Here is a 72,089-nt window from a genome sequence, read left to right as displayed (position 1 = left end):
TTCAAGATACCATAGAATGAGGATTCTAACTTTTAATTATAAACTATGAGAATCTATTCATGTAACTTTAAGAAAATTTTACAATTGGCCATGGACTATGTTAGGGTCGCAATCTTATAGGCTTCCCAAGATTCCATTTGTTTTAAGAAAGGAAAATCTAGCATATTATTTTGGAATGCACATTGACTCCATGTAATTTATTGGTTTTTTAAAATTCAAAGTTACATATGCAAGTTTTTATTAAAATTATACATATTTGACAGGAAAAAAATTCCTGAAGACCATAGTTTTGCTTGATTAAGACAGTATGTCTGTGTGGTGGATGAGGTCCACCATAAGTATCCTATCTGATTAATCTGTTGAATTAAAGACGGGTTGGCTTTGAACACATGAAGCTGCCTTATCCTGAATCAGACTCTTGGTTCATCAAGCTTAGTATTGTCTACTCAAACTGGCAGCAGCTCTCCAAGGTCTCAGAGGTCTTTCACATCACTTACTGCTTGATCCTTTTAATTGAAGATGCTGGGGATTGAAAGTTGCCTTTTCTGAATGCCCTTTCTGTATGCTCGACTATGGTTTCTTAAATTCGGTTAACAATTTCCGTCTCAAGGTTTCATATGCATTGATTTTCTGAGAATACTCAGCTTTGAGTCAATATCAGCTTGGGGATGTTGACATCATAATTAATTGATGTAACCCTCTGGCTTCTGACTAATCTGAAATGTTACTTATAGCCTTTCAAATATTTAAATTGATGCAGTAGAATGAGCATATCACTTGATTCCTTTTTCTGAGATATTCTTTATAAACCCGGCTGGGGAAAACAGATGTGTAGTTTCTGTATAACCCAGGGGGAAATCTGGGGATATATGGCCAATGGAGAAATTTTGGTAGCTCAGAGTGAAGATCCAGCTGAAGAGACATAAAGAGAAGTGTTGTCTGTTGTGTAAGAAAGTAATTGTGGTATAGCAGAGTTCAGCATGTTGCGGGAGCAAGTTCAGAAACAAGTTGATAAGCAGGACATGAGCTCACATGAATTACAACAGTCATGTGCAATTGTAGTAAGATGCCACAATGCAGAAGGATATCAGTCAGCTCCAGTGGCTGTCACTTCCCATGTGCCTTTCATGGCATGCTGGATTGTCTGCTCAGACTGGCAGCAGTTCTCAAAGGTCTTTCACATCACTTACTATGGTCAAGTAGTCACTAAAAGGTCTCTTGGGATGAGAATTGCCAAATAAGCTACCCCTACTCTCCATACCCCTTTCCAGGTAGTGGACAAAAATCTTTGATGTGGGCTAGTTCATATGCAGACAGGTTGTGACAAGTGAGGATATTTTACCACAGCACTAAAAAAAATAGTTCATTTACTCAGTAGATTTAAACTGAATAGCATGATTTCTCCCTTCTGTTGATGGGTTAACCTGCCTAATTCAGTCTTCATATTCTCTGACAATTGTGCTTGATTTGAGTTTTGCCCCTTTCTCTCCTGCCCCTCCCTATTTCCTTATATTGGCAATATTTTAGTACGACACTGTCAGGCAATTAAAACACCTGACTATCCTCAGGACAGTATCGCCGAGCTGATACCAGGAGCTGGAACCCAGAGAGCTACATCAGACAACCTCTTGCTTGTATTCATCAAATGAGAGTTTAATATGGTCCGTTCAAACTGCTTTCAAAACTTTCTTCACTTGGGTTCTACTAATCAATTGCCATTTCAGCTCTTTTCAGCTTCCTTTTTTGGCCTTTAAAGGAGTTCAAATCCCAGTGTGTCCTCTCCCGCCCTCCCCTCAGGAACTGAGAATACTTTATCTACATTGGACAATTATTGTAAAAGAAAATTTCTTTCAACTAATTGTGAGAAACCTGTAAGTTTTTGAAAATCTGAGGCCTAGACAGCACTGATGCCAAATTACATATGAACCCATCACACAGATTGACAACCTAAAAGTTTTGTTTTGCCATTTAGAAATGTAGAGGAAATACCTGGACCATGTTAAATTGAGTGGTCCAGTGTACAGCTGCAGAAATCATGGAAAACTAATAGGGGGAAAACTCTCTTAACTATATTTTAAAAGAAAACATTGATATGCTGCCTTTCTACCCAAATGGAACAAGGTGGCATACATCAAAACATACTTAGATAGATAGATAGATAGATGAATTTATTGTCATTGTTCTCAACAAAAAGAGAGCAACGAAATGAGGTGCTCTTCCACAAACATACCAACACATCAAACACACATATTCATAAACCATTTAAATACATCTGAAACCATTAAACCATTTAAACCATTAAAACCATTTAAATACATCTAAAACGGATAAACATTCATAAAACCATTAAAACCATTTAAACCATTAAATAAACATTCATAAAACCATTAAACATTCATAAAACCATTAAAACCATTTAAACCATTAAATACATCTAAAACAGATAATCCTTCATAACCCTGCATTTAACCTAACCACAGCACTTGGATAGAAACTGTCCTTAAATCTGTTTGTCCTAGCCTTCAACACTCTATATCGTCTACCTGACGGTAAGATCTCAAAAAGCAAATGGCCCAGATGTGTATGGTCCCTTAGGATCATTTGTATCTTCCTTTTACATGCCATATTATACAGATCCACCAATGAGGGGAGAGAACATCCACAAATCTTTTGTGCTCTTCTCGTCACTCTTTGGAGCACCCTTCTCTCTGCTTCCGTGCAGCTCCCAAACCACGCGCAGAGGCAATAAGATAAAATGCTCTCAATGGAACTACGATAAAAGGCAACCAGCAGACTCCCTGACAGTTGTAGTGATCTTAAGAGTCTTAAGTAGTATAGTCGTTGCTGGGCCTTTTTCTCTAGAGCTAAAGTATTTGCCCCCCATGTTAGATCCTGTTTCATGGTAATTCCCAGAAACTTCCATTCTGTCACCTGTTCTACCATAACACCATCAATAAACAACGGCTGGGTGTCCAAACTACTCTTCCTGTAATCCACTATAATTTCCTTCGTCTTATTTATATTTAAAATAAGATTATTTACTTTACACCAAAGGGACAGCTGTTGAACTTCCCTCCTGTACTTCACCATTAAAACATACTTCACCATTAAAACAGCATTTAAAATATAGTATATACAAAAAATTCAAACTATGCCCTGACTTTGATAGCCCAGACTAGCTTGATCTCAGAAGCTAACCAGGGTCAACCCTGGTTAGTATTTGAATGGGGAAATGCCAAGGAAGTCCAGGGTCACTACGCAGAGGCAGGCAATGGCAAAGGACCTCTGTTCGTCTCTTGCCTTGAAAACCCCTTAAGGTTGCTGTAAGTCAGCTGAGGCAAAAAATGCAGAATACCTCAACGAATAGAACACATAAGAATGTAATCAAGGAGAGAGGCCAATAATGGTCAGTGGAGGGATGCCAAACATGCTGGTGGGAGACGACAATGTGACCCAAACTGGACCCAGAGGGGGAGGGAATTAGCTCAGGGTTTCCAGAAGGATGAAGCAAGGGGTCTTAGAAAGTCCAGTCTCCACTCCACTCAAGGGGGAATGAAGTGCTTGTATCCAATTTCTGCCCCACTTAAAGGGAAATAAAGTGCTTACACTGGTTCTCACATTAAAGTCTTGTCAATAATTTTCAATATCCAACAGACAGTTTTATACAATGCTCAATAGAGTATAGATGCTCTTGTTCTTCCTCCTAATGGCAACTGTAGACCTGGAAAACTATTTCTTCAGGGCTTTTTCAAATAGGCATCAGAACAACATCCAGTTGTTGAGAGCTTTCTTCCCACTGGATGTGTGCTTCTGAAGGACTGCAGCTGGACCAGCTTCAACAAGGAAACAGCACTTCTGGGGACACTGACTACTGGACCTTTGGTTTGGGAAGGGAAAGGAGTTTGAGGGTGGGGAGAACCATACCCTGTGTGCAAAATTGTTATATTCCCTGTTGTAATATATAATTACTTTGCTAAAGCCAAGGAGTGGGAGGGGGCTGGAAGAAAGGAGGCCCTTATTTCCAATGTCCAGGTTACACATGTCTACCCATTGCCACAGGGGCTTGCAAAGCCAGGCACCCACCATGGTCTATCAAGGTAATTTCATCAGCAAATACAAGTCTTCCTGGGTGCAAAATTTAATTACTACCAAACAGACAAGTAAGCTAATTACCTGTTGCTGATCTTTCATGACTGTCTCTTCTGGGAATGGTGGAAGCCTTCACCCTGCCCGCCTGTTTCTTGAAGCTGTCTATGTTGTAGCTGCCACCACTTCCTGTAGCAGTGAATTCCACATGTAAATTACTCTTTGGGTGAACAAGTACTTCCTTATCTGTTCTAAACCTACTGCTCATCAATTTCATTGAGTGGCCAAGAGTTCTTGTATTGTGAGAAAGGGAGAAAAAGACTTTTTTCTCTACCTTCTCTACCCTGTGCATAAGTTTGTAAACCCCTATCATGTAATTCTATTATCATTTCTCCAAGCTAAAGAGCCCAGCAGCCCCATGGCACAGAGTGGTAAAGCTGCAGTACTGCAGTCTGAGCTCTCTGCTCACAACCTGAGTTCGATCCCGGTGGAAGCTGGGTTCAGGTAGCCAGCTCAAGTTTGACTCAGCCTTCCATCCTTCCAAAGTCAGTAAAATGAGTACCCAGCTTGCTGGGGGGAGAGTGTAGATGACTGGGAAAGGTGATAGCAAACCACCCCGTAAAAAATCTACTGTGAAAACATCATGATGCGATGTCACCCCAGAGTCGGAAAGGATTGGTGCTTGCACAGGGGACTTGCACAGGTAGTCACCTTTACCTTTTTTACTTTTTTAAAGAGCCCTAGCCTCTTTAACCTTTCTTCATAGGGAAAGTGTTCTATCCCCTTAATCATTTTAGTTGGCCTTTTTTTTTTTTTTGCAGTTTTTCTAATTCTATAAATATCTTTTTTGAGGTGTGGTGACCAAAACTACATAGTATTCCAAATTATGCTCACCACACATACATGGCCATTATGATACTAGCTGATTCGTTTTCAGTTCCCCTCTTAATAATCTCCAACATAGCATTTGCCCTTTTTATTGTAGTTACACACACAATAACATGTTCAGTGAGTTATCCTATGACTGAGGGACAAAGTAAAAACTGACAAATCATTTTCAGTGAGTTATCTACCCTGACTCCAAGATCTCTCTTCTGATCAGTTGCTACCAGTTCAGACCCCATCAACATGTATTTATAGTTGGGATTTTTGGCGCCAATGTGCATTACTTTGCAGTTGCCCACGTTGAACCTCATTTGCTACGTTGATGCCCACTCACCCAGCCTTGACAGATCCCTCTGGAGTGCCTGATAGTTCTCCCTGGCTTTCACTGGCCTGAACAATTCTGTGTCATCTGGAAACTTCACTGCTTATGCCCAACTCCAAATAATTAGTGAACAAGTTAAAAGGCATTGGACTCAGTACTGTACCCCACGGCTTACCACCTTCCATTGTGAAAATGGCCCATTTATACTCTCTGTATTTCCTGTTAATTAATCAGTTTTTTATCCACAAGAGGACTTGTGTTCTTATCTTGTGACTGCTGAGTTTACTTAGGAGCCTTTGATGAGTATCTTTATCAAAAGCTTTCTGGAAGTCTAGGTAAACAACTTCAATTGAATCACCCTTGTTCACATGTTTGTTCACCCCCTCTAAAAGGTTAGCAAGACAAGATCTTCCCTTGGACCTGGTGATTTGTCAGTTTTTACTTTGTCCCTCAGTCATAGGACTTCCTCTCTCATCATCTCATCCAGCTTAGGTCTTTTAATTATTGGTGTTTATGTTTTTTGCAAGACATTCCTCAAGATCTCTTTTTGCCTATCTGATCATCAACTTGCATTTTTTTTTGCCAAAGCCTGTGCTCCCTTTTATTTACCACACTCAGACTTAGGCTTCCCAACCCTCCCGCCCTGGCGGGGGACCCCAAGATTTCCACCCTCTTCCCCCGCTCCCCAAAAAAACAGAAGTGGGGGGAGGGGGGAAACGGTGCCGGGGAGCATGGCGAGCCGCCCGATCCTGGAGCGGGTGAGGCTGCCACGCCGCCCCCTCCCTGCCCACCGCAGCTGCTCCTCCGAGATGGGCCCAGGCTGAGCCCATCTCAGAGGAGCAGCCAAGAGCAGCGCAGGCAAAACCAGAGAAGGGGAGGGCGAGGCAGGCCAGGAGCATGGCGAGCCGCGAATCCGGGCCCTTCTAGGACCTGGACTCGCGGCTCACCACGCCCCCGGCCCGCCTCTACCCCCCGTCCAATTCCACCCCAGAGGCGGAGCGGGTGATGCCGCCGTGCCGCTGCCGCCTCTTCTCCGCTCGCCGTGGCTGCTCCTCCGAGATGGGCTCAGGCTGAGTCCATCTCGGAGGAGCAGCCACAGCGAGCGGAGAAGAGGCGGCAGCGGCGCCGCCCACTCCGAGACGGGGCGGCTCGCTACGCTCCCTGACGCCATTTACCCCCTCCCCCTAGCTCCACCCCAGTGTCTCCTGGCTCCACCCCCAAAGTCCCCAGATATTTCTGGGGTTGGACTTGGCAACCCTACTCGGACTAGCCTTCCACCACTTAAAGGAATTCTTACCTTTTACTGCTTCCATGACTTTGTTAACCATGCAGATCTTTTAAAATGCCTATTTATTCCTTTTCTTACCTACAGTATACATTTTATCTGAGCTTCTAAGATTGTAGTTTGAAACAGTCTCAAAGCTTCCTAAAGGGCTTTAATCCTTCTTATCTTTCCTTTCAGTTTATTTGAGAGAAGTTACTCCTTCTAAAGTTAAATGTGGTTGTGTTGGTCTTTTGGGGAGCAATTCTCTATTTACTTAAATGTTACACTTAATAGCGTTATGGTCATTGTTCCCAACCAGTGCTATTACATTTACATCCCTTACCAGTTTTTGAGCTATTACATTTACATCCCTTACAAGTCCAGGATCGCCTCCCCCAGAAGCATTCTGTGACCATCTGCTCCATGGCACAGCCATTGAGGTTATCTAGAAACCCAGTCTTTCTCCTGACTTGAACACATATTGACCCAGTCAATGTGTGAGTAGTTAAAAGCATCTATGACACAATTATTTCATCTAGCTGCTTTCCTTAATTCCTTTTGAGCACACTACTTCTACCCATACAATTTTTGTAATGAATCTATTTCTCTTGCATTATCAGTCTTACTGGACTGTATACCTTCTCTTACAGAGCCACTCTACCTCTGATCTTTCCCTCTCTATCCTTACAACATAATTTACATCCAGTAATTATGGAATCTTTGGAAACTGCCTAAAACCTCTGCTCTCAACCTGTGGACTGTTGAAACAGACAACATACTGGAAGTTAAGATGATTTTTGTTATCTTGGGACTTGCGTATAAGGGAAAAATAAATAAATGAGAATATTTCTGCCTTTAGCCATGTATGTTGGGAGGGAGAGAGAAGAGACCTATGGTTTAAATGTTGGAAGTTAAGGTAATTTTGGTATCCTGAGACTTGTAGCTTTAGAAAAAATAAATGGCAGATATGGGAATAAGCATTTTTGTGTGTATCTGTGTCTGTACATGGGAGGGAAGGAGGTAAAGCTGGTTCACCCACTATAAATGCATGCTATGTGACCTTGGGCCAGTCACATACACTTTCAGCCCAAGCTATGAGGAAAAGAGAGGGGGGAGGGAAGTATTTATTTTCTTGGAAATATTTCAAAACCTTTCTCTTACATGTAGCATTTCTGTTTAGTTGGAATTTTCACTTTGTTAGTCCTTGTCCGTCCTAAAACTGCTTCTGGGCACCAGGCAGGCTACAGAAACTTATCTGCTGGAAAGAAGAGAGAGAGAGCTGTTGCCTGCATATTGGAGCCAGCAACAAGGCTGTGACAAGCATAATTGAACTCCAAGTTCTAATAATTGAACTCCAAGTTCTGGCCATCACATTTAAAGGGACAGCACACCTTTTTAAATGCCTTTCTTCCATAGGAAATAATTAAGGATAGGGGCACCATCTTTTGGGGCTCATAGAATTGGACCCTCTGGTCCAATTGTTTTGAAACTTGGGGGGTATTTTGAGGAGAGGCACTAGATGCTATACTAAAAGTTTGGTGCCTCTACCTCAAAAAATAGCCCCCCCCAGAGCCCCCAATACCCCCGGATCAATTCCCTATTATTCCCTATGGGAATCATTCTCCATAGGGAATAATAGAATGCCCAGTAGACATTTCCTTCCCCCCCACGCTTTCTAAAGGGGGGGAGGGCCTCCATACCAGGGAATCCCCTGCCCCCTCACTCTCTCACACCTGCAAATACTTACTTGGTCTCCTTCCAGCAGAACTTTGCTCGCTGTGAAAACGAAAGCAGAAAGGAGGGGCCGTTCTCCATGGAAACTGTTACTGACCCTTTCCCATGAAGCCCTTCCTGTTTCCTATGCAGCCTTAAAGGGGCACACATTTTAAAAACTTTGCAGGTTTCTAAACCTGCAGAAGCGCTACAACGATATGCCTACACGCATGTTCTCTCTCCCCCCTCCACTTCTGGATTTTTGGAGAGTGGGGGAGGAGGCTACAAATTTGGGGGTCCCCCACCAGGGCGGGGGGGGGGGGTTGGGAAGCCTATGAAGGATCCTAAAACTCTTACAATCTAAACTTCAGCCAGAAATTATAGTATTTCTGTTTCAGTATTGCAAAAACGTTTAAGTGCTTCTCAGCCACTTACTATTCTTTTGCATCTTGTAACAGTGATATTATCCTTAACGATGATGATTTATTTATACCTGTTAAATTATTGAAGTGTGAGCATGAACACAGACTGCCTAAAATTTGCCTCCAGGAAGAGTTACCTGTTTTATTCCACCTACCTGGATTCAGAGATTTTTATACAAATGATTCAGTTCCATAGATTTTTTTGAATATTTTACTAGGCTTGAGACACTGGCAGGAAGGCCGGCATTTAAAAGGAGGAAAAAATAGATTTGTTCAGCAAGATCCACCTCTATTGCCAAAGCCAGTGAATTCACTTTTGTTTCTATAATAGGATGTAGCGTAATTGATTCCTTTCTAGTGTCTCCTCTTTTGGAATCTTGCGTTTTGAACTTTGAGATTGGGGATTTTGTTATTAGTGACAACTTGCCTCTGATCCTAGCACTCAGAACCAGCCTTTTTGCTGCCCCTTTCCATCCACCAGTTTCTCTGACCTCTGAACCAGAAATCTTATCTAGAATTGTATGGAATGACCATTCTATGCAGGTGGCATCTCAACTGCTTCAACTCAGATCTTTTTCTGATCTATAATAGTCTCTCTAATTGATAGCATGGATCCCACACCAAAGATCTCAGCTTACAATACTCTGATTTCCCATTTTTCTCAGTCGCTCAGTATAAAACTTAATCATTCCACAAAGAAGAGCAATAGGGGCATCAACTCTTGGTTCACTGAACACTGCAGAGTATTAAAAACTCAATTACCTAATATCTATAGCCAATTCCGAATCTCTAACAATCCCTCTTTTCTTTTAGAGTACTTCCAGGTAAACAAAAACAGCTAAGGGAGACCATAACAAGGAAAAAATTAGAGTATTTGCACCATCAGTGAGATCAACTATACCAAACCACTATTCTAAACAATTCTAAGAAGTTCTGGGCTATAAACTCAGGGTATGAATGTGTGGGTCCTCTCCCCATGTCTGTGATTCCATCATGTGCTTGGTTTCAATATTTCTCTGACTTGTTGCAGCAAAACCAAGATCGTACCATTAAGCCATGTGATTTTTATGATAAGGACTTACCAGCTTGGCCACCTGTAACACCAGACGAAGTAATAGTTAATCAACCAACTGAAAACTGGGAAAGCTCCTGGCCCTGATTTGATTCCCCCAGAGCTCTTAAAGTTAGATCCAGAATGGTGGTCTGTCCCTCTTGCTTCCCTTTTTACCGTGATTAATCAAACAGGCCTTATTCCTGATGCTTGGCGAAATGCAATTGTAGTTCCAATCAACAAGAAAGGTGACTGTACAATTCCTTCTAATTACGGGCCAATCAGCCTTCTTTCCATTATAGGCAAACTATACGCCAAGCATCTATTAACTAAATTAACTTCTTGGATGTCCCAGCAAAGAGTCTTAGGCCCTGAACAAATTGGGCTTAGTAAGGGTAAATCTACTGTAGATCATTGTATCACTCTAGCACATCTGGCTGACAAATATACTACCCCTAGGAATTCCAAACTTTATGCAGCTTTTTTGGACCTTAAAGGGGCATTCAACTCTGTAGATAGAGAGCGACTATGAATTAAACTCCATCAACTGGGCATTGATAAGAGACTTCTCAAACTAATCATAACTCTACATTCCTCCACCACGTGCCAAATCAAAACTTTAACTACTGGGGAACTGACACCTAAAATTCCCTTCAATAAAGGAGTTAAACAAGGATGCATACTTGCTCCTTTTTTGTTCAATCTATTTCTCAATGATTTGGCTCCTGTACTAACAGAAGTAGACTGCCACCCCCCAAAATTGGGCTCTACCCGCGTACCCATCTCGCTGTACGCGGATGACACAGTACTCCTTTCTCGTACAAGGGTTGGGCATAGACGACTGTTGAATAGATGTCTGTTTTGTTCAAGAAAACAAACTGCATCTGAATTACAAAAAATCTAAGATTCTGTTTTTTTCTGGTTTTTGCTAAGTCTTGTAAAATCCAAAAATGGCTATTTGATGGGAAAGAAATAGAATAGGTCAGGAATTTTAAATACCTAGGTCTCCATTTTAGTTACAATATGTCCTGGTCATGTCACCGTAAATCTGCAGTTAACTTAGCAGCCATTACGGCATCAGCCATTTCCCAGTTTTTCTTTAATAGAGGCAACCAGTTTGTTCCAGCGGCTTTAAAAATCTATAAGGCCAAAGTAATCCCGTAGTTATTGTATGGTATTCCAACTTGGATTAGTGCCTTTGGGTCTGATATCGAAAGAGTTCAGTCCAAATTTGCTAGGAAAATTATGGGCCTACCATGCTGTGTCTCATATGCCACTCTTTGTCTAGAAACAGGCCTCAATATGTTAGAAACTAGAGCATGGCTTATATCAATCATATATTGGCTATATGTTCGCTATTCTGCCAACTGTGGGAGTTGTTTATATCAAATGCTGATTGATTGCCAAAGTGAAAATAACACCATGTCCATGATACAGCGCTAAGTTCAAGCATGCATGACCTGGAAAGTCAAGTGACTTTATTTTTCTAACCTCTTAAGGAGATCTTTCACTTTCTTAACAAGCCTGCAGCACCTTCTGCCAGGCTGGAAGGTGGAGGCCTGGAGGATCAAACCTGGTTTTCTAGGTTAGAGTTGGCTGCTCTTAACCACTACACCAAACTGAAATGCATATAAGAACTGAAGTGGGTATAAGAGCTTGCACAGGTAGGGGGGATTTCTACAATTCTGCTTTCTCACTGCAGTCCTCCTGCTTTCTCTGCTATTTCTGAGGGCCCCCAAAACCTCAAGAGTGTCTATTTGAGTGTGGAGGGAAGCTGCACTGGAACTGATGGCAGCAGAGATCTCTTCTGTGAGCTCTATTCTGCACAAGATTCCTTGGCTCTAGGGGTGTGCAAAAAAAATAATAATTCGGAATTAATCGAATTCGGAAATATATGGGGCCAAAATATTTGAAATACCATATATTTCGAATACTGGTATTCGGAATAGCCGTAGATACTGGAGATATATGGCTATTTCCGAATATACCTTATGAGCCATTGAAATCAATGGCAAAATAGGGTATATTGGAAGCTGCCTGGAGGGGAAGGGGTTTGATGGAGAGCCTCCAAATTTGCAGGGGACTCTCCCCTATGAACCCTCCAAGTCCCAAAAAGATTGGGCCAGGGGTTCCCATTCCCACCATTATATCCTATGGGCCATTGAACTCAATGGCAACATAGGGCATAATAAGAGGCTACTGGGGGGCAGGGGGTTTGAGGGAGAACCCCCAAAACTGCATGGAACCCTCAGACTTCAAAATAGCTCTATAAAAACATGAAAGTGACCCAGCCCACACATCAGCCCCCTCACACCAACCAGAGGTAATTAAAAAAACCCAAAATGTGACAGAAAGAAACTTAACTTTTACCGCCCCCCCTCAAAAAAAAACAGAACCAGGAAAAGGGACAACAGGACAGGATGCAAAATTAACAGCAACAGATCCAAACAAATCCGAGAAAAGGACAACAAACTCAACTGTTAAAAAACTGAACTTTTTAACAATAAAAAACCTCACGCCAAATCAGTCAACTCCCCCCTCCCCCCAAAAAACCCAACCAGAACCAGGAAAAGGGACAACAGGACAGGATGCAAAACCAACAACAACACAGATCCAAACAAATCCAACTGAAAAAAGGCCAACAAACTCAACTGTTAAAAACTGAACTTTTAAACAATAAAATTAGCCCAAACAGTCCCCCCCAAAGAACCAGAACAGAAAAGGAACAACAACAGCACAACACAGCAGCAACAAATCAAACACACAATCCTTTTAAAACAATAAAAAAACTTGACTTTTAACAATACAGGAACTTAACCAATTCTTCCCCCTCAAAAAAACTTCACTCTAACCCCAAGAAATCCAAGCCACCCAAATCAGGAAGAGTAAAAGGACACTGCACTTTTAAAAGTCCTCTCACTAAAGTTAGATATAGGCAAATTGGCAACCCCCCCCACCCCCAGCAGAACCCCCTAACCCTAGCCCCAAATAAGTTACCCATCCACCCAAATCTGGATAAGTAAAGGGACTCTGAGTCTTAAAAAGTCCTTTTACTTTTATCCTAACGAAAATAAAAACAAGAACCCCAAGACTGTCTTACCTTAGATGTCTTCTCCAGGCAGGTCAGGCAAGGCTGAGAGAGAGCAGCAGCAGCTGAGGCTAAGGGCCAGCGCAGCACAATCTCTCTCTCACCCCAACACCAACACAGCAGCAATGGAATGGAGTCCAGCCAGGCAGACTCCTTAAAAAGGTTTTCTGGCCCTACACAGAGCAGTTTCAAAAAATACCACTGCTCTATGATTGACCAGAGAACAGTGTTTACTTGGGGGATTAGCCCAGCCATCAGCTACACAACAGCCCTGTAAAGAATGCATTTACAATGCATTTTGCAAATGCATGCTTTGGATTGGCTGCTGGGGCTCCTTTCCCCCTCCCTCTCCTTCCCCGATCTCAGGGAGGCTATGGGAGAGGTGGGGAAAGGCTTCCAAAGGCAGGAAAGGAGGCAAGCAGCTTCCCTGAGGCTGCAGAAGCTCCTTTCCCGCCTTTTACACTGAGTTCTGTATACTTCCAAATATTGATTCGGAAGTATACAGGGAGCCGTATACGTCTTCTGTGTAATGCTTTCTAATTGGATTCGGAAGTATACGACCGTCGTATACTTCTGAATCGGGGTATTCAGCGATCTATTTGGTTCGGCCGAACCAAATGCACACCCCTAAACAACTTCCTTGCTGAAACTACAGAGAGAGAGAGCTTTTTTTTTTTTTTAAGCAGGAACTCACAGGAATGCAGTTTTGGCTGGCTTGGTATCAGGGGGTGTGGCCTAATATGCAAATGAGTTCCTGTCGGACTTTTTGTACAAAAAAAGCTGTGTGTGTGGAAATGAAATGCAGAGGAAAAATTATGTTGGGGCTTGAAGGCTAGATTGATGACCTCACTGCTTGTTTGAAATAACTCAAACTCTCTATGATTTCGGCTTTATTTGTCTCATACTTTTACTTATAGTTTTGTATTACTTCTGGAAGGCAAATGCCTTTATTCCTGTGTTTTGCTTAGGAAAGTTCCTGATGGGTTTCAGGCAGAAGGTCCACAGATTCAAAATATTTGAACCTCAACCTGATGGCTGTAGAACTGTACAATGCAATGTAGTAATAAAACCAGTTTTTTAAATAAGGAATATACTGTATATTTGAAGAACTCCCAGTACATCTTAGCATTGGACCCTCCTTGATCAGCACATTTCATACAGAATATAACACTGTGCTGAGGCATCAGCTTTCATGCAGCTGAGTGTCACACTTCTGGAAGTATGAAATGAATGTGAGATGGGGGAGGCACTTAAGGCATAATTATTCGTTTTGTGATGCTGAAAAGATCTTAATGCTACTTGCTATCAAGGAAATCCACATTTTCAAAAGAGCTCTTCATGTGGGTTTACAAATCTCTGTTTCTATAAAACCATCATAATTCAAAATACCTTATCAGCAGATATTCTTTGTGCTTCAGCACAAATATATTTGCATATCTATCATATTCCATGCAACCCCCCCCCCCCCGAAAAAGGCATGAAAAGCCCTTTGGCTATGAGCATTTGAAGAAGAATATAGCTTTGTTTCTGAACAAATGGAATCCAATAGAGGTGTGTGTCTACAATAGTGCAGGAATGTTGAAGCCTCTTTTAGAAGACCACAATATAGTTGGTCCAAGGGTAGTTTGAGAAAATGCACTGAAATACTTATTCTAATTGGTTTTGTTCTAAATTCACACCGCCATCTACTGAGGTGCTCTCCCTCAGAATACTTCTCATGACATCTCTAGAGTGGGCATCTCCTGAGCTCAGAAATGGTGGTGTGCCTATACCTTTAAATGCTATCAAATACTGAGAGAGACTAGAGTCTCTGCTGTTCATCCACAAGTCCTCTCAACCATCTTCTTCTTTGCCTGTTGTGGCCAGCATTGGAGGGAAAGATCAGTGGCGACAAGGGGCCAGATAGTGGCGGCAGCGTTGCTTTAAAAGCTTAGAGCTTTTAAAGATATTTTAAAAACCATCTGATTGTGGATGTGGAAGCTCTACTAGTGAACATGGAAGCAGTACTATTACAGGCATTGACACAGAGAGGGTTAACCAGTAAGTCACCTTGACTGTGTTTACAAGAGAAATCCTTCTTCCGGCAAATCAGAAAGTTGCAGGGGCTTGTAAATGTGTGGTTTCTGGCAGTGATCGTAAATTTAAGCACACTGAATTGTGCCCAAGGTCTAAAGTCCTCTGAATGCTCTTGGACTTAGTATTTTGACACCTGAAGAGAAACCATCTCTTTACACAGAAGTATTTCTTTCTTCATCTAAGATAACTGGAAAGAGGTTCCCCAATCCCCACCTCCCCAACAGAATTTTAACTCGTAGACAAAGATTCCTTCTGGACCTCATTTGCACTACCCAGACCCAAATGAAATATATTAATTACATGGCTTGTTCAGCTCCATGGGCCCCAAAGTCTTGTAGCACCCCCTCCCCCTTGTCAAGTTGGTAATGGTTACAGTCTACAATGCAGATTTGCTCCATCTCGTTGACCATTATTTTGTCAGACAGACTATCAGCTAGCAAGCTTGATGTTAATGTTTCATTCAAGAGAGGTAATGAGAGCCTCAGAGCCTGGAGGAAGTGACATCCATTGAGCTGAGGGGAGGAGGGAGGGAAGTTGAGTGCAGAAGGAAGGGGGGAGAGGAGGATTCTCACATTATGCAGTTCACAGGTTTGGGCTGGGATCCCTGCCCTGTTGGACAGTCCTGTGTGAGTTGTGGGTTCTCCATAATGTGTGAATCAGAGATAGTGAGCAAGTGAAAGGGATGGTGATAGAAATGCCAATTAGTTTCGAAGACAAGAGGGCAAAGAGAATGAGTGAACTTTGGGTTGAGTGATGGTGGAGCACCTCTTTATGGATTTATTAAAATATTTTATACTGCCATTACCTGCACAGGAGAGTTGGAGATCGGCTGCCCGTTAGAAGCGTAGTTTTAACTTCCTTAAGCTCTTCCACTTGCATAATTGTAATGACATCTGGTGTCATTATAATGATGCTAAGTGTCATTCAGAAGGAACTATGATAGTGAATGCTTCATGAGTTATGCTACATGACATCTCTAGAGTGGGCATCTCCTGAGCTCAGAAATGGTGGTGTGCCTATACCTTTAAATGCTATCAAATACTGAGAGAGACTAGAGTCTCTGCTGTTCATCCACAAGTCCTCTCAACCATCTTCTTCTTTGCCTGTTGTGGCCAGCATTGGAGGGAAAGATCAGTGGCGACAGGGGGCCAGATAGTGGCGGCAGCGTTGCTTTAAAATGTTCCATGAGTTATGCTACTGTGGCATTTGTTACATTTGTTGGTGTTTGCATCTTGGTTATTCAGAAGGCAATGTAGCCCATTGCTCTCAGACCAACCAAGAAACAAAATGAGCCAGCTCTGAATAATTAAAAAAAAACAGGGTGACACATTAGTGGACTGCTGTGTCAGCTGTTCCAGGAGCATACAATTTTATTCAGGCATCTGTATTTTTCAGTCATTACTTGATATGCTAACCTTATAACCTTTTGTGGGGTATTTTTGTATTTTTCTTTTGTGTGTGTGTGTGTCTGTACCTGGAAGTCATGTTGACCTCTGGTGACTGACCCCTACTGGGAGCCTGGAGAATATTCAGGGAGATGGCTGAATAAGTCTACCCCTGCCTCCTGACTGGGTATTTCAAAGACAGTCTCCAATCCAAATACTAACCACAGTGAAGCCTTGCAAGATCTGACAAGATTAGGCTTGCCTGGGCTATCCAGGTCAGGGCAATCTTATAACTTCTGAATGAGCAGTGTATGGTGTAATATTTGACATTATTTCAGAAAAGTGGTATGGTAAAACCATAGAATCATAGAGTTGGAAGGGACCTCCAGGGTCATCTAGTACAACCCCCTGCACAATGCAGGAAACTTACAAATACCTCTCCCTAGATTCACAGGATCTTCAATTTGATCTCCAATTTGATCTTCAGCAACATGAAAGCCTTTTACTCACACATGAGAACACTGAAGGTAAAAAAAAAATAATGGTGACTGTGACCTATAATACCTGTATTTTAGATTTTGGTGCCACAAAATTGGATGTTTCTGAGGTGTTTGGAATAAGGGACAGCTGCTTATTGTGGAACACTATATTTTGTGAGCACTCCACAACAGTATCGGTCTCTAGATGTTGCAAGGTATAAAGTCACAACAACAAATGCTTTAAAATGACAGGGTTTTTATTTCACAGTTTAATCAAAAATGTATCTAGAAGCAGGTGTTTGAATGCTGCTTCGCCAGCAACTTGAACTGGCATCCCTGCATTTTTGATATAGTGTGACAGTCCTAAATAAGAGATTCCAACTCTGGACTGGGGAGTTCCAAGAGATTTAAAGGTGGAACCTGAGGAGGTTGGGGACGTCAGCTGGGTACAATGGCATAGAGTGCACCCTCTGAAGCTGGCATTTTCTCCAGGGGCATTGATCTCTGTAGTCTGTAAATCAGCTGTAGTTTTGGGAGATCTTCAGGCCCCACCTGGAGGCTGGCAATTCTAACAGATCCTTCTAAATCCATTGCAGTCAATGGATTTTAAAGGATGCAACTCTGCAGCAGATTGCAATGTAAGGGGGCAGCTTTTGACTGCAGGGAAACAGTTACCTGGTTACTCTACCACATGACCAGAAAAGAGACTCAGGGCTCTGCAAATGTTCCCGTAGTTAGCTGGTGGAGCCGTGGTAGTTTATAACCTAGCATGTTTTTATTGCTAACGAGATACTGTTTAGATATAATTCCAGAGGCATAGCCGTGTTAATCTGTTGCAGCAAAAATAAACAGAAGTCTTGTGGCATCTTAGACTAAGCAATTTTAAAATACCTGAGGCTGCTTCTTCAGATGCAATGAGTGGTTCCTTGCCATCCAGTTATTTTATGTAGGGGTTTAAAAACAAACAAACAGCAGGATCAAGGGACCATAAAATGTAGGAAGCACAGGATGAGATGTAATTATGTAAAAACTCCAGTCTAATTAGTGTAACTTCTTAATGAATCCCAGTTCTCTCTGGAGTCTTGTCTTTGAAGTTCTTTTGCAGAAGAATTGTGACTTTCGGGTCAGAAACAGAGTATCTGAGGGACTTCTGGGCTTGGAAAATGCTGAGCTGAATTGCTTCTCAGAAGGGGAGCAGTCTGGGGCTTCTGTTCGGGGTAGTGGAGGGCAATTTAATGCCTACTGCCTACTTTTCTCAGTCAGAGATCAGTCCAAGATATGCACAGGAAACTCTGAGGAGATTTACCTTGATTAAAAAGGAGTCCCAGGGGAGGGGCTCCTTTGAGGCTTTGAGGGCTCTCCGGAGACAAGTTGCATATTCATCATCTGCAGAAGTTTCCAGAGTCATTTATTTTACATAAGCTCGACAAGATCCTAACCTCCTTTGAAACTGCTAAACATCTAAAGCTATACGAGACCGGTGTTGGATCTGGATAACTGCAGAAAAAGGTACTGATGACTATCTTCATTCCGGGACTATTTAAAGTTAAACAAAATAAAATCAGAAGGTGGGAAATAGAGATTCAGAAAGCTTGGAAGAAGAAGGGGAGAAAGGGCGAAATTTGAATTTTGTAAATTTAAAGGACAGTGCTAAAAAGTGGAAAGGAATTTATTGTTTTGTCTACTTGCGGTTTTGGTGAAAAAGCCCCATCGTCACAGATTTGCAGCTCTCACAGTCAACACAGGAAATACGTCAAACATTGCAAGATCTTTTTACCAGTGAAAACGGGATTGGGATGCAGAAAGTCCCACCCAGCTTCCAACCCTGGCAATCTTTCGAGGGAGCAAACAAACCCGAAAAATATTTGGCCTGGCAACTGAAGAAAAAGAGAGAAAGTAAAATTATTAATAAGATTGTGGTGGATGGAAGAGAGGTGGTAGATCAAGAAGGAATAAAAAGAGAATTCTTTAAGTATTATGCCAAGTTATTTAAAGGTGTTAAAATAAGGAAAGGAAAGATGGATGAGTATTTACAAAAGATAAAAACAGCACCCTTAGCAGAAAATATGCGAAAAGTTTTGAACGATCCAATTGAAAAAATAGAAATTGAAGCAGCAATTAATGCAATGAAAAATGGAAAAGCACCTGGGCCAGATGGATATACAGCTAAATTTTTTAAAACCCTCAAAGAGGAGTTAATCCCGAAACTTCAGAAATTGATGAATAAGATAAGAACAAAAGGGAAAATACCAAATATGTGGAAGGAAGTTGTTATTTTGTTGATTCCAAAGGAAGATAGAGATGTTACAAATGTAAAAAATTATAGACCAATTTCATTATTAAATAATGACCATAAAATATATATAAGAATCTTGGCAGAACAGTTTAAACAATATTTGATAAATTTTATAAAGGAAGATCAAGTGGGGTTTCTTCCCAAAAGGCAAATAAGAGACAATATCAGAACTGTTGTAAATATTGTAGAATATTATGAAAGACATCCAGAAAAGGAAGTAGCATTATTCTTTGCGGATGCAGAGAAAGCATTTGACAATTTAAATTGGGATTTTATGTTTGCAGTAATGGAGAAAATGGAGCTGGGAGAAAGCTTTATAAGAATGATAAAAGCAATATATACTGAACAACGTGCAAGGCTATGTATAAATGCTGTAAGACATGATAATTAGTAAAGGTACAAGACAAGGTTGTCCACTTTCCCCGCTGTTGTTTATAATGACTCTTGAAATATTACTAATGCAAATTTAAGAAGATAAAGAAATAGAAGGATTAAAAGTAAAAGGATTTATTTACAAATACAGAGCATTTGCAGATGATATAATGTTTATAAATGAAAACCCCATACAAGTCACACCTTTGTTGTTAGCCAAAATACAAGAATATGGGGAGTTGGTGGGACTTTGTATTAATAAAGAAAAATCAAAACTTCTATGTAAAAATATGCAAATAAATAAGCAACAAGAGCAGAGACTAACGGGCTGTGAAGTTAGCACCAAGGTAAAATATTTGGGTGTGGAGATAACAATGAAGAATATTGATTTGTTCAAAAATAATTATGAGAAGCTATGGCATAAAATGGATGAAGATATGTTAAAGTGGAGTAAACTTAATTTGTCACTGTTGGGCAGAATAGCCGCAATTAAAATGAATATTCTACCAAGAATAATGTATTTGTTTCAAACTATTCCGATTATGAAAGACAGTAAACAATTTAATAGATGGCAAAGAACAATTTCAGAGTTTGTGGGGCGGCGAAGAAACCAAGAATTAAAATGAAAATTTTAACAGATGCAAAAGAGAGAGGCAGATTTCAGTTACCAGACTTAAAATTATATCATGAAGCAGTTTGCTTAGTATGGATAAAAGAATGGATAATGTTGTTAAACAAAAAACTCTTAGCGTTGGAAGGTCATGGAAATAAATTTGGCTGGCACGCTTATATGTATTATGGGGGGAAAAAAGATAGACAGCATTTTCTCTCACCATTATATAAGAAACAGCTTGCTAAATACATGGATGAAATATAAGAGGGAGAGGAGAGAAAACCGTTATGGATAGTGCCAACCGAAGTGATAAAAATAACAGCTGAGACGGGTGAAGAAAAGTGGTTGTCATGTAATCAACTATTAAAAATACAAAGTGGTAAAATAGCATTGAAAACTGCTGAATAATAAGATAAGAGCTGAATAATAAATATGATTGGTTTCAAATGCAACAAATAAAGAGCTTGGTGGAGAATGACATTAAAACTGAAGGAATAAGAAAAGAGCAAACAGAAATGGAAAAAGTTCTGCTTGGAGACAACGAAAAATTAATTTCAAAATTATATAAATTACTTTTAAAATGGTCTACGGAAGATGAAGTAGTGAAATTTCAAATGATTAAGTGGGCAATTAATGTAAATAAAGAAATACAGAAATACAGATGGAAACTTGGGAATATTTGTGGAAGAACTCTATGAAGCTTTCGATGTGTCATAGTATTAAAGAGAACTGTTTTAAAATGATGTATAGATGGTATATCACGCCTAAGAAATCGGCAAAGATGAATAATAAGATGCCAGACAGATGTTGGAAATGTAAAAAACATGAAGGTTCTTTCTACCATATGTGGTGGACTTGTGAAAGAGCAAAAAAGTATTGGCAGATGATTCAACAAGAAATTTCTAGGATCTTGGGATATGAATTTAAGAAAGTTGCAGAGACTTTTCTGTTGGGATTACAAATGGAAAAATTTCCAAAAGAAGATAGAACTATAATTTGGTACTTGCTTTCAGCTGCTAGGACATTATATGCGCAGTTGTGGAAGCAAGAAAAAATACCAGAGAAATGGGATTGGATTGTAAAAGTTATGACACATGGTGAAATGGACAAGTTAACAAGAATTTTAAGAGACTATGATTTAGAAGTTTTTAAGATGAAGTGGAAAAAGTTCAGAAGATATGTAGAAAAAGAGTGGAAAATAAAAGGACATTGGACAATTTTTGATAATGATTACCGTATGTCTTAGAAAAAAATATTATTTTTTGTTTTTATTAAGGGTACCTTTGAACATTAGTACTTTAAGTAAATAACACCGGCGGGGGTCAAGTAACGGGGGGAGGGGTGGGTAGAAAGTAATATATGGAATAGATAAAAGAAGTTATTAATGATGCAAGAAATATAATTTGTTACCATATGTTACCAATTAAAATTGTTTTAACCACCAGAAACAGAGTATCTGAGGAGATTGTTCCTCCTGTTTCTTTTCCTTAGATGTAAAATAGAGAAAAAAATGAGGAGGAAGTCAAGGTTTAGGTTACCCATTTACTGGATCAGGCAACTTAATTAGCAAACAAAAATAATCAGATATCTAGCCTTAGAATACATAATTCTAGGCATTACATATGGAAAAGGCAATCAGCCACCAGTAAGCCTGAACCTTTGAGAGGCATCCACACTGGGGATCATCTAGAGTTTCTGACTGAGATCAAAATGATAATAATATTTTATAATAATAATATTTTATTTATATCCCGCCCTCCCCGCCGAAGCAGGCTCAGGGCGGCTAACAACATATGTTGAAAGGGCATGAAGGAGTAAGTAGTTCTCTGCCATAAGAGAAGTGAGTAGAGGAGCACTCAACCTTAATTAAGTCCTTATCTATGATATATATAAAGGTAGTCCCCTGTACAAGCACCAGTCATTTCTGACTCCGGGGTGACGTCGTGTTACGTTTTCACAGCAGAGTTTTAACGGGGTGCTTTGCCATTGCCTTCTCCAGTCATCTATACTTCTCTTGCAGCAAGCTGGGTACTCATTTTACCAACCTTAGAAGGGTGGAAGGCTGAGTCAACCTTGAGCTGGCTACCTGAACCCAGCTTTTGCTGGGATTGAACTCAGGTATATATAAAAATGGAATGGTTGAAAACCTGGAGAATAAACACACATATGAAGCTGCCTTATATCCTCCTGGAGCTTACAGTAGGCCCTGTACTAAGAGCCATGTAAGTTTGTAGAGGATTGGTTGGCCTAATAGGCAAAAGAGTTCCTGCTACTAAAAAAAGCCCTGCTTATATCATACCAGACCCTTGGTCTATCAAGGTCAGTATTGTCTACTCAGACAGGCAGCAGCTCTTCAGAGTCTCATGTGCAGGTCTTTCACATCACCTACTGCCTGCTGCTTTTATCTGGAGATGCCAGGGTTGGAAGGTGGGACTTTCTGCATGCCAAGCAGATGGTTTACCACCAAGCCATGGTCTCTCCCCAAAAATAGGATTCAGGAAAATGCAGGATCCTGGAATGTGATGGGTGTACTGACTTGCATGCCTTTTTGTGAGGGTGACTAAGTGAACAACTCAGTTATGTCAGTGGAGAACTTACTTAGTGAGTGTGCTTAGAGACTGTGGTTGCCTATGCTACTGAAATAGGGTTGCCAATCCCCAGGTTGGGGCAGGGGATCCCCTGGTTTGGAGGCCCTCCCCCCCGCTTCAGGGTCGTCAGAAAGCGGGGGGAGGGGAGGGAAATGTCTGCTGGGAACTCTGTTATTCCCTATGGAGATTTATTCCCATAGAAAATCATGGAGAATTGATCCACGGGTATCTAGGGCTCCGGGGGGGGGGCTGTTTTTTGAGGTGGAGGCACCAAAATTTCAGTACAGCATCTAGTGCCTTCCCCCAAAATATTCTCCAAGTTTCAAAACGATTGGACCAGGGGGTCCAATTCTATGAGCCCCAAAAGAAGGTGCCCCATCCTTCATTACTTCCTATGGAAGGAAGGCATTGAAAAGGTGTGCTGTCCCTTCAAATGTGATAGCCAGAACTCCCTTTGAAGTTCAATTATGCTTGTCACAGCCTTGATCTTGGCTCCACCCCCAATGTCTCCTGGCTCCACCCCAAGGTCCCCAGATATTTCTTAAATTGGACTTGGCAACCCTATTAACTGAAAGCTAAAAAAAAGCTGAAATATTTTATTGATAGGTTCATGTTATTAAAAAAAAAGGACTCCACAGTGAAATATAATATATAACTGTTTTATCTGTAGAGATGTTCTACCAAGGTTTTCCCATCTTTGGGGCATACTACAGCCACAGCTACCCTTTATGTGGCTTATATTGATTGGAATGGATCTGGCAAAAGGGCTCAGTTTAGAAACTTGGAGGTTGATATATTGCCCCAAGAAAGGCCTGCTCTTTAACAAGGATATGTAGCCTAGTAACTCTGAGACTTAGACCTGGCAGTTTATCAGGAATCTCTCTGTTTGTCAGAGGAATCTGAGCACAGGCAAAAATATATATAACAAATGTTACCTCGGCAACAGTTGAAATTATATAATACTTGGCTAGATATTTCATAGCATGTAATAGAAAGTGAACAAGACCAGACTTGAATTGAGACCTTGTGCTGGAACCTGCATTGGGTGGAATCTGTGCAACTATAACAGCTTTGTTTTATACTTGCATGGATAAACTTGGTTTCAATTTGTTCAGGGTAAAGAACTAGGTGAATTCATGTATGCAGTTATCCACCTCCTGGTGATATGACCTTCTTGGTCAATTTCCTTCCTGTAGTTTATTGCCTGTCTAAGATAGAGAAACAGATAAAGATAAAGAAACAGAGGCTGGTGAGCTATATATTACTCTGATGTGTGTGAGCAGGCCTCAGATTCAGTGGGAGCTCACAGGAGCACAGCTCCTGAACCTTTCTGAGGGTTCCATCTCCTCCTTCTGAGAGTTCCACCTCCTTGCCCATTAGGGTTGCCAAGTCCAATTAAAGAAAAATCTGGGGACTTTGGGGGCGGAGCCAGGAGACTTTGGGGGTGGAGCCAGGAGACATCGGGGGTGGAGCCAGGAACAAGGACGTGACAAGCATAATTGAACTCCAAGGGAGTTCTGGCCATCACATTTAAAGGGACAGCACGCCTTTTTAAATGCCTTTCTTCCATAGAAAATAATTAAGGATAGGAGCACCATCTTTTGGGGCTCATAGAATTGGACCCTCTGGTCCAATATTTTTGAAACTTGGGGGGTATTTTGGGGAGAGGCACTAGCTGCTATACTAAAAATCTGGTGCATCTACCTCAAAAAATAGCCCCCCCAGAGCCCCCAATACCCATGCATCAATTCCCTATTATTCTCTATGGGAATCATTCTCCATAGGGAATAATAGAGTGCCTAGTAGACATTTCCCTCCCCCCCATGCTTTCTAAAGGGGGGGAGGGCCTCCATACCAGGGAATCCCCCCTCCCTGCCCCCTCCCTCTCTCTCTCTCACACACACAAATACTTACCGTACTTGGTCTTCTTCCAGCAGAATTTGCTCACTGTGAAAATGAAAGCAAGGCTGCACAGGAAAAGAAAGGGAGGAGCCGTTCCTGTTTCCTGTGCAGCCTTAAAGGGACACATTTTAAAAACGGATCCCAAGCTGCAAAACAACATGATGCCTACAGGTATGTTCTCTCTCCCCCCGCCCCCAGATTTTTTAAGAGCGAGGGAGGAGGCTGAAAATTCGGGGGTCCCCCGCCAGGGTGGGAGGGTTGAGAAGCCTATTGCCCATTCAATAGTAGGTGCAGCTGCATAACAATCCCTGGATGAGCTCCACCACCTGTTTTTCTACAAAATGACCCCTGTGTGTGAGGTTCATATTAATGTGGATTTCCAGTTATATACTGATTGTTTGCCTCAATATGCATCTTCAAAGTCAAATTGATGGAAAATTGTTCTTCGAACAAGTCAAATGGATTTTTATAATTTACAAGTAACAGATGTCTAAAACTGTACCCGCCACCCAGATTACAAATGATTATACATAGGCCTTGAATTCAGCAGGAGCTCACAGGAGTGCTGCTCCTGAAACTTTCTGAGGGTTCCCTCTCCTCCCCACCTACCTACCTTTTCCATTGAATAGCAGGTGCAGCTGCATAACAATCCCTGGATGAGCTCCACCACCTATTTTTCTACAAAATGACCCCTGGTTATACATGGTAGAAGCGATATATTCTTTGACTGGTTTTGATATGATGGGAAAATTTTAAATTTTATTGTGGCATTGAAGTTTAGCACATCCTATCACTAGAAAAAAGAGTAGTGCAATTTGTTGATAAACAGTGTCAGATATTTTGATATTGGAAGATTTACATAAATATTATCTAAGCAATTAAAAAGCTATGAACATCAAGAACTGCCTTATACTGAGTCAGACTATTGCTCTATCACTGTCGGTATTGCTTAGTTTGACTAGCAGCAGCTGTCCAAAATCTCAGGCAGAGGTCTTTTTCCTTCTGCTGGATCCTTTTAACTGCCAAGGATTGAACCTGGGACCTTCCATATGCAAAATAGGTACTGTATAACTGATAACTCTAGAAAGGTCACTGTGTTAATCCACTGTAGCAAAACAAAACAGAAGAGAAACATTAAATATTTTTAGTCTTTAAGGATTTCTGTTTTAATTTGCTATACCTCTGAGTCATGATGCTACCCCATCTAGGCTTTGGTGAAGAACAAGTCTCTGGAGCAAGCAAAGTGTCAGAATTATATTTGCTGCAAATTCCCAGTTGCCATCACTTTTAAACTCTTGAAAGGTGCTATCTTCTGCAATACACAATGTAACACACTTAAGAAGACTCTATACTACGGTAGTATCCCTCTAAGCAAGCCAGTTTGGTGTACTGGTTAAAAGTGTGGATTCTAATCTGGGAGAACCAGGTTTGATTCCCCTCTCCTTCACATGCAGTTGCTGGGTGATCTGGAGCAAGCCACAGTTCTCTCAGAGCTGATCTCTCAAGAGTTCTCCAAAGAGCTCTCAACTACGCCTACCTCACAGGGTGTCTGTTGTGAGGAAAGGGAGGAAAGGAGATTGTTAGCTACTCTGAGTGAAGGGCAGGGTATAAATCTACTCTCCTCCTCCTGTCAAACTCATTTGTTATGACCTAAAAATGTCACTTTGTCAGGCTGGGCTATGTATGCTATAAAATGTAATGCCAAGTACCAGAGATATAACCTTTATAAGGGACACAGGCAAGCCCAATTAACAATATTAATTTTTTTGTCAAAATGCAAACACTTCCAGTATTTTCTTCCAATATCTTCTTGATGCCTACTCTCCCACTTCCACCACCTGTTATACTTTAGCACTGGGACAGTATACAGGGACATAATGCACAGCCTCTGTCATCTGGCAATAAACGCAATACATTGCTCATGGGACAGCTCTGGACAGCCCAGTTCTAGCCCACAGGCCATATGCTTGACATCTCTGCTCTAAGCCAAGAGGGGAGCTGGGCTTTGATGGGACAACGTGTCCCATGTGAGGGTGCTAGAAAGGAATGTGTCAGATCTAAGGGAACTGATTTACATCAAATGAATGAAGAGCAAAGGTATGAATGGAAAGATGCCAAACAGTGGAAGCTCAACAGAAGGGAACAGCAGGTCAGAACTCTCTTACTGAGATATGTAGGGATTCAGATTTCATCTGGCAGAACTACATGTACTTAGTTATAAGCTGCTGAAGGAAACACCCACTTAGTGAACTGAATGAAGCATAATTTCTCTTAACTTTTTAGAACTGCTACAGTTTATATATTCTGCTTTATATTTGTTTTATTCCAGATGCTTCTTGAATACTTGGACCCTAAAGGATTTAAGCAGTGACAGTTAATGCTTCAAAACTTCACAGGGTCAGCCAAGAATTAAGCAATCCATTCTCCAAAGACCTATCAAAATATGGTTTAACAATTCCAAATATAGAGCTGTATTTTGACATGGCTTATCTCTGATTTTGCGCTAGACTGCCTCCATACATTCTGATTGTCAATGAATACAAATTGGACAGCAATATTACATAGAATCTGGCTACCTTTTTCTGTGCTTTTGTAATCTCTAGGCTGGAATGCTATATCAAGGTTTATCTTTGAAGATCAAGAAACTTCAATTAGTTTCAAATGCAGATGGTGCTTATTAGCAGGAATGATCCAGCAGAAACACTCAACACTGTCTTCCAATTACTTTCTGAAAAATGGTACTGGTCTTGTCCTTTAAAACCCTTCATAACCATCATCCAACTTGTCAAAAGTGTGAAACGCACTGTGGTCTGAGAATGTATCAAGGGACACTGCTTGGAGTTCCATCCTGAGAAATTAGACTGGTGACGAAAAGATAAGACCTTTAGTTTACAGGCACCTTCATTGTGGAGCTTTCTTCTCAGAGAGACAGAACAAACTATTTTGGTTTGTAATTTTGAGGAGCTGAATGACCTTTGTACTTCCTTGATTACAGATGAATTTTATATATTTATATTTCACCCTGCACTACTGGCATTCTGTGGCCCTTTTACCCTGCTGTTGTTTTTTTCATACCACATATATAAATGTCCACCTAATGACCCTATACATTGCCTTTGAACAAGTGGGCTCTAGCCCATGAAAGCTAATATAGCAATCAAATCATATTTATCTTTCAAATGACATTAGACTCTTGTTTATAGTTTTAAAGAGTAGCTCATGTTCTCTCTGTATTGTTTTGAAGACCCTATTTTGGTTTTTAAGAAATTATTTAACGCATTAAAAACATTACTTTAAACATTTTTATGCTGGCTTTCCTCCTAAATAGGGTTCCCAAGAAGGGGACTACAGGGCACACTCAGCTTTCTGCACACATTGAAAAGGGGCAGTCTTGTGGGGCAGCACAATGCTTTGTGTCATTTTGGTTAGTCCTACTAAAAAGTATTACATGGGTTTTGATTTTGGTGTATGGCAGGCACCAGTGAGGAAGGAGGGGGAGGGTTTGAGGGGCCCATCTAAAGTCTGAGAACCGCTATTTTATATGATGTCACTGTTTACACATGTAAGGATTGCCCTCTTTGAAACCTTTCCCCCGCTATCAAACCTTATTTCTTTTCAACACCAAGGTTAATTTATATCTCTGGGAGTTTTTAGTTGGTAGATAGTGTGGGTAATTGTGTTAATCTTCAGCAGCCCAAAGAGCAAATGAATTTTATGGCACCTTAAAGACTAACATTTTGCTAATGCCATGAGACTGTTATTTTAGACGTTGGTATTGTTATTTTTACTCTTGGCATCCACTACTGTTTATTTTCCACTTGTTTTTTTGTTCTTTTCTTGCTGCTACTTATTTACTTGAATTTATAAGGGTTTTTACTGAACTTTTGTTTTTAATTACTGTATATATTAATTGTGAGCTGCCTTGAGCAGGATTCTGGAGGAGTGGCACGAAAATCTCCTAAGTGAACAAATAAATCTGCTGCTGGTCTTAGAATAAATTTCATTTGCTCTGATTTTGCTGGGTGTTTCTAATATTTTCACATGGCTTTTTTTTGTAGCAGGAACCTTTTTGCATATTAGACTACACCACCTGAAGTAGCCGATCCTCCTGGAGCTTACAGTTAGGCTTCCCAACCCTCCCGCCCTGGCGGGGGACCACAGGATTTCCACCCTCTTCCCCTGCTCCTCAAAAAAACGGAAGTGGGGGGAGGGGGAAACGGCGCCGAGGAGCATGGCGAGCTGCCCCATCCCGGAGTAGGCGACGCCACCGCGCCGCTGCCACCCCCTCCCCGCCCACCGCAGCTGCTCCTCCGAGATGGGCCCAGGCTGAGCCCATCTCGGAGGAGCAGCCACGGCGAGCAGAGAAGAGGCGGCAGCTGCGCAGCGGCATCGCCCGCCCTGCCTCTGAGGCAAAACCAGAGAAAAAGAGGGCAGAGACAGGCCAGGAGCATGGCGAGCCGTGAATCCGGGCCCTTCTAGGACCCGGACTCGCGGCTCGCCACGCCCCTGGCCTGCCTCCACCCCCCCCCTCCGATTCCACCGCAGCTGCTCCTCCGAGATGGGCCCAGGCTGAGCCCATCTCGGAGGAGCAGCCACGGCTTCCTACTGATCTGCAGCCCAAACTGCTGGGATGGGACCATGTTCGAGTCTTCCTTTGAATTTGAGAAGGTCGAGGTCCCAGGAAAGAGTTGCAGCGTGGGGAGGGAGGGAGGGAAGGGGCCTTAGGACGCCCCCCCTCTGTTCTGCCCCGAACTCTCCGTCCCCAGCGGAAACGAGTCACCAAATGCGGGTTGCTTTTCGTGGCTGCCGCCTGCGCTCTGCGGCCTCCTTGCGCATCCTTTGGCCCGGAATCCTCAAGGCCAGCCGCTTGGGCTCTGGCCTGGGCCGGCGTGAGCCGAGGAGGGGAGCCCCACGCAAAGGCTGTGTCCGCCACCCGAGCACAGGGCGGCTCGCCACGCTCCCCGGCACCGTTTCCCCCCCTCCCCCTAGCTCCACCCCAGTGTCTCCTGGCTCCACCCCCATAGTCCCCAGATATTTCTGGAGTTGGACTTGGCAACCCTACTTACAGTAGGCCGTGTACTAAGAGCCCTGTAAACTCTTGGAGAATTGGCTACATCAGTGGTGTGTGGTCTAATATGCAAAGAAGTTCCTGCTACAAAAAAAAGCCCTGATTTACTTTTATTGATTGCATATTAAATCTACACAAACAATATGCTGATATGCCATTAAGGTGTAGCAGTTCAAGTGCTGTACAAGGGTATAGGAGAACCAAGGCTGAATTCCTGCTCTGCCACTGGGAGATTTTGCTGGTGATCTTGGGCCTGTCACAGACTCTCAACCTAACTTACTACACAGTGTTGTCATGAGGATACATTTTATTTTTTTAGAAAATTTATATCACAAAATTTCTGCCCCTACAAGGGCTGCCAAAGTGGCTACTATGAAGAAGAATTATGTAAGTTATTTTGAATCCCCACTGGGAAGAAAGACATGTTATAAATAAAGCAAACAAAATAAATAGATACTAAATGATTGGCATTGACTGTATATAGTTTTGTTTCCACAGAGCAACCTTATAATGTTGACAGCTCTGAGAACATTGCACAGCCAAACTGGAATGTAGAAATTTTAATTTAAAAAATCTCAAAGAGTCCACCTGACAAAGTTTATTGCCGCATGACTGTTAGGGATACATAATTTACCTGGCAACATTACTGAAATATATCCAAAATTTGTGGTAAGAAACTGAAAATAGGACTAAATCATATTAAAATGCAAAATTACATAGAATGATGGCGTTTCTGCTAAATTTAAAGACAAGGCCCAGACAGAAGCTCCACTGTTGTGTGTTTCTTGGTTATAAACAGATTCTAAAACAATGTTCAATTCTGGCTTCTGTTTTATAGGCAAGAAACATATTGCAGTTTGTTAAAACTTGGCAATTTGTCACAACCATTTGCACTTAGATGGCAGAGTTTCTAAAGGCTTAAACCTGGATTTTGTGCTGAGGAGGGAAGAAACATATGAGCCCAAGTATAAACAAAACTAATTTTAATCACAAACAACACCGAGTTTGTCTATGATGTCTGAATAAAGCTAAGGACTCTTCTTAGATGGCAGTGGTTCTCAACCTTTTTGAGTACGGAAAGGAAAGGTCCCCTGTGCAAGCACCAGTTGGTTCTGACTCTGGGGTGACATTGCTTTCACAATGTTTTAATGGCAGACTTTTTACGGGGTCGTTTGCCATTGCCTTCCTCAGTCATCTACACTCCCCCCCACCACCACAGCAAGCTGGGTATTCATTTACCAACCTCTGAAGGATGGAAGGCTGAGTCAACCTTGAGCCAGCTACCTGAAAACCCAGCTTCCACCGGCGATCGAACTCAGGTCGTGAGCAGAGCTTAGGACTGCAGTACTGCAGCTTTAACACTCTGCGCCACAGGGCTCTTTTTTGAATATGAAAACTCCTTTTACACATCAAAACATTTCCTGAACCCCCACACGACAGCAATCATACTATTAATATTGATTGGGAAAATACATGATGACAAAAGCAACTATGAATCCAGTTATGTATTTCAATATTTTATTAACCACAACATCATCTACATACATTTAAAAGTAGTAACACTATATGTGCAATATGTTTATTATACTGAGTCATTAAATGAGATTGCTGGTGCTGTTTTGCAGCTTCCAGAAACTGCAAGTCTGATTGAAAGGCAGACATTGCACAGCACAGACCAATAACTGGACACAGTATAAGAAAGCTTCATATGTTTCGGTATAGTTTGGAGTTACTGGTGTCGCTGCCTAGAATGACCCCTTCAGTGAAAGTTATGTCTGTACTCATGGAAATGCACTAGAATGTACAATGAGCTTCTGTCCTTGACAGAACAATTGATGGGTTATTTCCTTTTATTTGAACTGTGCTTTTCAGTGGATTCAATTCAAAGTGCAATATAAAGTGCTTCATTTCAAAGTGCAATATAAAGTGTTCCTTATGGATCCAGGCATGATCAAGGGATGCTTATCTGCTCCCCTCAACAGCTTTAGCAATGGCACTCAGGTTAGAGGCAGGGGGACGTAGCTCCAGGATACACTGTCATTTCTGGGCACATGTGTTGAGTGCCCCCAAGGAAGTCCATTTCTGGGGTTGTTGGACTTGTACTGGGAGGCTGCAAAGAGGAGGGGGAGAATCACCTCTTGCCTCTCTTGCATCAGTGGAGCTCTGTTGATGGAACAGACAGGTTGATTTTACCCCCTTCCCCTTACCACCTAACCTGGCTGGCTATTAGTCCACGCAGGTTTTGTTACAGCAGGAATACATTTTCCTAGGGTTGGAAAAGATTTTTGTTAAGAGGGGGCTGCAGGAAAGGTGCTTGATCTTTGCGTCTATAGAATCCAGCCCATAAACTTCTCACCCAGTAACACTCTTCTAAATTTTAACGTAAGACTACAAAAGTTCTCTAGCTGTGGCTACGCAAATGTCATGCTATGATGCCATTCAGGTCTGACCTTTATAGATGAACTTATAGTTTTGTATATCTTCTGCAGTAACAGATTAAATACTTCAATAAAATACTGTGTTTAAAAGGCGGGTGGAAAATACTCAGTCCCACTGCTGGACTGTCAAACAGTGCCTTTCTTGAGAAACTTGCAACCCCCAGTGCTTCATTACTACATAAAAATGTTATGACAAATTCATGGCACTGCGCTCAGAAGTGGAGCTCCGGTAGAAAAGCAGAGCTATCCTAAGGAGAGATATGTCTTTCCATGTCCAGTGAAGTAAATGGTATTACGAGAGTGTATCTCTGCTTAGGAATGCACTGTTAAAGAATGTTGTGTGCTTGTTGAGGCATTCTGAGAGCTAGCAAAGAAATCCATCAAAGGAAGTGAGAAGTGAAAGGCAGGAGCGCAGAAGCATAAAACTTCAACAAATGATGCAGAACACTGGAATACAGTTTATTAATCTGGGTTTCATGAGGAAGATGCTGCTATGCAAAGTAAAAGTCGAGATTTGGGATGGCTTTCCCCCACTGATTCTGCAGCTCCTGAAACCGTGTACAGTGCAGCAACAATGGTCTCCATATGGCAGGTTTCCCCTCAGTTTCCCTGCCCAGTCTTCTGGCCACCCCTCGCACCACCAGGGTATTTTAGTTTTGTTTTTAGCCCCATGGTGCAGTGTGGTAAAGCTGCAGTACTGCAGTCGGAGCTCTCTGCTCACAACCTGAGTTCAATCCTGTGGAAGCTGGGTTCAGGTAGCCAGCTCAAGGCTGACTCAGCCTTCCATCCTTCTGAGGTTGGTAAAATGAGTACCCAGCTTGCTGGGGGGAAAGTGTAGATGACTGGGGAAGGCAATGGCAAACCACCCTATAAAAAGTCTGCCATGAAAACGTTGTGAAAACAACGTCACCCCAGAGTCAGAAACGACTGGTGCTTGCACACCTTTACCTTTATCATTATACCAATTTGTGTATCAGGTTCTATGAATTCCTAGCTTTCAATAAGAAAGTAAGCTTCTAGCCCCTTTTGTGGCAGAGATGTGTCTTTCTCCTTATATCTCTGCAACAAAAGGAGTTAGAGACTTTTTGTTTTAAATTAAACCTGGGAATTCAAAGAACCTGAAACATGGATTGTTATAATATAATACCTATCTATATGCAATTGCTGTTTTAAAACAAAAATGCCTAACAGTTGCAGGTGGGGATGGATGGAGTGGTGGAGAGGAAATAGCCAGAATGTAGGTAGGGTTGGGAAAGATCAGGGAAAAGCCAGGGGAAACCCAGGAGGCACATGAATGAACCCTGATGCTGTGAAGAAATATGGGGAAAACCCGTTTTCCCAACAGCACTGAACCAGAGGCAAATAACCTATGTGGAAAAGGTCATAATCAACTGCATATTAGTTGTCTTGATAGCTGATTTAGGCAGTCCAACAAATCACTTTCCATTGGGAGCTTAAACAGCTAGTTTGTTTAACGTGTTTGGTTCAGCTGCAACAATAAAACAGCTGATGTCAGCTCACTTCCTTTTTCTTGTACTCTGATTTGATTACTTTCTCTTTACAATAAATCAAACTGTTCACTATTACTTCCTTCCAAACCAGGATTGTAAAGCTGGTTTTTTATCTCGATTTGAAGTTCCAGCACAAACCATGATTTGCGGTTCAGATTTAATGGCAAACCATTAGAGTGGACATAATGAACTGAATGGGAGGATGGAGGGAGCAGGAATGTCTATAGGAATAAACTTCATTCACATAATGCAAAACCATGACTTGCTGAGAAGTATGTTTTCGCTCTGCACTGATACACCATTTGGATTCACCTTGTAAGCCGAAATGCCCTCAAAACGAGGTTGGGGAATTAGTTAGGTGGGCACCTGGCTCATTAGGAATCTTTTTACCAATACATACCAGGCTCAACCATCCAGAGGATAAATGCTCAATAAAAAGGACTCTAATTTAATAAAAACCAATTGTAATTTATTTAGAATAATAGTTCTTCCACACAAGATAAAAATACAAAACAATCACACATTCACACAGGTCTAAGAAACACAGATAGATTGATAGGGGAACATATAAGGGTATACAGACAGGGCAATATTTACCTCTCGCAGACTTCAAGGCAGGCTCCGGTGGCGACAGTTGAGGGAATGGGGGAGGACCCGAAACAGATCAGGAATCGGGGATGGATCTATGCAGCGGAATGTGGGTTGCTGATAGAAGCACACCTGTGGGTAGCTAGTCCACAGGTTATAAGGCCTCACCTGAGCCCTTAGGGGATGGGAGGCAACGGGGAGGAGGAATGGGAGGCTCCGTGATGACCATGAAGGCTGGACATTAGCAGAGCCAATGGCGAGTCCCTTGGTGACACCTAATTGGGTGTTTGCTTTGACCAATGAACTTCACCTTCGTCCTGGGCAACCTGGAAACTTCCAGGTTGCGACAGGGCCTGAGGCGGCTCCAAGGGTGTCAGTATGGAAATGGCTAGGTACTTGGGATTAAGTGGGCTTATCTGGGAAGGTGACAATAGGGAATCAAATATTGGCCTAGGTATCCCCGGTGTGGACAAAAAGACTTGGATGTGACAGGAGATGTTCTTCCTCTTTCTCATCATCTTCTGGGCAGGAGTTATTGTTTAGGGTATTGCCCGGCAATTAGGACTGACAGTTGAGCTGTTAATCTATTCATGGGGCGAATGGGTTGCTTGCGGGCTAAGGGTGACTCAGGATGTGTACGTGAACTTCTCACTATGAAGGAATGAAGTCCAGCCTGGCAGGAAGATGGCTACAAGTGGTGTTAGCGAGACACAGTGGATTCCATGCTCAACGCTTCAACACCGGTCGCCTGGAGAGCTCCGTGGCGGCGCAGCTTCTTCCCTACCATGGCGGACCCACGCAGTGACGGGGAAACGCCCGTGCACGTTGGCAAGCACTCTATACCGGTTTAGAATACCTGCACACTTAGGCTGCTTGCACACGAGTCCCTTTTAGTCCCTGGATGGTTTTGCTCACACCCTCTGGCCAAAGGTGTGTGGGCTCACTTCTCCAGGCGCCCTGGCAACCATGCTGGTGACTATGATATTGGGAAAAGGGGGGTCTTTTCCTCACAACCTAACCAATGCAAGTTTTTTCCATAAGTACAAAGAGTACCATTACAAGCTGAGAAAAACTTGAATATTTTGACCCTGAGAACATTGCTGAAAATATTACTGGTATTTATGATTATCATAGAAACATGATAAAATGTTGAACTAATGGTACAGTCCCCCAGACATAGAAGTTAAATCCCGAGAAGAGTGACAGTCTTCTAATTATGCTGACTTCAATGGACTTAGAAGTGTGTAACTCTATTAGGACTGCATTGATACATTTTCAATGAGTTTTTTAAAAATTGTTTTCACTTGAGGAAATTAGCAAAAATAGTCCAGAGTTTCAGCTGGAATATGAAAGTATAAATACCTAATTTCTCTTGTCTTTAAAGAAAAAGTTGAAGAATATTTCTTCCATAGTAAGGGGACAAGGATTCAACTGAGGATATTAATTTATCTTGTGTTTTTATCCTACCTTTCCTCTAACGAACTCAGTATATTTTATAGATGGTTGTCTCCTCTGTTATTCCTCCATACCAAGCCTGAGAGACTATGATTGTCCAGTGTCATACACTGAGTGTCAAGACTGAATGGGGATTTGAACCTGGCTTTTTCAGTCCAACTCTATGATTCTATGATGACCAAGTATACTGAGTAGATCGGGGTTTGAATATAAAGATAAAAGAGGCCTTGCTGAACCTCAGTAATGTATTAGACAGGATGGGTAGACCATAAGTAGGTAAAAAATACAAAAATGTTGTGTATGAATAATTGGATTTGCCCAAAGTTACAAAATTGAATCTTGTTCACAATAATTATAAAGTCTTATACTTGTAAAATGTTATTTGTTTAGATACTTGCTTTTTTGTGCATAGAAGGGGGATGTGGTTCTGGCTGGGTGATGGTTACATGCGGCCTGAGGTTGAAGAGACAGAACATGAATGTGGCTTGGCACTGTGGTTACAGAGTGTATTTGTCCGCAGTTGCTACAAGGAGCATTTACTCAAGGCCAACTCCAATAATACTTCTTCCTACTTCAGTCTTAAAAGTAAAAGAACAGAAAAGTCCCAGTGCAAAACTACTGGGACTTTTTATAATTTAAAAACATAAAACTGCATCCATTCCCTAAGAAAATATGATATTCTAATAAATATTATCCAGATGTTTTGAGAGCTAACAGATTCAACAGACTTCTTATGTCTTTTTCAATAACATAAAAGATTCTGGCAGTTTTGTAGGCTTTTCTCTTTTAGACACAAATAGATACTGCTGCAGAAGCAGTCCTCTGAACCACAGTGACACAATACTCCATTTTGGACTAACTTGTAACTACCAGCCCAATATCCTGCAGTTGTCTGAAATCAGTAGCTTTGATGTGCCTGTTTCTGCACAGGATCAGGCCTACATGTGTGCAATTGTTTACTTAATATAACATTTAATTTAATTTTAAATAGGAAGTTAATTTAGGACAGGCTTGCATAACTTGTGACCTGAACTGAATGCAGCCTGTCATAAGAACATAAAGAGAAGCCATGTTGGATCTGGCCAAAGGCCTATCCAGCCCAACACTCTGTATCGTGTGGCCCAAAACCTGGTGCCATCAGGTCCACCTGTTGGGCCAGGACTCCAGAAGCCCCAAGAATACAGAGCATCACTGCCCCAGACATAGTGTTCCATATACATTGTGGCTAATAGCCACTGGATCTCTGCTCTGTATGTTTATCTAATCTCCTTGATAACATCTTGAAGATATCTATGCTTGTAGCTGCCACCACTTCCGGCAGCACTGAAGCCTAGTGATCATTAATTTCACTGAAGGCCTACAGGTTCTTGTATTTTGAGAAAAGTACTTCTCTACCTTCTCTATCCCATGCACAATTTCGTAAACCTCTATCATGTCACCCCTCAATCATAATTTCTCCAGGCTAAAGAGCTCTAATCTCTACTTTTCTTCACAGGGAAGGTGTTCCATTCCCTTAATCATTTAATTGCCCTTTTCTGCACCTATTTCCAATGCTATAATATAGAATTTGGATATTTCTTTTTATTGGAATTGATGCATTTCTATGTTTTATGGCAACTATATGGCTCGGATGTGATAATATTTCATAATTATTGATAGTAACTATACAAGGGAAAAAGAGGCAGTATATTGAGGTATACATCGATTGTGCTAGTATCACAATTTCTTGTTGATTTGAGCTTGCTCTGTTGACTGTAATTCCCCCTCCTTTTTGAATTAAAAACAAGTCTAGCTTGCAACCTCATGATGCATAATGCTAAAAGAGCTAGAACTTCTGACTGCCAGACAGCCTTAGGATCTCCTGGCTATTCTACACATAATGCCATATGATAATTATTAAACAAAGATCTAGGAGACCTAGATTTGAATCTCCCTTCTGTCATGGAAGGATACTGAGTCACTTGCAGCCTAACTGGGCTTCTTGTGAGGATAAAATGGAGAGAAGACCAATGTAGCAATCTTGGGTCCCCACTAGGGAGAAAGGTAGAGTATAAATGAAGTAAATAAACAAATGTTAAGGGTAGTGAATAGCTCAAGCTAAAATGGTTTCACAAACATATTTTCCTAGCAGGAACTTTAAGTTGTTTTCATGTTATTCTTACTCAAGGGTGCTTCTATTGTTTTCCATAAGCACTGTTATGTCTTGCAAGTGTGAAAACTCATGGGAACTAGAATAGCAATTCCTGACTTCCTTACCTATTAATCTCTAATTCTATATCAGATGAATATCCTAGTTACATTTTCTGTGATGGGGTTGACTGATGTGCAAATGCCTTGTGATGTCTGCCCTTTTTTGCATTGTTTTTTTCTTCTTAATTTTTGTTCAGAAAAAATATCAATTTGTTGCTGTGCACCAGCTTCCTCATTGCTCCCAGCTAGTTTTATCTTCCTGCACCATTTACTTCTTGCGGTCTACAGCTTGCATCAGAAAACAAGACAAATCAGACAAGGCTTATTACTCATTTGGTGGCCAGATTTAAGCTTTGGGTTGAGTGCAATGTTTCATCATACTTTTATTTACACCCCCAATCCTATGTATGCTGACTCAGAAATCAGTCCCACAAAATTCTTCAAGGGGCCTATGTCACAGATAAACGTGCACAGGATTTCAACCACAGTCTCTGTTTTTAGTTGTATATTTTGCATGTGTATTTAAAAATGGTAACTTGCACCACAGTCAAAGGGTGGGATTGGAGAAAGTTACTCCTCATCTAGAATGCAAAAGGCAGCCAATTATTTGCTTTTGAAGAAGAGCTGGTAATACTTGCATCACATTGAGATAATCTAAAATGCTTTAAGAAACAAATAGGATTTTTAAAAAGTATTTTTAAGGCTTGAGTCTCCTATTCTCCCCTTCTTGACTTGACAACTAAACATAAATAATGCTCCCCAATAAAGATGCCTCCATTACAGCACTGTGTAGCATCCTAGGCTGCAGAAAGGGAGAGAGAAATGCATGTCTGTTACCATGGTGCTGACCTTTGTACATATGCCTGTGTGTATGTAGACTGGTAGCATGCCACAGACAAGCCAGCCTTGCTTTTGTCTTGAAGTTACACTTTATTCTGTCTCCCTTTGCACTTTCATCCACAGCCTCACAATTCCATCACCCTGTGTTCTGCTTACTGTTCAGCAATTAGAGTTTAAGTATGTGTCTATTCCAGAAAATAGAAATTTCTCTATTCCAGAAATTAAACATTCATTTAAAAAATGATACAGGATAGAATCTGTGTTTCTGTAAGCAGTAGTTTTTCTAGCACACACGGTCTCTGAACCATAAAAATTGTGAAGATTCTCCCACCTTACTTTCTGGCCTCAGCTGTATATGTAGTGTACTCAGCTCAATTTCTACCATTCTGGTAACTTTCTAACAGTACCTGGCCCCAGATTTCTAAAGCTCACCTGCCAACAGGAGCTTATGAGTATCTTGGACAGATGTGTGCATTTGTCAGGTTCTTGCAATCCTTTTCTAGCAAAACAGGTGGGATTAAGTTTCTAGACACATGTATGGATCTGTCATACATGTAAGAACCAACACAGTATAATAATTTGGCACTGGGGACCAAGGTTGAAGTCTCAGGATGACCATGTTGTTCACTGGGTAATCTTGTATCAGTTGTACATTGTCAGCCTGTGAGAATAAAGCGGAGAGAGAACCAGGTATGACACTGTTAACTCCTTTGAGCAAGTGTGGAACAAAAGTGTAAATAGATGAGGAGTAACAAAAAGTTGATGTTTGGGGAGAATTTGCACATTGATTTGATCCATCAAAATGTGGCTTTCTCTAATTGTGCAGATTTCCAACATATATTTGAACAGGAAATTTCAACCCATACTCTTAAAGTGCTAGGGAGGTCACTACAAAATAACTTTAGCAGCAATCTTGCCCTTTGTACAGGTGAACACCAGAGCAGTAAACTATACTTCCTTAAAACAATCCTTCCGTGGCTGCTGATTGCAGTAGGCCAAAGTGACAAAAATAATTTAAAATTACAGAAACTGTAATTTAAAATTACAGAAACCCATACATAAAAATAACAGACCCACGTCAGCTAGGCGTGGTGACCAACTCCCTTCCTAACCGGGTTGCGCAGGCATTCTGAAGTCTAGAAGAGACATACTCAGGCTGAAATTCTTCGGCGTCCTTCCATAGCCTCGGGGCCGCAGCAGAAAAGGCCCCGCAGACTGCATTTACTGGCTGAAAATCTCTCGAAGCAAGAGGGCTCTCACCACACTTTGCTGCGCTAACAAAAGTCGCGAGCGCCTCGAAATAAAGTCAAACGTGGCAACATGACCACCACCGTGCCCGTCACCCGTAGTTTAGGAGCCGGAGATCCAGCAAAGGAAGGGATTACAGACCGCTCTGAGCCCCGGAACGTCTCATTTTTCAGTCTGCCTCATTCCGAAAGGGGCCACAGCCCCTACTTCCCCCAAGATGGCGGCGGCTCCGCCTTTTGGCTCCGGCGATTGGAATCGAGCGGGGCGGGACGTGGTCGAGGCCCGTCCCCCTCGCGGTTTGGAGGTTGGTGTGCGCGCGGGTGGGGCAGCAGAAAGGCTGGCGACAGCGGCGGTGGAGGAGCTTCCTAAAGAGCCAGAGCGAGGAGCCGCGGACCTGGAAGCAGAGCCGGGGGAAAGGCGCGCTTCAGCCTCTCAGTAAGCAGAGCCCCCTCGGCAGCAGGACGTCGCTCGGGGGTGAAGCGGGTCTCATTCCCCCCACACGCACCCTGGCTAAAGCCGGCGTCGAAAGCTTAACGTCAGAAACTTTCCTTCCCCGGTGGATCCGCGGCCATGTTGGGATCCCGCCTGTGGGGAAGCTCCCCACCCGAGGGAGGAGGGGAGATGTTTTTGCCAGTTTGGGGATGGGAAAGGAGGCGGCGGGTGGAAAGCAGATAAGCGCCTTTTCCTCGCTGTGGGGAGTCCTCCGTCAGTGGGTCCCTTCTGCCCGTCCTGCTGAAGCCTCAGGTTGCTGGGTTAGGAGGAGCGTCCCTTAGTTTTGGCTGTCGTGTAGGGTGTCACGTTGGTTTGTGGTGTCTGCATGTTGAGGGCAGCTCTGTGTGGTGTCAGGTAACTCGCAGCTCTTAGGCTCCCATTAAGGTGGAGTGACACGCCTGCAGGCCGGGGGTCTTCTCCCTCCCTCCACACACCCCTTATTGACGGTGTGTGGAAAAATAAGTTACCAAAAGGGGGCTGCTCGCATTCGACGCTTCTAGGTTTTTAGGATCCGCCTGTGAGGACTGCTCGCTCAACCCCAAAGTACGGTATGTCCCACTCTGTTCAGTGGGGGCTTCTGTTCCAAGTACGAGCAGGCAGAGTGCCCAAGTTGCGCACCAGCCGGTGTATGGGAGAAACTTCACAGCCGCGTGCCCTTACTTTCTTGTTCTAGAGCTGCGTGTTTGGGGTGCCCTGGTTTCTTAATAGACAAAATGAAAGTCTGGCACACTTTGCCAGAGTTGAGAGCTTCTCATCCAGCTCTTCTGTTTTTCACCTTTACTACTACAATAAAAGAGCTTCGCGGATTGTTTACTGGGTTGTGCGCGCCTGTAAGAATACCTGTTTGAAAACTAATTCCAGAGACGTAGTTGTGTTGGTCTGTTGCAGCCAAAATAACCAAGATTCTTGTGTGACACAATAAAGGCTAACCAGTTCATTGGATTGCAGTTTTCTGATGTAGCGTCCACCTCGTGTTTCTGACCAAGTGAGTTCTATGGCTCTGGATAATTTATGCCAGAATAAATTAGTAAATCTTTTTGCACTGAGAGGACTTGAAAAATAAATAAAACCTGTGTGTATTGCTTCTTCACAGAGGGAGTTTCATAATGCTGTGGCATGTGTTTATTTGCATCAGAAGACAAGGAACTACCTGTGCCTGTGGTTGGCTAAGCAAGTGGATTCCCTTCTGAAGGAAGTTAGCTGAATTGTTTTTAGGTTCCTCTATGATTATGCCTAGCCTGAGACAGCTGCTATATAAGCCTCTAGTTGGAAAAATCATGCCCTATCCTGGATTCTGCCAGATATAGTATTATTTGTTTCTCTTTGTTGGAACAAGGGATTCTGTTTAAATTTTGAGGCTTTTTCTGAGCGTTTAGATTTTGTTAATGCCTCCTCTTGCAGGTTATATGTGCTGCCTGTAGAACATCATTAAATGTTCTTGCAGTTTCTGAAATTTGATACAAATATGTCCAGTTAGTTGCCACTTTCTGTACAGGCAATTACCTAATTAAACTCCCGACTGCCCACAAAATTAAAAAAAAATTTTTTTTGCCCTTTCCAAATGATTCTTATTTGTACATTGCAATACTGCATTTATAATTTTTATTTTACATTATGATAACCTATGGTTATAAACTAAAAATGTAAGCCCAAAAGGAGTCCATTCTCATTTGTATGTTTTTTTAATTAAGAGGCATAAGGGCTTAGGGTTAAGGAGTTTATCTGTAGCAGTAATATTCTCAAACAAGAGGGTTCAAAGGAAATAATCAATGTATATGTGTGTGTGTAGGGTTTTGGACTCCTGTTGCAAATTTCTGTACAGCGATTGCTTCCTGCTCCCCTCCCCCCAATAGTTCTATATTGTTTTTGAATTAGCATCTGTCAATAAAGGGACTATCACAATTGATGTCTAAATTGTAAGGGATTGTCAGGAGACCTTAGCTATACTTATTCATGAGTTTTATATTCATGAGTATTTTGAAGGTTAAGTGTTGTTGTTGTTGTTCAGTCGCACAGTTGAGTCCAAGTCTTTGCGACCCCCATGGACAAAGTCATGCCAGGCCCTCCTGTCTTCCACCATCCTCCAAAGTCTGCTCAAATTCGTGTTTGTTACATCAATAATACTGTCCAGCCATCTCATCTTTTGCCATCCTCTTCTTCTTTTGCCCTCTGTCTTTCCCAGCATCAGGATCTTCTCCAGTGAATTCTCCCTTCTCATTTGGTGGCCAGAGTATTTGTGCTTCAGCTTCAGCATCTGTCCTTCCAGGAAACAGTCTGGGTTGATTTCCCTTAGGACTGACTGATTTGATCTTCTTGCAGTCCAAGGGATTCTCAAGATTCTTCTCCAGCTCTCTCTCTCTCTTGGCTTGACTTCGCGAATGAAGATTTAAGAAGGGTGCAGTAGTCCACGTTTGCTGCAGGCTCGCTGGTGGCTGACAAGATGTGGTGGCTCCAGCACCACATCTCAAAAGCATCTATTCTTCTGTGCTTGGCCTTCCTTATGGTCCAGCTCTCACAGCCATACATTACTACTGGAAATACCATCGCTTTGACTATACGGACTTTTGTTGGCAGGGTGATGTCTCTACTTTTTATTATACCACCCAGGTTCGCTATAGCTGTCCTCCCAAGGAGCAAACGTCTTTTAATTTCATGGCTACAGTCACCATCTGCAGTGATCTTGGATTAAGTAGTTTCCCATAAAAGATAATGTTGAGTCCATTCTGCCTCTTTCTTCCCTCCAACGGTTTATAGTGCCAATCATATAATTAATCTGCTAAATTTGGTATATGTGTATTGTCATAGTGCATAGCACATCTTAAGATAACATAAGCAAACGTTATGAGTTCCCAGTCCAATAATCTTGTTGCATGAACTTTAACACAGCAAGAAGACAAGGGGGAAGATGGTGAGATGGATAAAGCAAGGGTAGCATAGATAAATGTGTCAAACGCAATCACATTTATAGAGAATCACAGAGTTAGAAGAAGCCATACAGGACACGTAGTCCAACCTCCTGCTCAATGCAGGATCAGCCTGGCCCTAAAGCATCCCTAAGGAGTGTTTGTCCAACCGCTGCTTAAAGATTGCCAGTGAGGGGAGCTCACCACTTCCCCAGGTAGTTAATTCCATTGTTGAACAACTCTTACTGTAAATAAGTTTTTCCTGATATTCACCTGGTGTCTTCCCACTCTTAATTTAAAGCCATTATTGTGAGTCCTCTCCTCCGCTGCCAACAGGAACAGATTCCTGCCCTCCTATAAGTAGCAGTCCTTCAGATACTTAAAGAGAGCTGTCATGTCCCCCCTCAACCTCCTTTTCTCCAGACTGAACATTCCCCTCAGCCTTTCCTCATAGAGCTTGGTCTCCAGACCCATGATCTTCCTCGTACTCTCCTCTGCACCCACTCCGTTATGTCCACATCCTTTTTGAACAGAGGTCTCAAGAACCCATGATCTTCCTCGTACTCTCCTCTGCACCCACTCCGTTATGTCCACATCCTTTTTGAACAGAGGTCTCAAGAACTGTACACAATACTCCAGGTGCAGCCTGACCTGTGCAGTGTACAGCAGGACTATAACATTTTGTGGTTTGGATGTTATGCCTCTGTTGATACGCCCCAAGATGGCATTAGCCTTTTTAGTCGCTGTATCACACTGGCCGCTCATTTTTAAACTTACGGTCCACCTGTATCCCAAGATCTTGTTCACACACACTGCTACCCAGAAGGCTTTGTTTAACTTTATAGGTGACAATGACTGACTTCTGGACTTCTTACATAACACACAGTTTATTTCTGTGATGTGCAGCTGCCTTTTGGCTTGTCCTTTTTCATGGAGTACCTAGCCTTGGTTTCAGGAGTTCTTTTGCCTTTCTTACAAAAAGTGCATGCCACAAAATACCTAGATAGGGAGAGTAGATTGTATACAAATAAAACATGGAAGCTTACTGGGTCATTTTAGGCCATTCTCAAACTCTCTTTTATAGTCACTGCATATGCAGGCCCCCCCCCCCTTCCCTAACAGTGTGGCAAATAATGCCCTGGAAGCCATTTCTTGCATGGGAGGATGGGGAGGGGGAATTGCTGAAGCTTGTACTAGGGTCCTGACCAAATCATAATCCTGTAGCATTGAACAGTTTTTTGCAGTTGCTGTCCAGCTGCAAGGAGCGTGAGTCAGGTTGTGGTAACTGAGATCTGATTTGTTAAACATTGTAATGTCTGGTTTGGCATGAATGTCCAGGGTTTGGACTGTCATTCTGTGGCCAAGGGGACCATTGCACTGTTGTGGTTATAGGTCTTTTCAGGTTGTTTGAGAGGCATACTTGTTAAGAGTTCATCCTCCCTTCAGTGAAGAAAAATGCTAAATATTTTCAAAATATTGTCTATAACAGGGGTGGCCAAACTGCAGCTTGGAAGCCACATGTGGCTCTTTCACACATATTGTGTGGTTCTTGAAGCCCCCACCACCCCATCTTCTGCCTTGCAGAAGGCACATCTCTTTAAATCACTTCTCCAAGAGAAGCCAGCTGGTGGCTTGGAGAATGCATTTAAAGTTAACATTTTCTTTCTATCTCTTCCTTCCTCCCCCCTCCCCCATCTGTTTCCCTTCCTCCCTCTTGCGGCTTTCAAACATCTGACAATCATGTCTTACAGCTCACAAACATCTGATGTCTATTCTCTGTGACTCTTACATTAAGCAAGTTTGGCAACCCTGGTCTATAATATATTGATAGTAGAGTTTTTAAGATGTTCAGCAATAGCTGTGCTTTCTTGTGATTGGTGTTCTCTTTAACTTGATGTCTTTGCATAGCATTTCCTTTTGTAAGCAATTGCTGGCATGTAGGAAGGTGTAATTGGGTTTCTCTTATCCAGTGACAAGTTCTTTGGCTGGCTCTGGTAATTATTGGTCCCAGCATTTAAATCATGAGTCATCCTCTTGAGCATGTAGATGGGCTGAAAATTAATGGTAGTTAAACCTGTACTGTAGGATTCTTTACGCTCTTATTTCTGTGACTTGAGAGGTGCTATGCTGCTTTTAGTCTTCCAGACTAAAGTAACCGCTGTTACTTTTATAGCAACGTTTTTCATAATTTTAACAAACCACTTTCCTTGCAATTATGTTTACAAATACCCTTGTTTCAGATGACCATTTGTTATGTAAATGTATTTCATAGATGATGAAGCCACACTTGGGATTTGAATTTTAACAAGGTAATGCTATTCTTTAAGTGTGATATACCTGAAATGTATGCCATGAGTAATGATTAGTTAGTGAATCTAAGTAGACTTGCATCTATCTTTTATTGCACTTAAGATATTGGCTGTTTACATGAAGATATTTGAGTCTACACTCTCATGATGTTTAGTTATGCACTTTGTTTATTATGGCTGGGCCAGGCAGATGGGAAGGAAGAGAAGGACTGTGCAGACTCATAGGAGAGGGAATAATAAGGTCACCACTTTATTGATTACAGGTTCTTTAGATCTTAGTGTAGCATGGGTGAGGAAGGACGAGCGCTGCTGACAGCCTGACCCACCTGTTGGACATAACCTGACACAGGAGTACTCCTGCTTAAAACAGGGAGCTGGATTTTTTGCTGCTGAAGAACTGAGACAAATCTATTTAGAGACCCATGTGTTAAATTATGTGTAAACAAACTATGTCAAGACAACAAAAGTAACCTTTGCACATACTTACAGGGTAACATTTTAAAAAGTGCTAGTTTCACTGAGTTTTTAAATTGAACAGAACTTGTACTATTGTTAGTGTAGTTACTGTGCCTGTAAACAGAGAAATTCTGTCACTGGTAGTAGATTTGAAGTTTCATTTTCTAAATCTTGAAAACACTTCTTGTAGTAAATATATAAGCAGGGGTGGCCAAACTGTGACTCGGGAGCCACAAGTGGCTCTTTCACACACATTGTGTGACTCCCAAAGCCATCATCACCCTGCCAGCTGGCCTAGAGAAGACATTTCCCTCTTTAAATCATTTCTCCAAGCCAAGTCAGCTGGCAGCTTGGATAATACATTCAAAGGTAAAGTTGCTTTCTTTCAACCTCTCCCTCCCCTCCTCTATCTCCCTCCTGCATTTGACATTCGTAACTTGTGGCTCTCAAGCATCTGACATTTATTCTATATGACTCTTATGTTAAGCAAGTTTGGCCACCCCTGTACTTAAGCCTATAGTGGTAATTTAAGGAAAACATCTAGCAGCATTTTTTTTTGGGGGGGGGGAGTATTAAAATACTGTCGTATAGTTCCTGGTGGCCCCAGTTTTTAACATAAGATCCCAAATCACTTAGTCAAGCCACTTGTTCCCAGTACTGCCCAGATGGGGACCTCCAAGATTGAAAAGGAAAGGTCCCCTGTGCAAGCACCAGTCGTTTCCAACTCTGGGGTGATGCTGCTTTCACAGCAGACCGTTTTACGGGGTGGTTTGCCATTGCCTTCCCCAGTCATCTACACTTCCCCCCAGCAAGCTGGGTACTCATTTTACTGACCTTGGAAGGATGGTAGGCTGAGTCAACCTCGAGGCGGCTACCTGAACCAGCTTCCGCTGGAATCGAACTCAGGTCATGAGCAGAGGGCTCCGACTGCAGTACTGCAGCTTTACCACTCTGTGCCACGGGGCTCCAAGATTACATTCAGACATAACTGTAAGAGGATGCTGGCAACAAGCCAGGTGTGTACACAGACTTGTGTGCATCCCTCATTCCTGCTGCCTTCCTTTCCCCTTCTTGTGTGGAGCAGGATGAAGGAATTCTGATTCAAAAGAAACTTTGATTACCTATGAATTGGGACTGCAGGATCTCAGGCTAACTGTACCTAATTTTCTCTTCTTTTTTTCCATTTAAATTTTTACTAAGTTTTTAACCTAGTTTTCTCTTCTGAACTTGGGTTCAGCAGTGATTTCAAATCTTGTCTTTCAAGGAAGCGGGCGGAGAGCTAAGTTGTATTCATATGTTGTGTTGTTTAAAAACAGGCTCCCTTCATTGAGAAAGAAGGGCGAGGAAACAGAAGCCTGATCCCAACAACAAACTATATTTGTGCTACATGTTGACAACATCTGAATGCAGTCTAAAAAGTCTATGAGCAATATAGGAACATAACACGTCTCTCCTGTTGTTTGGCTCTAGCATCTGGTTTTCAACAATATACTGCCTCTGAATATGAAGATTTCATTTAATTTTCTTAGCCTGTAGACATGTTTATTTTATTTTAAAATTTTATTTAAAACCCATGCTCCCCTGTACAACAGGGCTCGGGACAACATTTCCAATATACAAAAAGGCCTTGGCTCTGGTTGAGGACAGCCGGTTACTTTTCAAGCCAGGCATTACCAGTAAGTTTCTTCTCTCCTGAGCGAAGCACTCTTTGGGGGATATACTAGGAGAGGTAGTCCCGTAGATACATAGGTCCCTGACTGTGTAGGCAGCTACACTTGTGGTAACTCAGCTTCACTTTTCCCACCCACAGGTGGTGGGATAATAAGTACAGAAATTTAATATATCAATCCCAAAACTAGAATTGGTGAAACTAATCAGCTGAGCATTGTTTCAAGATGGATAGCTGTGTTAGTCTGTCTGTAGCAGTAGTGAAGAGGAAGAGTCCAGTAGCACCTTAAAGTCTAACAAAATTTGTGGTAGGCTATGAGCTTTCATGAGTCACTGCTCAGTTCTTCAGATACCTGTGCCTGTATTCAGGTATCTCAAGGAGTGAGCAGTAACTCACAAAAGCTTATAGCCTACCACAAATTTTGTTAGTCTTTAAGGTGGCGCAGAGTGGTAAAGCTGCAGTATTGCAGTCAAACTCTCTGCTCACGACCTGAGTTGGATCCCGGCAGAAGCTGGGTTCAGGTAGCCAGCTCCAGATTGACTCAGCCTTCCATCCTTCTGAGGTCGGTAAAATGAGTACCTAGCTTGCTAGGGAGAAAGTGTAGATGACTGGGGAAGGCAATAGCAAACCACCCCATAAAAAAGTCTGCTGTGAAAACGCCGTGATGCGACGTCACCGAGTCGAAAACTACTGGTTCTTGCACAGGGGACTACCTTTACCTTTAAGGTGCTACTGGACTCTTAAGCAGTCTTTGCCATCCATGCACACTTTTATGGGAAGGACTTGAGCTTGGTAGATGAAAGGAAGCTGCTTATTTTCAGTAGCTTGGCAATGGAGGAAGGTGGTAATTCTCTCACATATTTATTTTCTAAAGTAAAAGTGGTATCCTGTTGGATGTATACATTCCTAGTTTGTGTTGTCTCTAATTACGGCCTGTATGGTAAAGAATAAATTTTATACACTGTGCTTTCTTTTGCCCATAACAATACATACATTGTCACTGGGGCATCTGAACTTATAAAGGTCATATTGTATGCATTCATAACATACTGTACTCTCTTGCCATCAGCATCACTTTCCAAAGGGTTTGATATCTTAAGCCTAGCTTTATCCATGGCTCTTACTGTTTCTTGTTGTGTAACTATTTTACTATCTGTGACTTCTTTAGTGGTTCGGATTTCAGCTTTTTCCTTTAATCTGTTGAGTTCTATTTAATTTAAATGATAAATTATATTCCAAACTTAATATCATGGAATACTAGTAAATGACTTAAGTGGGATGTCTCTTTTAATCTGCAGGTTCACAAAGGTTTAATTTGTGTTCCAAAGATGCATATGTGAGGGTTAAAAATCTTACTCTGATATGCCAAATAGCTTTGTCACTTGTACAAGCAAAGTATGCCTATGAATGAAGTGGCTTGGGCCTTTGCTTTTCAAGACAGAAAAAATAATATTGCACCAATACTTTATATAGGCACTAAATCACTTAATATAGGTACTTCCAGTCCTGATAGGGGGTTCTTTTAGAATTTTTGAAATGTGTTATAATTATTACCAATCTAGATCCGCTGGAGAAAACACTCTCAGAATGGATTTAAAAGCTAGTGAACAGCGTCTTTCTCACTTTAAAGAATGAACAATAGCATTGCTCGGAGGGACAGTCTTTGCAGCTGTTTTACAAACATTTTGAACTCTCCCTAATTAACTTATTCTGCCTCCTGTCCTTCTGCAAACAAAACAGCATCTGTGTTATACAAGTGAAGATCCTCGTATGTGCTTATAATCCATGCATATCTGTGGTTGGGGTTTTAATCTATAACTGCATACATGAGTCTCCCCTCTATTTGAGCCTCACAGCTTGAGAGAATCTGATGTGCTAACCACTGCACCATGCTGGTTCTTATAATAACTTGTCCTTTAGTCTTGTGAAGATGATTTTTAGAGTGCTTGATTCTGTACTTTTTTTTAAAAAAAGGTAACTAAACAGTAGAGCTATACTGAGCTAATGTTCAAATAGTTACACCACCTGATTCCAGGGGGCTAACATAGGCTACATGGCATGGCAAAATGCAATAAAACAATTAAAACAATAACAACATTGGACTTACTACAACCAGGTCTTAAGTGTACCAACCAGGAACCAGCATTACTTCCATCTTGTCTGGATGCCTGTCTTCACTGCTAAAAAGAACTGAAGTAGAGTCTTACAACAGTAATAGTTTACAGCAAGGATGGATACCTTTGTTATTCTAGGGGACCTCTCTGTTTTCAAGGCATTAATCCATGTACTTTTTCTTTGTACGTTTTCAAGCTGGCTTGGTATTTCGTGGAAGTAAAATATATTGCTACTTTGGAAAATGTTCTCTGAGAAAATGAGGCTGTTGATTGGAGGAGGAGCATTGTGGATGACTGCTTCCTGCAAGATTGTCTTCGTGGGGCAGTTGGCCATGTTTGTTGCTTTTCCAGAATGAAAAGGGGGCAGTACAATCAAATGTACATAAGATGCACAAGAAGTCTCATTGCTTCTTTCTCCACAAATGGAACTTCTGGCAAATCATCAAACCTCATTTGAAAATTATTAGGGCAACTAGAAACTGGGCACAATTACTCTATGGGTTAGATTGGTGTAGAGCCAGTTAGGTGTAGTGGTTAAGTGTGTGGACTCTTACCTGGGAGAAGCAGGTTTGATTCCCCGTTCCTCCACTTGCAGCTGCTGAAATGTCCTTGGTCAGCCATAGTTCTTGCAGAGTTGTCCTTGAAAGGGCAGCTTCTGTGAGAGCTCTCTCAGCCCCACCTACCTCACATGGTGTTTGTTGTGGGGGAAGAAGATAAAGGAGATTGTAAACCACTCTGAGACTCTGATTCAGAGAGAAGGGCAGGGTATAAATCTGCAGTTGTCTTCTTAGATGTGATTTGCGGTCATCCCTATCATACAACATAGTTAAAAACCTTTAGCTTGTGATGTGATGATGGTTAAAATGTTTTAAAAGGAAAACATTGATACAAAAAGTAGGTATGTCAGCTGAGAATCATGCGCTTTCAGAACATGGGAGCATTTGTAGTGTTTCAAGGTCTTCACTGAAAAGCAGTCTTTTTTGTGGTAACCCTTGTACAGTCTCTCCTAGAAATTGCATGGTCCTGTGAATAACAAAGCAAAATCGCATTAGGAAACCAGGCTGCAATCGAAATCTGTGACACTTTGTATTACTGAAAAACTGTGTAAAATGAGCCAGACTATGGCTGGCACAGAAAAGAAAGTTAATGTGAAATATTACAGAAGCTTAGTAACTCATTTCCCACATGCTGAAATTGAGGGAACTTGAGCGGAATAGTGACATCTGTGGTAGGACCAGTCATAGGTGATTTCAAACTATGCTGTATAATGAAGTTTATAACTGTGTCAGAGAAGAAGCATGAGTGGAAGAATGGAGTGTGAACCAGTTAGGAATGAATGCAGTTGGGCGCATTATTCTCTCATTGCAGTCCAGTGAAATTAACACCCCACTAACATCTTTGTAATACAGTATCCTATCAGCCCTTACTCTAGTTCAGCTGTACTCTCATGCATGTGCAAGAGACACTTTTCCCGTTACTAGGGCCAGAGCAAGAAGCACTTGTTGATTCCAAGCTCTCTGGATTGTAGTCAGTTTTTAGGTCTTAGTTTTGTTCCTTATAATACAGGGTGTGGTCAGATGTCCATTTTTTTCTGGTACAGCAGCAGATGCTGTTTGGATCTAATGTGCATGTCCAGACATCCACATCTGGGAGCAGTCTTTAGTCAAAGTCAACCCATCATGCACTGACTTCCTTGCGGACTTTTTTGATAGTGGGGTAAATGTGGCCTACCACGGGAAAAAAATCACAGCAGTCGCTGCACAGTGTGTTATAGGTGTTCCAAAATGGTGTTTGAAATACAGCAGGGAAGGTGGTGATCTCCGCCTTCTTTCCTGTTTGAGCCAATCAGTGTGAACTGCTCTGCGGAAGGATCAGGGATCTGTCAAAGTGGAGCCTTGACTGCATACTGCGGAAAAGCTCATGTGCGAGGAAACGATCTCTGTACGCTAATTCAAAGCATCTCTTATGTACATGCACTTTATCCTGTAATGAATGGGGGAGGGGGAATGGTCTGTCTGAATGCACATTAGCAGGATGTAACAGGATGGGTATCCAGTGAGGCAGATCAATATCAGTGTGCCTGGATGGTCAACACCTTTTCAAAAAAGAATGGACATAAATTGCAGCCCTTCAGTAGCAGGTAAAATGCTGCGTCTGACTGCAACCATATTTGTATTTTTAAGAAGTAATGCCCTACTTTAAATTGTTATGGTTTTTTCTTGTTTGTTGCACATTCCATAGCAAGTATAAAAATTCATTTCTGAACACTTGTTTTGAATTTAGAGAATACCTTGAATGTGAGAAGCATACCATTTTTGTCTTGATTTTGAGTTCAGCTGTACAGCTAAACATCTGCATGTAAATTGGTATCATTTTGCAAGCTTTGAAGGAAAACACTTTCAAATATTTTTTACATAAATAATTTCACGTGAATCTATTTTTGAACCTTCTGAATAGAAGCAAATATTTGAGAGGTGGAAGGAGGATGGGTAAGTGTTCCAGAAAAATTCTTGCCCCTGAGTATCAGATGTCTTGCAGTGTAGCTGAACTTTGCCTGCATAGTGAGCTGCTGTGTCATGTGGTATTGTCAAACCTCCCTCTTTCAGTTTACTCAGTATCGCATTTACAAAGCATGAACTTCTTACAGAATTTCTTCCTCAGAAATAGAGTGTGTATCTGTGTGTGAGGACTGAGGACAATAGTTTATGGTTTAAATGAGGTCTTGACAAATTTTCTTTGGCCCTAGAAGCTGATCCTAAAATTAAGAAGCAGGTTCATTTTTTCAGCCTTTGGATTTTCATATTTTAATGACAATATTTTTAGTTATCAGTCTTTTTACCACAATCTAATCCAAACCTCTTCACAGATTTAGCCCTTTGTATTTCTGTGTAGAACTGCTACAATAAAATAATTGCTGAAAATAGTGGGCACTACAATAAAATTTCCAGGTGCCATGGCAACCTGGCACCTGGGATAAGCCATGATTTAAATGAAGTCCCTGCAGTGTTAAAGGTAAGTGAGTGAGTGGAAAGACAAGGAGAAGGCTGTGGTACGTGGGACTGTAAAAGTCTCTGGCTAGCCTTGTGAATACTGACAATGCATTTATTTTAGCACAAAACATTGATTCATAGACAAGAGACAAACTTCTGTGAGCTACCTCCTGTATTGAAGTGGAGGAGGAGAATCATAGCTTGTTAGAAGGTGTTCAATAAGTCTGACAGTAAATAATTATAATATAGGGGTGGTATTTCTTCATATATTTAATTTGTAGTGTTATGCATTTTTTTTTGAAAAAAATTTCAAATAACCTTTACCATCCTCCCCTAGTTGAAGGACTTAACATCTGTAAATGTAATGGAGAGCCAGTTTGGTGTAGTGGTTAAGCGTGCGGACTCTTATCTGGGAGAACCGGGTTTGATTCCCCACTCCTCCACTTGCACCTGCTGGAATGGCCTTGGGTCAGCCATAGCTCTGGCAGAGGTTGTCCTTGAAAGGGCAGCTGCTGTGAGAGCCCTCTCCAGCCCCACCCACCTCACAGGGTGTCTGTTGTGGGGGAGGAAGATAAAGGAGATTGTGAGCCGCTCTGAGACTCTTCAGAGTGGAGGGCGGGATATAAATCCAATATCTTCATCTTCTTCTTCTTCTAAACTACCTGTGCTGGATCTGTAAGACCCTGTTTGTTGATCCTGACATGTTATTACGTTAGGTCTTTTATTCTAGTACAGATTGTTATAACTTGTTTTATATGTTAAGTACAAGCAAATGTATCTTGTCTTAAACCAAACATCCCAGACTCAGTACTAGGCTTTGAATGAGTTCAGTAATGAAGTTCAGTAATTCGGTGATCCAGATACAAGTAACTTGATGTGTTCAACTTCGAGTGATGCAGTTTGATTCTGTAGCTCACCAGTGCCTTCAGTCTTGAAAGGTAGTGAGAGGAAAAGAGGGAGGAGAGGAGGATGACCAAAGAGTAGATCATACCCTCTCTACTCCTGGGGTTCTGTGTCCTTGAAGTCAACAACAATTGATAGGTCTTCATATTGAATACTCAGGAGTAGAAAGGGCTCAAGACCATACAGGACAGGATAGTGCAAATCTGATTATCCATAGTTTTGAAGTATATTGGGCATTGAAATTAATGCCGAAAATAACAAAGGTATAAGAAGAGGAATGGCTGCTAACTGAGAAATACTAGAGATATGAACTTGGGAGGAACGTCAGTTTGGAATTTTTCATTTGGCATTCTGCCTTTTTTGTATATTTCTAGGAAAAGGATATAATGACAAAAGGTTAAGAAGGATTTCCTCACACAATAGTGCTGATGACGTAAACTTTTAAAACTCAGTAGAAATAGTTCATATTTGGTTGGAGGGTGTTTTTTTTCTCGGACACATTACTTAATCTTCCAAACAGGAACTCATATAGCTGCAGTCCATACAAAAATATCTTAAACTCTGATTTACATGGTGTTGGTGAGCTAAACACTGTTGGATGAAGGTCATTACAACTGACAATCATACTTGAATTTGCATTTACACTGTTTTGCCAGTAAGATCATGTTTTCTTAGAAGAACATAATTCAATTATATTTTCAGTTCTTATTTCAGAAATTTGAGCTTAAGTTCACAGATAAGCATTTAAATTTTGTTAGTTGCATTGTTACACTAAAAACATTTGGGGAACAACAGAAGGGATCCTTAGAATCTGACTTCTGTTTTTATGGATGACTGTGAAATTAGTCTCATCAGCCTCATACATTATTCTCCAGTATCCTAAAGAGAGTTACTCCAATCTAAGCCCATTAATTTCAATGTGTTTAGACTGCAGTAACTGCATAAAATTGCACTGTAAGTCTTGTAGATGTTCTACTGAATGTCTGAAGGTGGAAATGACCATGCATTCTTGCCAGATTGTTAAAATAATGTCTCCTGACAGGGAACCTGAAAAGGAAGAGTGACTGTGTTTTCATTACACAGATTGTAATATTGAACCTTCTTTTGGAAGTTGGGAGTATAAAAGCAGTTTTGGTCCTGGCCACTGCTTCTTGGACTTGAATCTCACCAACAGGGAAGAACTGGTTGATGAGGTGAAAGTAGTGAGCACTGTGGGTAGTAGTGACTATGTATTTTTGGAATTTACAGTCTGGAAAGGGAAAAGCTGTACATAAACATATAGGTTGGAGTTCAGAAAAGCAATTTTTTTTTTCAAAAATAACTATGAAAAGCTATGGCGTAAAATGGATGAAAATATGATAAAATGAAATAAGCTTAACTTGTCATTGCTTGGAAGAATAGCAGCAATTAAGATGAATATTTTGCCGAGAATAATGTAAATTTTTTCAAACTATTCCGATTGTGAAAGACCGTAAACAATTTAACAAATGGCAAAGGAAGATTTCGGAATTTGTATGGGCTGAGAAGAAACCAAGGATTAAAATGAAAGTTTTAATAGATGCTAAAGAAAGAGGAGGATTCCAATTACCAGATTTAAGATTATATCATGAAGCAGTTTGTTTAGTGTGGATAAAAGATTGGGTGACGCTGTTGAATAAAAAACTTTTAGCGTTGGAAGGTCATGGAAATAAATTCGGCTGGCACGCTTATATGTATTATGGGAAGAAAAAGATGGATAGTTTTTTTTCTCACCATTATATAAGAAATAATTTGTTGAATACCTGGATGAAATATAAGAAATATTAAGATGAAAGAAACCCATTCTGGATAGTGCCAGCAGAAGTGATAAAAATAACAGCTGAGACGGGTGAGGAAAAATGGCTGTCATACAATCAACTATTAAAAATACAAAGTAGCAAAATAGAATTGAAAACTGCTGTGAAGTTGAATAACAAATACGATTGGTTTCAAATGCAACAAATAAAGAGTTTGGTGGAAAATGATATTAAAACTGAAGGAATAAGACGAGAGCAAACAGAAATGGAAAAAGTTCTGCTTGGAGATAATGAAAAATTAATTTCAAAAACTTATAAGTTACTTTTAAAATGGTCTACAGAAGATGAAGTAGTGAAATCTCAAATGATTAAATGGGCAATTAATGTAAATAAAGAAATACAGATGGATACATGGGAATATTTATGGAAGAACTCTATGAAACTTTCAGCATGTCAGAGTATTAAAGAAAACTGTTTTAAAATGAAGTATAGATGGTATATGACTCCTAAAAATTGGCAAAGATGAATAACAGGATGCCAGACAGATGTTGGAAATGTAAAAAAATGAAGGTTCTTTCTACCATATGTGGTGGACTTGTGAAAGAGCGAAAAAGTTGGTAGATGATCCAACAAGAAATTTCTAGGATCTTGGGATATGAATTCAAGAAAGCTGCAGAGACTTTTCTGTTGGGATTACAAATGGAAAAATTTCCAAAAGAAGATAGAACTATAATTTGGCACTTGCTCTTAGCTGCTATGGAAGCAAGAAAAAATACCAGAAAAATGGGATTGGATTGTAAAAGTTATGACATGGAGTGAGATAGACAAATTAACAAGACCTTTAAGAGACTATGATTTAGAAGTTTTTAAAAGGGAGTGGAAAAAATTCAGAAGTTATGTAGAAGACAAGTGGAAAGTAAAAGGACTTTGCACAATTTTTGATAATGATTAAACTTTAGAAGAAAGAAGAATATTAATTTTAGTTCTTAGGAATTAAGGGTACCTTTGAATGTTAGTATTTTGAGTAAATAACACTGGCGGGGGTCAAGTAACGGGGAGAAGGGTGATTAGAAAGAAGCATATGGGGTAGATGAAAAGAAGTTATTAATGGAAATTGTTACCATATGTTATTAATAAAATTGTTTAAAATCAGGAAAGCAAATTTTGACGCAGTTATGCCGGGTAGAATCCTATGGTCAGAAATACTTAAGGAGAGAAAAGAGTTGAAGAGGAGTGGGAATTTCTTAAAAGTGAAATATTGAAAGCACCATCACAAATGATTCCTGTGAGAATGAAAAATGGGAGGAGCCTAAAAAAGCCAAGGTGGCTCCATAAACAGCTTTCTAAGAAATTAAAAAGCCTCTTATAGGAAATGGAAGGAGGGCCTTATAACCAAAGAGGAATATAAACAAATAACCAGTGTTTGTAGAGAGAATGTTAGGAAAGCTAAAGCTCAGTATGAGCTTAGGCTAGTGAGAGATGCTAAAAACAAGAAAAAAGGGTTCTTTTCTTATTTGCAGAGTAAGAAAAAAGAGCAAGGACATGGTAGGCCCCTTGTGGGGACAGAAAAGTGAAATAGTAACAGATGAAGAAGAAAGGGCAGAACTGTTTAATTTCTGCTTTCCTTCAATCTTCACTTGTGATAGAAAAGGTGCTCAACATGACAAAAACAGAACATATGATGAGGGAAGGGAGTTGCAGCCTAGGATCACCATTGTAGTAGTACATAAACACCTAGTTTCTTTAAATGAAACGTAGTCCTCGGGGCCAGATGAACTGCATCCAAGGGTGCTAAAAGAACTTATAGATATAATTTCTGAGCCTCTGCCCATTATTTTTGAGAATTATTGAAAAACAGGTGAGGTGCCAGAAGTTTGGAGGCAGGCAAATGCCCCCATCTTCAAGAAAGGGAAAAGGTGGATCTACGTAAGTACCAACCTGCCGGCTTGATGTCTGTACCTGGAAAAGTTTTATAGTAAATCATCAGTCAGTCAGTCACAGTATGTGGCTGTGATTACTAAGAGCCAGCATGGGTTTCTCAAGAACAAAATATGGAGTGAAAGTTACAAACAATTAGAAAGGAAAAGAAACCCCAACACTAGGCAATATATTAATAATTCAGTCCCTTTGATTCTGATAAGTTTTAACGGGTAAGGAGGATAAACTTATAAAGAAATTTTATAATTACCTTATGCAAATGAAACTAGATGACAAGATAGTGAAAGATGTGATAGTAAAATGGTCTAAAAACCTGGGGTATAACATAGATCTTGAGCAATGGGCGCAATTATGGCAGGTGAACTGTAAGATGACCAAATTGGTGAGTTATAAAGAGAACCTATTCAAGATGTTCCATAGATGGTACATAAGACCTGTACAATTAGCCAAAATACATTCTGGAACATCCTTAAATTGTTGGAAATGTGAGGAAAACCCAGGTCTTTTTATCACAGTTGGTGGACATGTAAAAAGGCGAAAATGTATTGGTCTAAACATGAATTCCTTCAAATAATGCTTAAAGTGGTGATTCCCTTCAATCCTGAAATTTTTCTATTAAGTTTAGTTAAGAAACATGTGGAGAAAGAAAATTTTCATATTGTAATCCACATTGTTACTGCAGCTAGGATATTATATGCGAGATATTGGAGGCAGGAAAAAATCCCGAATATGGAGGAATTAGTAGAAAAAGTTATGCAAGTAGCAGAACTTGACATATTGACAGCCATGTTGAATGGGAATTCAAAACAATCACCTTAAGAGAAATGACTTAAATTATGAGTGGATACAGAAAGGTGGAAACTGAATTTATCAGCCAAATTAGTCACAGGGTTTTTTAAAAATTGTAATAATGAATGTTAGAGTAATTATAACTGAGTATTGAAATTGAATGTATAAGGAATACAGGTGAAGTAACTACCTTTGTTCTCTGTTTTTTTAAAATGTGAATGTACTTAATGACAAATCAATAAATAATAAAATATTAAAACTAATTCAGTCCCACGCTGCAGTGTATCTCAGCCCAAGTAGTCCATGCGAAGACCCTGGGTTTTATTTACTTCGTTTCAATTATTTCAATCTTCCACAGTGGTGTGGGTGTCAATCAAGTAAATCCGGATGTCAAATTAATTTTCACTTAACTCCTAAGTGTATTGCTCTGAATCAAATCTGAAGACGTCTGAAGATTTGAATGCTGGCTTGATTCCATTGTGTATTAATTTGTACTGGATGAAATAAGGAATAATTAGGAAGATGGGACATACAATTCCTGGAGGTTCTTACATGATTTGATTCAGAGGGACATGCTTAGGAGCTAAGTGAAAATTAATTTGATGTCCAGATTTACTTGCTTAAAGCCCACACCACTGTGGAAGATTAAAATAATTGAAATGAAGTAAATAAAACTCAGGGTCTTCATATGGACTACTTGGGCTGAGAAACATTGCAGCATGGGACTGAATTATTAATGTGTTGCCTAGTGTTGGGGTTTCTTTTGCTTTCTAATAATTTCTCAAGAAATTAGTCATGTCAGGCTAACCTGATCTCCTTTTTTGAGAAAGTTATTACCTTGCTGGATCAGAGGAGTGCTGTAGACATCCTTTATCTTGATTTCAGTAAGGCGTCTGATAAGGTTCCACATACTATTCTTGTTGACAAGTTGGTAAAATGTGATTTAGATCTTGTTACTGTTAGGTAGAACTGTAACTGGTTGACAGATTGCACCCAAAGAGTGCTTGTGAATAGTTCCTCATCCTCTTGGAGAGGAGTGATAAGTGGGATGCCTCAAGGATCTGTCCTGGGACCTATTCTGTTCAGTATCTTCATAAATGATTTGGGTGAAGAAATAGAGGGAATGCTTATTAAATTTGCAGATGATACTAAATTGAGAGGGGTAGCAAATACAGTAGAAGACAGAGTCAGAATAAAGAATGATATTGATAGACTGGGAAACTGGGCTAAAACAAATAAAATGAATTTTAAGGGAGATAAATGTAAAGTTCTGCATTTAGCTGGGAAGAATCCAATGCATCATTATATGATTGGGGAGGCTTGTCTTGGTAGTAGTATGTGTGGAAAGGATCTAGGGGTCTCAGTAGACTGTAAAGAGAACATGAGTCAGCAGCGTGATGCAAGAGCTACAAAGGCAAATGTGATTTTGGGCTGTATCAGTTCAATTTATTTCTTACAGTCTGTGACCAGCACAGATCATTATACACACTGCTTAGAGTTTTAAAAGTGCTCAATCAGTTAAATAGGCTGTATCAACAGAAATATAGTGTCCAGATCATGCAAAGTGGTGGTATCATTTTGCTCTGTTCTGGTTAGCCCCACCTCGAGTATTGTGTTCAATTTTGGGCGCCTCATTTTAAGAAAGATATAGACAAGCTGGAACATGTCCAGAGGAGGGCAACGAAGATGGTGAGAGGTCTGGAGACCAAGTCCTACGAGGAAAGGCTGAAGGAGCTGGATATGTTTATCTTGGAGAAGAGACTACTGAGAGGTGATATGATCACAATCTTCAAGTACTTGAAGGACTGTCATATAGAGGATGGTGCAGAGTTGTTCTAACTTCAGATTCTAGTTCAGTATGCAGCTGGGCTAGCCTAATGGAGCCACAGAGCTGAAAGGATATACGTAGGAAACTTTCTAGCAAATGTAATGGAAATACAGTCAGCCATTCAAGTAGAACTAATAGCAAGTACCTTGAAGATGCGTCTATGCCTTCTCTTTTTTTCTTAGTATATCTATAGTATCTTTCAGCAAACTATGGATTGTTTTTCTGTGAATGAGTCTGTAGAAATTATTTCTAGCTAATTTTCTAGAAGTGAAAAATCATTTGTCAGTAAACTTTGTGTGTGAGGGAAGAGGGTATGGGTGGACAGACAAAGAAGAGGAGGAGATTGGATTTATACCCCCCCCCCTTCACTACCCAAAGGAGTCTCAGAGTGGCTTACAATCTCCTTCCCCTTCCCACAACAAACACCCTGTGAGGTACGTGGAGCTGAGAGAAGTCTGACAGAAACTGCTCTTGAGAGGAACAGCTCTGTGAGAACTTGTGACTGACTTAAGGTCACATCAGCAGGTGCATGTAGAGGAGTGGGGAATCAAGCCTAGTTCTCCAAGATAAGAGTTGATGCACTTAACCACTACACCAGCTTTTTCACCGTAGCAAACTATGGTTTGCTATTACAGACCACTGGTTTTATAGATTTGTAAAAGCTGTTGAAATGGACCCTATTGTACACAACAGAACTATTTCTGGGCCTACTATAACTGACATGTTTTTGCCTTGTAAGCTTTAATTCCTTCACTTGTTCTAGCTGCACTTGCTTAATGAAAAAATATTCAAGAAGGCATAAATTGAAGAATCTGTCTTGGTCAGTAATTGGAGAAATTTATAAAAGGTGACGGAAATGCTTAAGCAGAGTTCTCAGATTTACATTTTATAAAAATGAATTTGTAAATCTCAGTACATGATTCAAATATTTCAGACTTAAAATACAGTACTATTTATTCTTAATATCTGGCATTCAGAATTATATTTCTTCTGGAAAAGGCTATACTATTCAGCCATCATTGCTGATAGGTGCTTTCATAGGCAGAGCTGTGGAGGAGATTGAATAAGTAGGTGCAGTTTTGGATTGGTGGAACTGAAACAAAGTTTGGTTGGGAGAGGCTTGAGTACACAGTGAGAGATGTAGCACTCCACCTTTGAAGGCACCAGACATCTTCTGTGAATGTATGATAAAGTTCTTTGGCAACAGTTCAAAGAGATTTTCCAGGTCCAACTTGCTAGCAGTTTTTCTGTCTGTTTTCCTGAAGTTGCTCCTCTTGTTTGAATGCACATGCTGTGTATCTAAACTCCCTGAGGTTTAAAAAGCTGTATGATGATTTAAGTGTTGAAGTTGCTAAAAGAAAAGCTTTCAGAAAACCTGTGGTTTCTGCATGCACATAACATATTCCTGAGTTTAATTCCATTCACTGTAGTGTCTGTATGCACGTAACATATTCCTGGGGTTGGTGCCATTTATCAAACTGTTGCATTGCTCTAACGGTATTCCTTTATGTTTTCAGGAAACTAGTGAAAGATGGTGGATCGCTTGGCAAACAGTGAAGCAAATACCAGACGAATAAGCATAGTGGAGAACTGTTTTGGAGCCGCTGGGCAGCCTCTGACTATTCCTGGTCGTGTTCTGATAGGTGAAGGAGTCCTAACAAAGTTGTGTAGGAAGAAACCAAAAGCAAGGCAGTTCTTCTTATTCAATGATATTCTTGTGTACGGTAACATTGTCATTCAGAAAAAAAAATACAACAAGCAGCACATCATTCCTTTGGAAAATGTGACTATTGAATCCATCCAGGATGAGGGGGATCTACGGAATGGATGGCTTATCAAGACCCCAACTAAATCTTTTGCAGTGTATGCTGCCACTGCTACAGAAAAATCTGAATGGATGAACCACATAAATAAATGCGTTTCTGATTTGATTTCCAAAAGTGGAAAGACTCCCAGTAATGAACATGCAGCCGTCTGGGTCCCTGACTCTGAAGCCACTGTATGTATGCGCTGCCAGAAAGCAAAGTTTACCCCTGTCAATCGTCGACACCACTGCCGGAAGTGTGGGTTTGTTGTGTGTGGGCCCTGTTCTGAAAAAAGGTTCCTCCTTCCAAGCCAGTCTTCCAAGCCTGTGCGGATCTGCGACTTCTGCTATGACCTCCTTTCTACTGGAGAGATGCCTGCATGCCAGCCAGTGAGATCGGACTCTTACAGTCGGTCACCGAAACCTCCTTTAAACAATATATCTGATGATGACGATGATGATGACAGCAGTGACTAAGAAAATGTCTTGAGGTTAGAACTGGCATTTGAATCTCTGTTGCTGTGTGAGGAAGCCAGGCTCTTCAGAGGCCTACCCTAGCCATAAAATTGCCTGAAAAATTGTCAGCTCGAATGTGCCTCAATCTCTGAATTTCCTAGATATAGAATAGTTACTCTCTCTGCAGGGACAGACTTTTGCAAATATATCACTTTCCAGTTTTGTATACTTGATTTCCTGTGTAGGGGTGAATTGGTCTTTTTGCCCTCTCCCTTCTCACTTCAGGATAGAAAACCAAGTACCTTTTTCTTACCAACAACCATCCCATACAGTGAGTAACGGAAATTGTATTCCTTTTTAATATTGGTAAGGCATTAAAAGTGCATAGAACTCATTTTTTGTATGTGCATCAAACTGAACAGAAACCAGGCTTTGAAACTGATGTTATACTATCATCCTCTTAACAGATACATACTTAAATGTCATTAACTTTTATGCAAAGATTTATATACCAAGCAGTGCCTTGTAATGACTGCACTGTTGCAGGAAGAACTAACATATTGTACCCTTTTTGCAATTGCATGCCACAAGCTGAGAAATACCTGGTGCTGTTGACAGTAATTGCTGTCCTATAACTAGGATTTAAGAGGCAGATGCTTTGGGTACACTACATTGTGTGTAAGGGTCACATCACACAAAGGTGTTTCCTTTAATATGTCATGTGAGGATTGACCCAGCACTGTTATGGAGTCCGGCTGAGCTCCGCAACAGCATGGAGCTTCCTTGGCCTTCATAGAATGGGGACTGCCCAGTAAATCCACTTGAAAAAGTTCTAATTTAATATCTTGCTACTCTCAAGTTAGGGGTGAGAAATTGTTGTAGCTATGGAGTCTTGGTTATTGATAATTGTATCTGCTTAGATCATGCTATTTCTTGTACTGTGTTTGATTTGCTATTTATAAAATTACTTCTACTAACCTTTTTAAACATTAGGAATACGGTTATTAATAATTAGAATTTGTTTTAAAAGCACAATATGGGAATATGTCCCAACCAGCCATCTGGGAAAAAAAACTTGCAAAATGCCCATCCTGTATACACAGCTGACCTCGAGATACAAATAAACTGCAAATGACTTAATTTTAAATACATAAATCCAGGACCAGGAGGGATAGTGCAAAAAAAGTGTTTTCAATAAAGTTTTTACCTTTTAACAATACATTCTTTTCTACGATTCTGTCATTTTTAGAGAAACATGACATATAGCTCTGTGAAGTTTTGAAAAATCCCAAGACATATCTATATTTTTATATAACTGTAGTACGTTTAAAGGATTTATGTAGTAAACCCCTGACAGAATTGTGTGAGTAATCTATAGCACCTGAGATTTTATAGAAGTGTTGGATATTATTTGTAAAACAAGATTATAGTATCTAGACATTTGTTTCTAAAGTGACAGTTTCTGCACTGTTGGGTTCATCTGGCAATAACTGGGTGATATTTATTGAATAAACAATCAGTTCTCCATCTTGCACTCGTCTCCCAGTCTGTAATCTGGTTGCTTTTGCACAGATGTCAATTTTAAAAGAAAATGACATGAAGGGTACCATCCATGTTTAGCAGTCTCCCCTTCCTTTTTATGTGGTTTGCTTGGGAATGTGTTGGAGATAGTGCAACAGTTCCTGCTATATTATTCCTATCCAGAGTTAATTGTCCAACTGTAATTCCCATATGTGAATAATGTCAACATGAAAGGAATTGTGCATTAATTGGATGGCAATTCAGAATTGCAGGCATGCTTACACACTTCACTCAGAACCTTTCTACAAGAAGATTATCCCTACAATATCTCCAACTGCTCCTTGAGTTTATTCCCAAATTCAGGAGTTTGAGGCTTTAACAAAGACTCCCTTTTAAATCACTCTCACAATGCTTTGCTTTTGTAATGTGCAGAAGGATATATTTTTGACTTGCTTTGCAGTAGACATAAAGATCTGTATTAAAGCTGTAGGCCATGAAAACACTAAGAACCAGATGGGCAATATTGCAAATTGGTAGCGAGAGATGGATGAGTTGAAGGGCTGAGAAGAGTGATCTTAGGCTGGAATCTTAGCAATGCTTATGCTGGGAGCAAGTCCTACTGAATACATTCCAAGTAAATGATGGCAAGGCGGCCATCTTATGCACACTTCCTTTAGAGGAAGTCCCACTGAAGTTGGTGTGGGACTTTCCTCCATGTAAAGAGCCATAGGAGCTGGCTGCAAATGTATGCTTTGTCCTCTGAAAGGATAAATTAAGGATCTTCGAGATGGTAAAGTATTAAGATAGATCTTGATACAGTTTAGCTTCTTTATTCTTACCCTTTGCTGTATATTAAATGCTGAATGTCTTCATATATTAAACGCTGAATGTCACCGTTATATTTCCCCAGTTATCTTTGTACATTGCACAAAGGCGTCAGCACTTTCTAACCTTCATGAAAACTTACCCTCTGTTTGGCTCTCCCCATCTATCCCATCCTTGTCATTATCTGTGAATGAAATTCACACTATGCTGCAATGGATCCCTGAAGCTGTTACCAAATTGACATCTGTAGAAGAAAATAATCCTAAAAATAGGTGTGTGGAAATAGGATACCACCTTTGTGACTTGTTCAGAAGTTGTGGAAAATAAATGTTTGTCTTACATGTCTCTCTGTGTTAAACTTTTAAAAGGGCTTAATAAATGGTTTTGTAATTTTGTTTGTCAGACTGGACTGATTTCACTTTGTGAAGTAGTTTTGAATAAAAAGGTAAAGGTAGTCCCCTGTGCAAGCACCAATCGTTTTCGGCTCTGGGGAGATGTTGCTTTCACAACGTTTTCACGGCAGACTTTTTACGGGGTGGTTTGCCATTGCCTTCCCCAGTCCATCTATATTTTCCCCCCAGCAAACTGGGTACTCATTTTACCAACCTTGGAAGGATGGAAGGCTGAGTCAACTTGAGCCGGCTACCTGAACCAGCTTTCTCTGGGATCGAACTCAGGTCATGAGCAGAGGGCTCCGACTGCAGTACTGCAGCTTTACCACTTTGCGCAAGCAAGTCTTTATTTCTTGACCTAAAACATTCTAAGGAGAAAAGAGGTTACCAGTGCAGTTTGAAAATGGCCAGAACACCAAGATTAGGAACATTTAAAACCGCTGTCATGTAAGAAAACATCTGCAAGTATAATTCTCTAGTGGAGTGTTTTTATTAAAAGTGAAACATTTCTTCCCAGTCCTTAAAAACAAAATCTATAAGATACTCAGAGGTGAACTGCTGCTGTGGGTAGTAGCTAATAACCTACTGAAGTTTTTTCTTTTTCTGTTTTTGAGGCAGACTTTCTTTCTACTTTGCATGGGCTCTATCTGCCTGTCTACACATAAAAGCTGCTTTGGAGAGTAGTAGAATACTGACTGAAAACTTGGTGTAATGCAGTAGTTAAGAAATGCAAATTCTGTGTTGAGAATTATTATGAAAGGAACTGAAAATAAAAGCAAAATGTCACATCCTCTATTCCATCTATGGGGAGGGAAGAAAGCAATCTGAACACCATGCCAGGGTACAATTCATTTGAGAAGAACATTTAAATTTCACAATAATTTCTTTGAAACAACACTGTGTTTTATAACAAGTGTTGTGTGCATGCATTTACTATATGCTAAGTCATTTTGAGTGCCAAATTTCAGGAATGGTCTCATAAAATCTGATACAGTACAAAAGGATCAGAAAAAGAAAACTCTGAAATGCTACAAAGCTGACCTATTCTTTGCAAGAAACTGCTGCTGGTGTGTGAAGATGACCTGGAAAATTCCCTAGAGAGAATTGGGTGTGCACAGAAGAAAGAAAAGACTGGTTTTCTTTAAAGACCACTGAATAATAGCCCACACATAGATCTAAGTGTTCATATCTTGAGAAATTCATGCACACTCAGATGCAGAGATTGTTACCCGCACTCCCTTAGTGGTCCAAGCAGTTTGTAGTCAAGCTTCCTTGCTGTTATAAGTGCTTCTATTTAAAACAAACACGTACAATCAATCTCTGTCTCTAATAGCATTACTCCTGAGCTTGCACCTGTTCTGACCTTAACGTTATATATAACTCGACATTTTGGCTCCAAATGTAAGTCGGACAAAGCAGACTGAGTATAAATGGCTGAACTGTTCATTTCCCTTACTGCCCTGATTGGTAGGTTGTTACACTGAAACAACGCATTGGACAGTCTGGACTACAGCTACTATTTAAGCCAGTAACGAAGCAGCATTTCCCAAACTGTCCTGATCCAAAAGTGGGTTGCAAAGCCTGTGAAAGTGAGTCTGTTTTACTGCTTTGTGTAAGTGGGTCGCCATACTCCAAAGGTTGGGAACCACTGTAATAAATTACTTATCTGAATTCTCACGTGAACATTTTTTGCTGTGAAAACAGCTTTTAGCACAACCCAAATGCTCCTTGACATCTGTTCTGTTTGCCTTTTCACAGGTTCTTTGCATCTGAGTTGTTGGTAAATGCAAGAATGTTCTTGATTACTGTGTAATTGCAGCAAACCAAGGGTCCGGTAAGCAATGTCATGTCACGCCATGACATGACATCAAAAGCCAATTCAAAAGGAGGACAAAGTATTTCCTTCATCACAAACGACTAACAAGAAGGGACTCACTCTAAAAGATAATCCTGACACTTTTGTGCTCACAAGTGACTTGCATAAGGGCTGAACATGATAAAGTTGTGTAATATCTTTTCAATCAAAATAACAGTCAGAGGGGTTTTTTTTAGTTTTTCTGACCTCTCCATCATCCTGAATGTTCGCACAAAATGAAGGGGGGAGCAAAAGGTTTCAGGCCATAATACAAAGCCCTATTGTCCACATCTTGCGCAGGATGTGTTGCAAATCTCTACCTCTTCTCTCTTAAAAGATGCCTGCCAATTCAAACTCCTTCATAAAGCCCTGACAAACAGGCAGCACCTTCAAGAAGGACCCCAGTCTCACCTCTTCAAGGAGCCCATTCCATACAGCTGGAGCAACAATGAAAAGGCCCATCAGAAGAAGAAGAAGGCTGCAGATTTATACCACATCCATCTCTCTGAATCAGAGTCTCAGAGCGGCTTACAATCTATATCTTTCCCCCCCACAATAGACACCCTGTGAGATAGGTGGGACTGAGAGGGCTCTCACAGAAGCTGCGCTTTCAAGGACAACTCCTGTGATAGCTATGGCTATCAAGGCCATTCCAGCAGCTGCAAATGGAGGGATGGGGAATCAAACCCGGTTCTCCCAGATAAGAGTCCGCACACTTAGCCAATACACCAAATTGGCTCTCTAGGATGCCCGATGGGCCACCCTGAATGGTGGGATAGCCAACCATAGGTGTTTCAGAGGGACATATGGAAGAAGGCAGTCCTTCAAATATGTGAGTCCCAGGTCATGGAGGGCTTTAAAGATCATAATAACCAGCACCTTGAATGGAACTTGGCAGGGCTGGATTAACAATTAGGCCAAGTAGGCACTGACCTATGGGCCCCCACGCCATTAGGGGCCCCGGGACGGCTCCCCCCATTCCCTCCCCCTGCTTGCAGTCTTCTCAGCCTGCACACACAGCCAGCAATTGAGCCGCTCTTTGCCTGACTTGCCTGGTGCCGCTGCTGCTGGTGTCATCACCAAGTTTGCCTCTCTCTGCCTCTCCTCCACAGCTTAGTAAAAGGGGCTTTTAAGAAGATGCCTACAGGCTGCAGCAGGGGGTGTGGTTGCTTGGATGGGTGCTCCAACTCAGAGATAATTTGCAAGGGGCCACCCAAGATTTTGACTGCCTAGGGGCCTCCACAGGGTTTAATCCAGCACTGGAACTTGGAAGCAGACTGGCAGCCAATAAAGCTGTTTCAAAATGAACATGTTTTTGGAGGCTAGCCTCTGATAGTAGTTGGGTTGCTGCATCCTGGACCAGTTGTCATTTCCTGGTTGTCTTTGAGGGCAGCCTCATATAAAGAACATTGCAGTAATCCAACCATGAAGTTACAGAAGTATGGATCAGTGTGGCCAGGTCAGCTAAGTCTAGGTTACAAGACCGTTGGCAAATCCCATGCAGTTGATAGAAGGCATTCTTGGCCACTATACCAACCTGCTTTTGAAACTGCGAGGCAGTGTGAATGAACACCTCTAGCTCTTAACCTGCACTGAAAAAGCTAACGTCACTCCACCTATGACAAGTGGATGTAGTCCCTCTAGAATACCAGCCCTCCCAACCAGCATTACATCTGTCTAGACTGGATTTAGCATCAGTTTGTTCTGCCTCAGCTGCCTGATCTCAGCCTTAAAGCACTGGTTCAGAACAAAGATGGAAATATCTGCCTATCATCTTCCCTATCATCTGTATATCATCAAGAAAATTGGAAACTGGCCTATAATTGGCTACCTGGTCCCTAGGGTTGCCAGGTCCAACTCAGGAAATTTCTGGGGACTTTGGGGGTGAAGCCAGGAACAAGGATGTGACAAGCAGGAGTTCTGGCCATCAAGGGGGTTCTGGCCATCACATTTAAAGGGACTGTGCTCCTTTTAAATGCCTTCTCTTCATTAGAAATAATGGAGGATGGGAGCACCTTTTGGGGGGACTCATGGAATTGGACCCCCTGGACCCATCTTTTTGAAATGTGGGGTGTTTTTTTTTTTAGGAGAGGCGCCACATGCTATGCTAAAAATTTGGTGCCTCTCCCTCGAGAAACAGCCCCCCCCCAAGCCCTGGATACCTAGAGTGATTCTCCATTATACCCTATAAGGACCAGTCTCCATAGGCTAAAATGGAGTGCCCAGTAGACATTCAATTCCCCCCCCCCTTTTCTGATAACCCTGAAGCGGAGGAGGGCCTCCAAACCAGGAGATCCCCTGCCTCCAAACCAATGAAAGTTTTATGAGCAGAGGTCTAATAACTTCCTCTGTTAACATCCTATAAGGTTTTTGATTTGGAAGGAAACGATCTCTCAATTGAAAGTCTTGCTGTACTGTGGACCCCTGTGCAACTTGAGTTTGGGATTGATCTGTGCTTCAGTTAGGTAAAAGAAGGAATTTTTGTATAATAGTGAAGTGAAGGAGGATCCTGTCTTTTACATTTGATCTGTCTACCATAGACAAAAGTCCCACTAAATATATGAAACAGGGTTATCTAATATTACCCCTTCCATTAAAATCATGACTCATGCCTGACTAAAAGAGGTTGCTCAACCTAGTTCTATCAAAACTGGCAACAATGCAGACCTGTAGCCACAGGGGGGCATGGGGGGCACTGCCCCTTAACTTCCAGGCAAGGCCCCCTGACTTCCAGGGGGCTTTGGGGGGGGGGCAATCTGCTTTTCCACTTTTTTTGCTATGGCTGAGCTGCTGAAGTGTCATCAGTGGTAACTGGAGCCAGGAAAGCAGAGCAGGGCACAGCGCACTGCAGCAGCAAAAGCAGCAGGCAGAGAGGAGGGAGGCAGAGGAGCAGAAAGGGGAGGAAGTCACGTGGAATGTGTTGGGGAGGGGGAACAAATGGAGCTGCTGGCTGCAAAGTGCCTGGGCTGGGGAGAGGGAGGTGGAAGGAAACTCCCCTGCTTGCACACAAGGTGCAGCCTCTTCTTGACTCCAAAGTTTCAGGGTTGGCTGTCTTGACTTACCCGCTTGCAGAGCCTTCAGCTTTTGCCCCTACCCCAGAAAGCTTCTGAGAAGCAGCAAGCCCCACAGTGGATGGGAAAAGGTGCCCCCTGACTTTTTAAAAAGTCCCCCAACTTTTAAAATCCTTGCTACAGCCCTATATCAACGCCAAAACAGTCATGCAGTCCTCTTTAATCTTTATCTTAACCATCACAAGCATCCCATTGCCTATTGAAAGGCAACTGCCCACCTTTTTCAGTACACACCGGATGTACAAACATCTTTTGTCTTCCTTAGTAATGCTTCAGTTGCTTTCTACAACCACAGCTGGGTTTCTAGCGCTGCTGCAGTGTTAGTTGCCTGCAATATCTTCTTGCTCACCCCTTGCCTCTCAAGCTGTATGGTGTAAGTAAGGCTTCAGCGACTTATGACAAATCCTGTTAGGCTCTTCCTACTCAAGCAATGTTCTTTTCCAGTTGCCGCAAATAAACTTATGTGATGCCCTTATCACAGACCACAATCTCCTGTTACTGTAGTGTTAACATTTATGTTTTGCCAAAGTTTCTATCTGAAGATTTTTGCTGAGAAACAGTACACAGTAGCAACATTCAGATTCTCATTGGATTAACAAAACTGTTATGAACAGTGCCAGGAACATCCATTCTTTGAAATTGGGTAGATCTCCCCATGTGATTTTTATATGTGGTTTCTACTTTGTTCCTGAAAAAACATAACCAACTCCCCTCCCCACAAATTACAAGAAACATATTTTTGAAATAAAAATTCATTCCAGATCACAAAAGGTAGCAACTGGAGCAAAATACTGGCTTATCCACTTGGTGAAATTTCAACTAAACCACCACTTACTTTTTAAAAATTTATTTATTTACTTTGCATCAGTGGTGTTTTCCTGCATATTTTTCTCGGATAGTCCTAAGCACATGGTATCCAAAGGACTGGTTCCAGATGACAGGCTAAAAAGAAATTTCAGTTGACATAAGGAAGTTGATGCCAAGTGCAGAAGGAAGCACTAAGGGAGCAACAGACTTGTTGGTTTCTAATTTCAGTTGCATTTTTGATGGGAAAATGTCATGTAATCCTTATAGTTATTTTCACCATGTACTTGGGAGTGGAGAAGTTAATTGTTTTACAGACAGGCAGGCAGATAGAGAACTGCAAGTAAGAAATAGTGACTTTTGCTGAGGCTACTCCAACCATGTTTGGAAGATACTTCAGGTTAGTATACATGATCCATTCTTCATACTCTTCACTCCTACAGTATGCACACTTGAGGCCAATATAAATGTTACTGCCCATTACAATCACTTTATTGTGATGCTCCAAGCAAGGTCCAGGATTTGCTTGAAAATGGCTAGCATCATTTGTGTCGGAATCCCTGCTGCTGGGGTAAAAGCTATGGATGTTTGTGTAGTGCAGCTGCTGAAATTGCTGCCATCTGGAGCAATATTTTGTCATCTGTAATATTTTCCTTCCCATTCTCTTTGACAGTAACACACCAAAACCAAAATAGCCTCAAAACACATGTGCCCTTAACTGTAGTCCTGTTTCATTAAATGATTAGTTCAGGAATAAGTCACACTATTCTGTGCAGCAGTGCACAATATGTCCAGCTTCTGTGCGTATAATCATTACTTCAGTTTGTACTGGAATAAAAGTTTGAATTCAAGCCATTCAATTCTGTGGTCCAAGTACCTGTTGAGTCACACTGCCTCTTGGTCCCATAGTTCTAGGGTTGCAGGTCCGACTCAGGAAATATCTGGGGACTTTGGGGGTGGAGCCAGGAGCAAGCATGCTTGAACTCTGAAGGGAGCTCTGACCATCACATTTAAAAGAACTGCGCTCCTTTTAAATGCCTTCCCCTCATTGGAAATAATGGAGGTTGGGGCCACCTTCTTTGGGGACTCATAGAATTGGACCCTCTGGTCCAATCTTTTTTAAACTGCGGGGGGGGGGGGTGCAGTTGAGGAGAGGCAGCAGATGCTATGCTAAAAATTTGGTGCATCTACCTAAAAAACAGCTCCCCTCCCCAAGTCCTCAATACTCAAGGATCGATTCTCCATTATACCTTATGGGACTAGTCTCCATTGTAAGAAAATACCCCTAATATTCAGAACATCGTAGTCACCCGCC

At 41.2% G+C, this 72,089-nt stretch overlaps 1 protein-coding gene across 1 annotated transcript; it reads left to right on the top strand.

Annotated features, from left to right (window-relative positions):
* The first annotated feature begins 40,180 nt into the window (after window positions 1–40,180).
* On the top strand, window positions 40,181–65,047 carry PLEKHF2 (pleckstrin homology and FYVE domain containing 2). The gene is made up of 2 exons (XM_060243473.1): window positions 40,181–40,315; window positions 61,564–65,047. Exon 2 carries the CDS (start codon window positions 61,578–61,580, stop codon window positions 62,325–62,327), a length of 750 nt encoding a protein of 249 aa, XP_060099456.1. The 5' UTR covers window positions 40,181–40,315; window positions 61,564–61,577; the 3' UTR covers window positions 62,328–65,047.
* The last annotated feature ends 7,042 nt before the right edge of the window (window positions 65,048–72,089 follow it).

This window comes from Heteronotia binoei, chromosome 7 (genome assembly GCF_032191835.1).
Source record: "Heteronotia binoei isolate CCM8104 ecotype False Entrance Well chromosome 7, APGP_CSIRO_Hbin_v1, whole genome shotgun sequence".
NCBI lineage: Eukaryota > Metazoa > Chordata > Lepidosauria > Squamata > Gekkonidae > Heteronotia > Heteronotia binoei.
This window is presented reverse-complemented; position numbering and strand designations above follow the sequence as displayed.

Bases quoted from the DNA above. Each gene is read 5' to 3' on its own strand.
- PLEKHF2 (XM_060243473.1), top strand. From the start codon at position 61,578: ATGGTGGATCGCTTGGCAAACAGTGAAGCAAATACCAGACGAATAAGC.